Source organism: Paramormyrops kingsleyae, chromosome 2 (assembly GCF_048594095.1).
Source record: "Paramormyrops kingsleyae isolate MSU_618 chromosome 2, PKINGS_0.4, whole genome shotgun sequence".
In the NCBI taxonomy this organism is placed as follows: Eukaryota; Metazoa; Chordata; class Actinopteri; order Osteoglossiformes; family Mormyridae; genus Paramormyrops; species Paramormyrops kingsleyae.
Window position 1 is genome coordinate 11,036,852 of NC_132798.1, and position 69,368 is coordinate 11,106,219.

Below are 69,368 nucleotides of genomic sequence, written 5' to 3' on the forward strand. Positions count from 1 at the left end.
ATTTCAGAATTTGAGGGCAAAGTGGTTTGTTTAGGTTGTGGAGTACACTTATACTATACCGGAAGTGTATGTATCACTGCATAGTTGTGTCTCTTCTTGGCTGTTACCAATGTTTTCTTGCCATGTTCTCCATAACCATGATGTTTAACCATGATGGTGCCGTATAACGTTTGCTTGCTGTTACATTATGTTTTAATGGTTCTCTGTGATTCTGTTGTGACTTTTTTTTTTCCGTCTCTAATGTGACTAAAGTCACAGTGAGATCATTAGCATACTGTAAGACGTTTTTCTGTGCGGGCTGGCGGTGATGGGAATGTGCTTCGTGAGGCTTGTAAATCTAAAATATGCATTCACCAGCTTTCACTTTCATTCTGAGTGCTGCAGCAGGTCCCCTCGGAAGAGACACCTTGAACAAACTACTGAAAGAAGTCCACGTAACTAAGCCGTACCTCCGCTGCTGTGCATGGAAAATGCCTTCTCAGGCCCTTAAGACTTTTCAGCTGCATAATTCTCTAAAATTGTTTCTGTACTGTAAAGTCAGATTTATTCAAGTGAACGTTAAATTATGGGATACTAGGGTTTTGGTGGGGGGTGGGGGGGGGGGGGTGATGGTAATTATGCGTGATATGAATCAGGAGGCAGCCCCTCCATACACTAGGTGTTTGATCTTGGCTGCATCCTTCAACTCTCAGCTCTTCCAAAACACTGCTGTTCTGTTTCAAAGAAAAATACCTCTGAAACAGGTCACCATTTGCTAACACAGCTGCCATACCAATAAATAATGATCAGACAGTGTTTGTGCATTTTTTTCCCCCCCCACATCTTTTTAAATATTTTTCCTGTTTTATCCAACATGTCAAAGCTGTCATGTGGGATATAAGAAATGGCAGCTCCATGTATGACCACACTGAGCAGCCAGAGGAGAGAGTCTCTGATCCTCGTGAACCACTGTAGTGTTTCTGATTCCACCTCTTCCTCTGTTTCTTATGCTTTCCATAGATTGATTGTGATGAGGCTAACAAAGTATTATCAACATGGTAGTGGAGCGGTGTGGGTGTCACTGGTTCCGGATCTCCCACACACACACAAACACAAAATGGATATTCCGGAAAGCGCGTAACTCCATGCCTGTTTTCCCCCGGTTGTATACAGTCCTTGTGTTCCTCTTCTGACCTGTTGAAAGTTGAGCTTTGTTTGTGTCATGGGATCTTTGGGATGGCTCTCGCCCTTTATTGCACATGCGAGGATGTGCTTGGGGCTTTTCATCTTCGTAAATGGTTCTGCCTTGGATTCTGTTGAACTGTTTGCAGTGATTACTCCAGGTCTTGACAATGTCTCAGGTCTATGCTTGGATTAAAAAAAAAAATTTCACATAATTACTACTGATCTGTATTTGCATTATACAACATTTTTCAAAATGTAATTGTTGGAAAGATGTATCTAGATATCCAGAAGTTAACGTTTCTGTAGAAGGTGATATTCTACTTCATAGTTACTAGTAGCATCAATACTGGATTTTTCCTTTTACCACAGTAAAGCCAAAGCAGCATTTTTGCAGCCTTATTTGTGGCTGACATATGAAAAGGTAGTCAGGGAGATGATTCTCCCAAAGCTATGTGATGTCTGACGCCTCCCTGACCTGCTTAGGAGACGAAAAGCCAAATGTCACAACCTGACACTGGAAGGCAGTTGTTGCCTTAGCAACTGGGGACAAAGGAATTAGAACAGGTCTGATTCAGCTGATGGAAAAGCCATTTAAAGACGACACAGTGTGTGTCTCAACTGGGCAATAAAGATAAGGGTCTGAAATTTTACCTAAAGCTAAACAGTAAGGGACCCTAGCATTCTGCTAAACCTAAAAAATGTTTAATAACGGTAAAAAGGAAAAAATGTAGGATTCTTTATGTTCTTCTGGCAGTTCTTGGTGTTCAGTTCTTATTAACTGGATCAATTAGACTCTAATCTTACCCTTAACAACACCCTTCAGGAAGTTTTTATATATTTTTTTGCTAAGAGATGCATGATTCTCCCCAGAACTGTCCTTGTTGATGTTTTAAATCCCTGGAAGAGAAAAGAAATCCAGCAAAATCAAAATGTAAATTGTTTAAAGCTGTTTATTTGTACTGAATTCCAGAATATACACTATCGTTTGATTATAATGGGAAATGAAACACAACCGAATAAGAGGGGACAAACTCATAATTCTAACGTCTATGCAGAGGAGAGCGTTCAGTTTAAATGGTGCTTATAAACAGTGAGAGAACGTCATACGGCAGCAATCCTGTCAGGCGGGAGAGATGTGTGAATGCATGTCAGGCGTGACACAGACGAGTGTGTCGGCTGAGTGGGTTATCAGGGGCAGGGGGGTGACATGAGAGTCTCGGGTGAAGTGGGTGAATGTCCTGTACACTACAACACTGGCAGCATGGTTTAGAAAACATTAGCATAGCGATTGTTACTCAAGCGTATGGTGAAGTTTGACAATGATCAGCCTGCGGTGTCTGTTTGTTATCTTACAGTTTTGAAATCAAAACATGTCAGTGGGCAAATATGAAAACTCTATTGCCAAAATACTGCCTTTACTTTTCTATGGAACAGCTGTTTTCTTCCGTACCGTTCAGTAGATGGGAGGGAAAATGAACGTTAGTCATGTTACTAGTTAAAGGCCGCTAATGTTAATCTAGTATTTAGTCATGAATTGCGTTGACTTTTCAGTCACACTTATATACACCATCTACGGAGAGACACATATTAATGTTAATACTGTTCCTGAATTGCTGGACATGGTCTCCCTTCCCAATTTGAAAAAGCTCTCTCGATGCTTTAATTAATTTTCATTTCAAGTGCTGTTGTCGTGCATTTTAGGTTACCAATTCTCTTTTTTTCTGACAAACCATTTTACCTTGTGTCTCTTGGGACTTTTGTTTAATCTAATCTAACTGTGTTAGATCATGTACACACAGCATAGACACATCCTTTACCAGGCTAACATGCCAAAATGACATCAATAAAGAAATGGAACAAGATATTTGGAAACAAAAAGTCTTAATAATCACAATGCATTACATTGCTAAATATAGTCATGCACAACAATCGGCCTATAGCACTGTTTGGCATTTGCTACTCGGAATACTTCATTTTAACACATAACAGGGAAGAACAAGATAGACACATGGAAATGAATCTTGGGAGGGAAGGTTTGTTCTCTGATTTCTCCCAGTCCAAAGAAAATAAACAATAAATAACTAAAAAAAAAAAAAAAAACATCCTGCCAAAGACACACACAGAAGGGACAGAACACAGAAAACGGTCAAAAACCATGAAAAACCTTGTCAACTATTACAAAAAGCACAACTCAGAATGTATAAAGCTTTTTTAAGTTTGTTTCATAAAGTCACAGTTACCAAAAAAAGTGAGTAATTTCTTACATATCCTATTATAACATTACCTAAACTCTATTACCTATGAGGTATATCTGAGAGACTCCAGTAAGAAATGCACGGCCTGCAATGACACCATGGTCTGCGCAAATATTTTTTGAATGAAAGCTCTGCAACCACTGAGAGGGAAGCTAGCGCTTTGGATCCGTGTCTGTTTGCCCTTTTCTGCAGGTGCGTTGCAGAAGCACCACGGCCCAGCCCACACCCCCACCGGCCAGAAACTGAGGTATTCAGAGAAGTAAAAAAAAATAATAAAATGAAAATCCAAAGGGGACTGGAAAAAAAATAAAATAATAATAATAAAAAAAGAACGCTTTGGTCAAGCAAGGCACTCACCCCATGGGTATCACACACTTCACCACTACACCATCTTGTATCAACGTGGAGTCAAAGTTCTGAGTGTTCCTACTAGGGTCTGGGCCATGTTAAAGCCTCCACATTCATCACTGTGGTGGTCTGGTTCCCACATGTCGTGCTGCCATTGTTACTCCCCTGTGACCCTGACTTTCTGTCTCACCAATATCAGCTGTTTTTGTAGGTGGGGGGGGGGGGTTGGGTTATTTGGTTCATTTTAGCAACTGTGCGCTGAAAGGAAAGATCTTCTCATTCCTGGTCTGCCCCACGGGCACCGGTTTCCAACACAGTAACATATAAAGTCAAAGATAATCAGGCAAGTTCAGGAAATAGACATTCTTTGCGTAACTGCATCGAAAAGCCTGCAGTGTATGGGATGCTTACCCTACAGGTAATATCTTTGGTGAGATCACTTCAAAACACACCCTCATCAATGCACCGGCCATCTTTAGTTCGAGTATGGAAGGGAGGGGTCTTCTATATCATTGACTGTCAAACTGGAAGTAGGAACACACAGAGCTATAAAATATATTACAAAATCTTAGTATAAAATACACAAGCTGATACCCTTTTCCTTTACACACATACGCTCAGGAGAAGGGAATACTTGTGCTTAGGAAGTGGAAAAGAAAGAAACAGGAAACAAATCAAGAGCCAAGTGCAGACCATTCATGGAAAACAACATCTTTGGTATCTTTGGTATCTTCAACATGATTAACATGAAGAGTCAGTGAGGTAGGCTCCATGGTTCTCACTGAAAGCAGAAAGACCTGTTTCTGTACATACAGAGCCCGTCATGGAAGTAGCAAATTTACAGGAATCCTCTTTCCATCTTAATGTACAACCTCAGGTAGCTACTTATTGTTTCGGGTTTTTCTTTGGTGAATCGCAACAATTTGGTCTGGAACAGAGCACAGACCTAACAGTGAAGTTGACTCCTCATCTCTGACAGGAGAGTTTCCACAGCCAAGTTCTTCATCAACATTCAACAACAATTTTTTTTTTATCAGCCCGAGAAATTGAAGTTAAGTCTCCATTCCCCACATCAAAAGCAAAATAAAGAAATTTTTAAACAACCTACATTATTTAAATTATATTTTTAAAATCACAGTAGAAATCAATGATCTAAGCTTTTGCAATACGTCATTTATACATTGATCATATTTATGCTTTGGTTTTGAAATCATTCTTCAAAAAAGTACAAGTTTTTAAGCTTTTTAAAGCAAACCAAAATGTTCATAAATTAAGAGGGACAGAAGAACTATATCTTTAATGTGCAATAATAAATACCCATAAATATTTACCCAAATTACAACTAATTAAATAAAATTAAATAGAACACAGCTTGGTCATAAATAAATAAGTACAATTAAAACAAAGAAAACAAACCATGTAAACTCAACAACATTTGGCATCTTAAATTAAGGTTACATTAAAATCAAAATGTAAATTTCATCATACATTGTGGAAAGTAAAACAAATGCACATTGTAAAATTTCTATGATTTTAGCACTGAAGTTGACTGATTTTACCTTTGCATACAGTGAGGCAAGCATATGAAAACCAGCTTTCTTTCCACAGCTCTGGGTATCATGTGACCCAGGTTTGACACGTAATCTGGACCTATCACATGTTACCTGGGTGTGTCATGTGTCTCCCACACAGGGTCTAATGTGCGCCCTTTAATAATAAGAGTCCATCTGTGGGTGTGGTTATTATCAAGGTCTTATCAGCATCATTCATATGTAGACCACACTTCTTTAAGACCACACAGACATCATCCACATAGACCACTGTCTGTAGACCCATTCTTTGTATCATCCACACATTTCCAAACATGTTCTTAATATCACCCATACATAGACCACTCTCTGTAGACACATTTTTAAAATAGCTCATAGACTACAGCTCTACTCACACACCCTTAACCTAGACATGAACCACCGCTGGGCAGACACATTTCATACATCATCCAGGCCGTTTGGCTTTAGCGAGTGAAATAGTATGCCGTTCAGTGGCTTAGAATTGGTCTTATAGTGACTACCTGCCATTAAAATTTTTGTTCTGCTTTACAAGCATGAGAACAGGGATTCAGCGAAGGTCGCACAGTGTTGCCCTGGTCCCAGTGTGGTGCTCTGAGCAGCCATGGAAACCAAAAGCAGAGCGGAAGCAGGTGAGATGGTGCGGAGTTTGCGACCGCAGCCCTGATGCAGTCTTAATACCGTAGAGGCTAAAACGTATGAGCCTGATGAAAGAGGTGGCCTTTGTCTTTGGTGTCATGCAGCATTTTACATCAACATTGCAATACTGCTTCGGTTTGCTTTAAAGCCATGTCTCCAGGCAGTAAAACAGAATGACAGCGAGCCGTGACATTTTAAAAGGTCTCATCCCAGACAAGAATCTTTGGTCTAGATTCTGTTCCCGTAGTTACACTATACAACATACATTGTTCACGGTGTCTTTGACACACTGAATCTGAGTGTCCCCATGTTTGAAAGAAACCTCGTTCAATATGCTTCCAAACACGGGTTAAATAAAAAATATACAGCGTACATGGAATTCGAGTTAAAATGGAGAATCAAATATTCACATATATGCAGACATTCTTTGGTTTTGATGCTTCGATTCTTTTTTTTTGGTTTAGCTTCTGAAAAGAACTATTTTAAAATGACAGTAAATGGGACTAAACTATAAAAAACAGTAACCATTAAGTGGGGAATAGGGCTTTTGCAGGAATATGCATGAGTCTTTGGTGTTGTAGCTGATGAGGTTCTCGTTGTGTGTTTCTGCATAGGCACACGTAAAAGACAATCTTCCATTTTGAGAGACATCATTCTCTGTCTTGGGAAGCAGCTGTCGTTACGGCGACACTCCCCTACGTGTGATACCCATTTTGGTCCCTGTCTGCGCCTTAGAAAATAACCCTCCCCCCCCCCGCCCACCACCACGATCACCACCACCCAGACACACACACACACACACACACATACACACACACAAACATCCTTCGCCAATAACCGTTCCTTGCACTTATTATCTTCATCATGGTCGTTATGGTTACTACCTTCGTTCTTTGGAAAAGCTGCAGAGGATTTAGGTGCCGAACAACAACAAAAAGAAAGTCTCTTTGGTTTCAAATGGTCAATAAATAGTAAAGTCTTGCTGTCCATAAAGAATCTCCATCGCCTTTGGCTTCCTCCCGCGTCATTCAAAAGGGCTGCTTATTGGCTAGAACCTGAACTCTGTGGTACGGCACATCTAACTAAATTCATGAAAGAAGCTGTATTTGTGATCAAAAGACTCCAGCATGGGGCTTTGTTGACACAGTTGTGGGGGTGAGGGTGGGGGGCTGGCAGTCAGTCTATGGCTTGTGCTGTACTGAAAGAAAGCGTAATAGTTTCAGGAAGCTATACACACCTAAACTGGGATATTGTGATTAAATAAAGCCCCAAACAGGAGAACCCCAGCTTACTGGAGGAGGTGGGTATTAGATTGTTCATCTGCTCTACAAAAGTGACATCCTGAGTTGGGTAACGTACGGAGAACAGTGTTCTGCTGTGGAGGAAATGTGCTTCTTCATTGTGCTCACTGTAGGGAGTTGTTAGTTGTCAAGACCTCGTTATTATCCATGAACCTCGCCCAGCCAGGACCTTGCCACCCTACCCCCTACAAAGCCACCTGCTCAGATCTCTATCACCTCAGCGTCCTTTCAAAGTAGCTAAGACCACAGGTCAAGGTTTTCTATGACGAACTGGTAAAACTGGGAAATATATGAATTATTATGACATATACCTTCTATTAACACTGATGACGTTTTTGGTTTGTTTGTTTCGAATGTGAGAAATTGTGAGTTAACAATTGAACTATGGGGGTATAGTATATAAAAAACAATTATTGTCATAAATTGCATCGTTTGACTAGATTGTTAAATTTGTTATTCAAGCCCAGAGAATGGGGGAAAAAATGTGAATGGCTGCTGGCAGACAATGCTGCTGAATGTTAGATCAGGGTGCATAAAGGTCTGCGTGTCACCAACAGCACTAAATCAAACGATGTGTGCAAAACCAACACGTAGAATCTAAAGTAGGCCTCTCCCTTAAATATCCTCTCTGAAAACATTCAGAGGATGAAACAGCACTGACCTGAGGTCTGGTCCAGTCCTCTACCATGATGTTGCCGCATTGTGACTTTGACATCACTGCATGCTTACTATGGTCTTTAAGTGTAGTGGTCCTTACCCGATTTCTTCCAAATTTTTTTAACTTTTTTTCAAATAGATATAATAATCACTCAGTAACGGGCAGAAAGAAAACATAACAACCAGATCTGACGGCATCAGTGGATCACAGTCCCTCACGGGTTAAAGTGAATGTATATCGCTTTGGTTCATCTTGACCCTGGATGAATGGATTCAAGAACTTTGAAGCAATTTGTTCCTCTTGCCAGTAAACAGCCCTTTTTTCCTCTCTCATACTTAGAAAAAAGCAAAATTAAACATCTCAAGGAAGCGCCCTTTCCTGGAGTACAGACCCCGCCCACAAACCTCCATCCCCCAATCACAATTCGGAACTCCACTTCCAGGGCTGGCCCCACTGGCCCGATCTGCCAATCACTCTTTGGTACTCCTATCCCAGCCACACCCTCATCACCCTAGTCCCCCAGTCATGCTTTGGTGCAGGTGCTGGAGGCGGAGGAAGCCGCCCCGGGGCTACCCTCATCCACCCACTTGTCCAGGCTCCGCCTTCTGGCATTCATAAAAAAATTGCTGACAGTGCTGATCTCCAACCCCAGCTGCTGCGAGATGGTGATCTGCATCTCCTTGGACGGCCGCTTGTTCTCCCTGAAGATGGCCACTAGGGTGCGTCGCTGGAGGTCTGTGAAAACCAGGCGGGATTTCTTTGGTGTGTTGCCTCTGTCTTTGTTTGGGTCCTGCTCTTTGCGCTTGCATGCTTGTAGCGACAACAGGGTATGGAGGGCAGGGAAGAGAGGGATGGACAAAAGGTGGAAATACATTAGAAAACTTTAGCAGTTTAAAAGCCCCCGCTTGCTGCTGAGATGGCAAGGTGACAAATCCGTCACAATTTTTAAATGTGAAAAATAAAATTAATGACTTGGAACAATCAATTGCCTGATATTCTGGATATTACTCCTTTTACCAAGTATTACATTTGTATTTCATATAGCATTAACTTATTATTTTAGAATTCTGTAGAAAACTAATTAAATTATCAAATGATATTATAAACAGCATTAAGTCCAACATGCACTACTGATTAATGACTGCATAGCAGAAATGCTATTTCCTTAACCCAATTTCATTTGCCAAAGAAAACTATTTATGTGTACTGTTTGCTCTGCTCCATGTGTATATGGACATTAGATGTGTGACTTGTGTTTGTTTCACTCATGCATTTTAACCATCTTTAAATGTCTTCTGATTGGTTCTGTATTAAAGGAGCTACACTGATATTTGCCTGTAAAGCAGATTACTGTGCGTTTCATTTGCTTATTTACTTAGGTGTTTACTTTTCTGATTAGTACAGAATTAAGATTAATCCAATGGGAATTGAAATGAAATTCCCAGAAATTATATATTACTTTTGTAGGAAGTAAGGTTTGAGCTACAATGCAACAAATATTAAATGCCTAATTTTAATATATATTGAGATATCGTATATACTACAGGCTGACCTGAATTCAGCTATATATAGCATGCATAAGTTAAATGCTACACCAATTCCACAGACTTTCAAAGTTACATATTTATCCCCAGCCTTTTCCCAATGTATAAGATGAAGGTAATGAAGATGATGATGATGATGATGATACTACATGCTAAAGGCCATGTGACTATTCTCAGCTTGCTATGCTGAAGCACACAGGTGGCCTTCCATGGCTGACAGATCCTCTCGTTATGATACCAAAGGCCAAAGACCAAAAGGCAATCAGACAGAACACACAAAAAAATACTAAGCTAACAGAAAAATATTAAGCTAAAGTACTTCTAAATCTAGCAGTATCACTCCACGCTTCCAGGGTTGGTAGTTTGATCTCCATCCATATGTGAGTTTTACATGTTATCTCTGTGCTGTGTGAATTTCCACCTGTAACCGAAAAAACATGAGTCGGGGAACTTCTACCATCTAAAATTACCCAAATTGTGGATCAGTGCTCCATGACTGACAGGCATCCCGTGGGGGGTAATCCCTACCTAATGTTCTGTGCATGATAAGACTCCACATTCAGAGCTACCCTATACTACACATAAATAACATTATTTTAATCGATAACACTGCTGTCAGTTTGTACAATCATGCTAAAGCGGACTAGTTCACCACATGCAAAACATTTGTTTTGTTAGATTTACAGTACAAAGAAAAAGGTCCACGGGATTCATGCCACCACAGGGTGGCAGTATTGTATGACGCGTCATTTGATGGGACACACTTTTGCAAGTAAATGCAAATGAGCGTGTCGACTTATTAGACACACTGCAGGAGCTCTCCTTACACTACAGCTGAGAGCCGAATCATTGTAAATCGGTGAAGCCTGAAAGGGCTTTATGGCTGGCGAAACATTCAGCCTCACTCTTCATAAAGCCTGATGTCATAATATTCAAAGGTACAACAGCAGACTTTGTCCACCTGCATGAAAAAAAACTAACGGTTTGAGATATAAGCTTTTTATATATATATATATATATATATACACACACACACCCCTCCGTCATTTTACATGCTGTCCTAAAACAAGGGGGAGGACACAAATGTAAGAGGTGAAAAGGTCCGAAGTTGTTTGCCCAGCCTTTATTTACCGGGCTGAAGGGCAAAAGATCCTAATAATGAATCACTAAACTGTAACTAACACACCAAGGCGTACAGCAACAACCCGGTGCAAAATCCACAGATTCTTGTGCCGGGAATTTAATTAAGCAATTTGGTTCATTTAACGCAATTACATCCGTGGGTTTCAATTTAGAACAGCAATAAGGCGGAAATGTGATGGATTTTATGAGCACGGCGGCATTAATCATACAGCGTGCTTATTATTTATGGTTTTGCGCTCATGGCTGGGAAATGTCAACAAATGTTGTTCTTGCATTGCTCTGAAATTAGCTGCGTAGGTCTATATGGAACAGCTAGCTGCTGTGAGCTGAGTGCAAACCTCATATAAAAGCAAATGACCTGTCTCACGTGGATACAGTCAGATATTCAGGTGACAATGCAGTGCAGGTGACAATGAAATAAATTGTAATGTTGGTAAGAAAAGTAAAGTGTTTTACCAGAATACATAAGTCGCTCTGAAGTCTCGTCTTGCTTACAGAATTCTCCTGGTGAAAACAGGCAAAATTGGTTATTAACAGAGAGGTCTGAGGTACGAGGAGGCGGACACACAAACGGCACTCCAGAGAAACACGTCAGGAAAACAGCCCCAAGCACTTGTCTGTATGGCCGTCAAACCGCACACGCTCAGAAAGACATGTGCAGCAGTGGAGACCTGCGTGTGCATGTGAGGAGAGTCAGTGTTTTGGCGCTTTAAGTTCCATGAAGGATGCTGCTGTTGTACCCTTGAGCACGTACTTAACCTGAATTGCTCCAGCAAAAACATCCAGATGTGAAAATGGAAAATAAACAGCAAATTGCTTAGGATAATGCTTGCTAAGTAAATGAACAATGTGGAGAGTGAGATTCAGATCCAGCTTCCTTCAAATCAAGAAGAGATGAAAATCTCCCAGTGTCTGATGACATGAGTAATGTAAAAGAGTACATCTGTGTTCTGAGAAGCGTGTTTCTAATGCATGGCTTTGATTGGCTGAGTACCATTACCTGAGAAGCAGCTTTGCGTCTGGAGTGAAATACAGAAGAAAATGAAGACTATGAACACATCTGCGGAATCTTTTTTTTTAAAAAAATTCCAAAATGAATATATCAGTTGTAAAACCAAAATATTTTCATTCAATGCATATTAGATTAAGTCTTGACTTTAAAAAGCTGTGTAACAGTGACATTAACCTAATCTTTAATGCTAGAATATTATCTTCTTAACTTGCAGAAATGATTATACCCCAACTTTAAAAGCATTTTCTTGAGACATTATGGGAAGATCACATTGTGTGCCCTGACTAATATTTTAACTTAACAACAACGCAACTCACATTCAGATACGGTGAAATGCATTTATTATTATTATGTCTGTAAAAAAATAAACTAGGTCATAAACTCCTCAGGTGTTGCTGTACTGAAACACAACATATTCTTCACTGTCACACCAAAGAAGCAAAATATCAAAAAAGTGTTCAATATTCGCAGTATTCAGTTATGTTTTAGAAAATAATCTTCTTATAAAATGAAACATATATAATATATAACTAAATGGATAATAATATTATAAAACGAACAGGCTACTATAAAAAAATAGATGCTATACAATTTTTAAAAGGATTATTGACCATCATAATGACGTTTCCTGCAGCATTCTTTCAATCCACTTAAAAAGGCACCAAAACAATGTGAGACATTTTCACCAGCGGCCTTTACTTTGATTGCTTTTTCCTATTTTTATGGAATACTTTTTTTAAATATTTTATATGCTTAGATACTAATAATCAGTCTTATCTTTTCAAAATAATAATAATTAATAACTAGGCAAATAATTTTACATGCGCTACGAATTTTAATTTATTTTTTCCCCACACTATACATTTAACGTCCATTTTAGGCTAAAATACATATTCACTACACTTAACAGTCGCTAACATTTCGCTGAATGGGAAGTAGCTGTTGTGGACGAAAGATTCTGGGCTTGCAGATGCTTGTAATTTGCACATTGTCTGTATTAGCATACATGCCCTCCTCCCCCTACTTTGCTGATAAACACTGCGATGCCTCTTAGCTCCTGCGCCATCCAGGCTTTTTGCACTTTGCTATTAATTACGAAACCGCGGTGTTTTCTTCTTGCGTCAACGTAAGAGGTGGACGCTTTGATCAAAAAGTACAGCGGCCCTTCATCAAACATGACCTTCATTTTAACTCAACTAGGAGACAAAGCGCAGCTCTCACACCGAGCCCCAGGAGAAGCGGGGGGGATGTGCCAGGTAATTGGGAGTAAACCTTAAGGAGCGCGAAAAAGAAAAGCGCAAGTCTGATTATTATAGATCATAGAGAAATACATTTATGAAGACACACAGATATATAAAAGTAGTTCTCATCTTAAAGGTAGGTAGGATGCACTGCTGAAATAGGCATTACGGCGGCGGCGGAAGCGGCGCATTGAGGAAAACGGCCGGAAACAAAGTAGTTAAACATGCATGAGTCAAAGTATTGAACAATAACTCATAAAAAGGAGAGTTTAATCTGCATCAAACCCAGAGCAAACACCCTCTTTCAACCATTTCTGTAGGTTCAACCTCACATTATATCTACGAAATCACCCTGCAATGCCTTTCTCTGGCATTTGCAAAATCGGGATCCAGTTCCAGCCTCATATCACAACATGTACGAAGGTGAGAACTGGGAAGTAGGTAAATTCCATAACGCAGTTTTGCATCACCGTAAGATGCGGCTTGGGGGATGCTCTGCATGCAGATAGCTTGGTTTGATACGGCAAACAATCAGATGAAATACCAAGCTGGACATTTAGCCCTTTTTGTTTGTTGACAGCGAGGTCTGGTAGATGGGTCACAGGAGCACTGAGACAAATTTTATATTAATGCTTTATCGGCATGACCACATTTGCAAACATGAGCTTGGTAAAGTTCTTTTTGTTTCAGTATTCCTCCGAACCATTAAAACTATTACCAGGTTATTTCCACAGATTATTAAAATATTCGGCCGATTTGAACGAACTTGCTACTAGGCAAAGACGTTTAAGCCTAAAAACACCGTGTTGACAAACGGCGAGTGATTTAAAGATGCTCAGATCCCGGCTTTTCTAGTGTGTTGTATTTCATACGTGACAATCATCTGCGGAGCTGATCGGACGGTATTGTAAGCCTGGCGCTAACGGGAGGCCGATTGCGGGCTGGTGCTGGGAAGGAATCGCCGCCGTCAGCTTTACTGGAAGGAGCCTGGATCAGGTTCCAGATCAATGCCGACTGGGTCCACACGTTTATGTTATCGTTGCCAGCATTAATGCGCTTTTAATCTTCAGGAGATGATCCGTATCGATCCCCATCGATATACACACATTTGTTTTGGAAAGGGACTTAACCACACGATTGGGAGACTGAAATAGAAATTAACGAGAGGTCTCTTCCGATTGAGCATTTCAGATCCCCTTCTGGGCCTTTGTTTCAGCATGAAAGACTACGGTCAGAGTTCGACACTGACAGGAATGAAATCTCATCGGATGTCCCCATAAGTAACTAATATTCCCGTGTAAGAAATACTAATAAAATAGCCTCATATACAACCTTTAATATACAACTATATACCTGTATAATAATGTAAGGTTACGAATGCAATTCACTAAGAACATGACTGTTATATTGTTGTGCACTTTATGTTTGGCACTGGATTACAAACAATTCTGGTATGTTGATACATACTGAAAATAAAGTGAGTTCTTTTTTCCGATTCTAATAATCGCTGCCTTAAGCCTAATTCAGCCCTTGTAATAGGACATGTGAAAGAGCACACTCATACACACACGAACACAATCACATCACTGGGGAGGGGGCGGAGGATACAGGGGGAGATAATGCAAACTGCATTGACACATCTGAATCCACAATAGAAGTGTGGGAAAACTACACTGACTGTTGCTATGACAACAAGCACTAACAATTATTGTTACCCAGTTATGATATTATTTAGATTGCATAGCTATCTCATGCATAATGGTATGGGCATGAGTAGGATTTACAGGACTGTTTCAGTCTTGTCTCTGATAGTTTGTGAGTTATTATAGGTAAGATGGAACTGGACAATCCAAACATTACTTTCAGGGTTTAAAATCGTTACCCCAAAGATCTGTTTTAAGTCCAACACAGTTCAGAAAAGCCAGTTACTAACATTTTTCTGGATATTTTCAAGTAATACTATCAGATGATACTATCAGATACTATTATGAAGTATGAACCCATGGAATGCAAATAACAAAACTGTGGACGTGTTTGACACTAATATAGGTGTGACTCCCTTTCTCACAGCTGCCAGCCTTTACAGTAGGCTAGTAGGCTATTCGTTAATGAATTGCCATCGCTATTTCAACCATTATAACATGTTTAAAACGTTATTTCAGGGAAAGTAATTGAAACTATGTCTGTAGCCCAGCCCAGATCTTCACTCACATATCAAACAAACGGTATTGGACATGAGAAAATTGCATTTGGGCACGAAGTGCATTGAACTGAGTCAGGGCTGATTATAATTAGTGCTTTTTTTAACCTTTTGCTGAAGCATTTCTCCCTTTTGTAATGGTTCGCTCCAATAAGAAAGTTTCTAAGTTATTGTAGCCAGGGCAAATATCCTGTCAGACTATCCCTTTTCTGCTATTTTTAATGTAATCTGCACTTTTGACTGACTGAAGTTGGGTGATGAGGAACAAAGGCGTACAGCTCAGCACATCTTGCCTGTTTAACTGGAAACAAGGTGGCGGTCGTTCTGGGCCCTGCGGCCTCAGTCTGCAGGGCATGCAGAGATTTCTATCAATAATTCATCGCGTCGCCCCAGCTTCTGCTCCCGGCTCCAAAGCCCCAGCCTCGTCGATCACATTATAGCCTCTCTCCAACTCTAGTCCAAAGCACATGCCGTCATTTCAGATCTGTATGAGCAAGCAGATCCAACCTGAAATAAACCCTTAGCAGGTCTATATGTATGTGTTTCATGTGTATTTCTTAAAATAATATAAATATTTTACCCGCTAAGCATTTAAACCAAATACATGCACAGATGTTACAAAAGCATAAAAACATCACCATTTATTTAAATATGGGTCATCTCAAGATATCTATTATATGCACTTATTATTGTTAGGCAGACAGTGGGAATACTACGCAGTTGTAGCCAGGCACTGTATCATATGTATTTCAGAACTGATCATTTTAAATAAAAGTAACTGCTACAAGTGGTGACCTGCCATTCATCCATCATGGAGGCAGAGTCATACTACGCTGTGTGCAAGCTATTCTGACCAAACAAGATGAATCGATTTTTATGCCTTACTGATAACATTCCTGTGGTACGTGTAGTCGTATTTACAGTGCATGCTGAAAACTCTCACACAATCTGTTAAAAAGATTATGGATGTTTTTAATCACTTAAATTATTTAACTCCCATAACACAAAAAAAAAGACAACGGTCGATTTGCAAAACGCGATTTCCCATTTTTACCATTAAATATGAAGCCATAACAAAATACTGGCGCGTAACTTCATAATGTTACTAAGATTGTTAGGTCCACTGGTTAACCCAATCTGCATGTTTGCTTAATTTTCGTCCAGCCTTAACAGTCGTCTGTTTTGCTGCTAATTAATTAATTAAAAAAATAAAAAAGCTTTCAGGTCCACTGTTACGTATAAAAGTAGCCTATATGTTATCTACTTCTGGTAATAAGCAAATAACCATTTGATAGCTGTTTTTATTCACTAGAGGGGGCAACCGCGTTCCGGTAGGTACACTCTTTTTATTCACTTTTATTTCTTAGTAACTCATTAAAAACTATTCTTCACTGGAATAAATTGCGCTCCACACTGCTGAACCTCCCAGGGAAATACAATCACCGCCGTTAGACACATTAACGCCGGCGACCAGTCAGCACAGCCGGCGCTGACATCGTCGGGTCGGAAAGAAATAGATAAAGCGAGCATGCATGGAGTAAAACTACCACTGGAAAATAGTAATGAATAAGTCATCTTAAAGAAGAGGCAGGGACATTTCTGCATCAGTTGTGCGTGTAGATACTACGTACAGTGATCATGTTCGTGCTTATAAATACCTATAGCCTATGTAGGCCTAATTCGCATTAAACGTTATATAGGCTGCAGTGTTTAAAATGTTTCAATTACTCATTTTGTTACTCATTTTTAGAATCTATACACACATATGTGTCCACGATGTATACAGACTAGTATGAATATCCTTTGAATTACAAATTGCATATAATTACATCAGGTAATTCGTCATAATATTAGCCTATTAATGAAACTTTCGCCACAAAAACTACATACGGCGACTTAACCCTAATACCAACTAACTTAAATATTCTTTGTTTTTTCAAAAGTATGTAGCCTATTATAATCGATGTTAGTCAAAACACTATAATATAATTCAATATTATTTTAGTTCTGCAGGGAAAATTACCCCAAATTAATAACTCAAAAGGTAGCAACAGCAACTGCATTTACAGGTGTGTAGCGCGTCTTACCTGCCAGCCGTAAAGCCGACATCCTTTGAAACTCGGGTTCCTGCAGCCACTTCCACATGCGCCTAAAGGTTTCCCTTCCCGATTTAAGTTTGCTCCACGGTTTTGGATTCCTCAAGAGATCGGACAGGGTGCCCTGTGAACGACAGAGGATGCGCTGAGCAAAAATGGCTTGCGGGATGCTATAGCGCTTCAACTCCGCTGTGATCCTCTGTGCCACCTCTTTGGTATTTATCTCTTCAAGCTGCCCCGAGTTGGTACCCTGCGTTCCGGAGGAGGAGGAGGGTGGTCGGTCCCGGCCGGAGGCCAACAGGGGCCCGTGGGATTGAGCATGGCCCTGATTCCCCCCGTGGTGCACGCCGTTCAAATGCGGAATCATCCCCGCCGTGGGGCTACCAAGGCTCCGGGAGAGGTGCTGATCCCCTCTGGCCAGCATGGCAGTGTGGGCATCGAAAGTGGAGCTTAGGATTTTGTCGTGCCCGTGCGTGCTATAGTTTTGAAGACTTGGCTGGGTGTTGTGGATGGAGCCAAGGCCGCTGCCGAGAGGACTGGTGGGCAGAGGGGACAGACTCTGACCCATCCCCGTCATGTCCTTATGGTAGGGGCTGTAGAGGCTGTTCATTGCTGGTAAACCTCTTTCATCCCGCATCAGAGTGAAGCTCCCGCTCACATTCCCGGAGAGGCGCTGGTGGTGGTGGTGGTGATGATGGTGCGGATGGTGGAATTTCTCCGAAACGGTCGAAATCGGGGGCAGAGGTTGGAGTGGAGTCAGTGTTGTGTAGGTGCTGCTCATTCCCATCCCAGGCGGGGACGTTTCGCACGGCATGCTCATCGCGTGGTGCAGCGGCAGCGATAGATCCGGACGGTACTCCCCTGCCCCATCCAAAATAGAAGCCATGCTCGACACCATCGCAGCTCGGGAAGAGGCTGCCGCTAGATCCTGATGTAATCGCAAAGCCCCGGCGCTCCGATCGTGATGCGTACTCTGATTGCTCATCAGATCCTGGTCATGGCTTAGCCCACCGTGCAGACTGCCAATGCTGTCCATTGTCATTTCTGGCTCCATGGCGTAGGCATCCAGGTCCTTGGCCAGACATCTATAGGCGTTGTATGCAGTCTTCATTCAGCTCATCGATGTATTTTATACATATATGTATTTGCAGATTTTGTGCCAGAGACGGATTTATTGTTTCCTAAGGCCTCTCGGTTTTTCCCAAAAAAAAAAAAAAAAAATTACCGATCTCGATCAGACGGGCCAGTGCTGATTATCCCCATGTCCGAGCCCTCTCCTCCTCCTACGTATTCTGTTTGGGCAGCTGGAGCTGTCCAGGCCGGGCTGGCTGGGCCATCACCCTTCCCTTGTCAGGAAGGAGGGGGATCTCAATGACTGACGTTTTCTGAACAATTCATGGTTCTAGCATTGTTATCAGAGTCCCGCCCCTCCCACGGTCTATCCAATGAGATGCCCCGAGACATTGTTCATGTTTGGTTGTGATTTTTTTTTTGTAATTATTTTATTTATTTATTTGCTTGTTTTGAGCGCATGCATCTGGAATTTGAAATCAAAGCGTTTTGATTTATTTTCAGGGATTCGCAAAACTGAGCTTTCTGTTTCTGATAGAAACTGTTTTTTTGCCATACATTTGACTCACGAAGTGTAAACGTTCTTATATACTTGGTTAATTTTGTAATTTTATTTCATTGTTTGCATTGCAATTACATAATAAGACACTTGAGTATGATAATATGCACGTTTACCTATAAGTATCTTTATGTTGTAATGATGAATATATTGTAATTATCCAATATAGTTGTGAAAATATACAGGCTACTCAGTGTACACTTAAAATGTGCGCCTTTAGGTTCTGCAAATTTTCAGAACACCCTCCATGTTTTAGTAACTATTTAATATTAATTGTGTTTAGAAGTAGAAACAGTCCATAATAACCTGTCTTTCCCACACGGCGTTGCGTTGTGGTTTAATGCAAGGTAAGTAGCAAGCTAAAATCGATTCAGTATATCCAAAAACCGATAAACAGCAGGCTTAAAAACTGATAAAATATGAAAATAACTTGCACTAGCCGGTGTGTATTGAAATATAGTTAGTTAACCGTGTGTCGCGCACGTCGCAAGCGAACTTCACTGGTTCTAGAATGAGATTTGCAGATCATTCGCCACAGTTAAATGTAAAGTTGCCTGGCGCTTTGGAAGCCTGGCACACCATCACCGCGTAGGGTGGTTGTTGAGACTTGGGCAGATGTCGCCTTTGTTTAAGGGGACTGTAATTAAGGGTGAGGAGACAGAAGTTTGAAGAACCGTGACCTATTTTCCTTTTGATCAACTGTCAGTGGAGGTGCAGGGGGTCTCTCCTGGACGGGGCCTCTTCTAAGCACTTTCAGCTGTCACGAGAAAAAAAATAAATGAGCAAATCTGGAAGTTTCCTTCCAGTTGCATTGAATTCTTGAACTTTGAGTTTGGCGCAGTTTATAATCTTAATGTTTGGCTATAACTTAAGGCATAGTTAATTGTTAAAAATTATCTGTGAAATAAATAGGCCTACATGAACAGTTCTTACTAATAATGAGTTAACTTATTGCGGTCGTGTTAAACCAGAACCGATTTTGCTTTAAAGAGGTCTGCTTTGTTGGCGCACAATTTGATAAAGAACTCAGAAACTATTTGATCATCAATTGTCTTTAAATCTTTTTTTACAGTAATAAATATCCGACATCGACATACAAGTTGTCGCATTAGTCTAGTAGCCTTTAACACGATCTTTGGCATCGCGTTCGCGTTTGTAGTTTAATAAGACTCAAACTGTCTTTAACAAGTTTCAGGATCGGATTAGTGATTTACCGGAATTCGCAAAATATCTAAACTATATAGTCACATTATTCAGGTGTTATAAAGGTAGAACTTTAGCCTATGCCACACCATGTCCAAAACATATCCACAACAAAAGAAAACAACCTAACAAAGAAATGATATAATCAAACCCGGTTTCATCACTTTGCATCGCTAGCGAATTGTACAGTGCTTTTACAGGCTTTTCCGTGCTGTGTTTATTTAAGTCTAGAGAGGCCCAAATCATAGCGGGTCGATTGAAACGGTCCTTTTCTCTTTCCTTTTTTTCATTTTGATCTTTTCCCGTGCCATCTGGTATGTAAGTGCAGCGGTATTGATCAGAATCATTGTGCAGCGGACCCCATGCTAATCTATACCGTTACTGGCAATCAGTTTGGGGTTTACGCTGCATCTGCCCTTGCGCAAATGCGTCCATGGCTTGCTTTCCTTGTATTTTGCGGTAAGTGTATGTCACTTAGACATTATATGCCTGTCGCATCTTACGGAAAAGAATTTTTGCATGGCAGCTTTCCGCAGAGACAGCATTTGCGTTAGCCTGTGCGGTTTAATCGCTCTTCAAATTTGACAGTCGTGATTCTACAGTTTCAAGTTTCATAGGCCTAGATAGTATAAGCAGCCACGGAGGGAGTAAATATTTTCGGGGGGAAGTCCAAGGGCTGTAAACTGAAACATTTTGGATGAAAATTATTTTCTGCAATATAGTGACTTGGAGTAAACTAGTGGTTTGTTCGGCGAAACTCTGTAGATGCAACTGTCTGAGGATTATGAACAAGTTATATTGAAATGAAATAGAAACTAGGAGTGCAATCTTTATGTTTTCCAATTAAGAGTATATCGCGTATTATATATTACATATTCCCATATATGCGTATGCAATACTAAAGTAAGAGTCCATTGTACTTAGTGAGTGGAATGTATGCGTATACCTTTACTTTAATAAATTTTTAATTTGCTACCTACAGTACATGTTTGTAGGCCTAATAATCTAATGTTTTTTGTCTATATATTTGTAATTGTGCAGTTTTTATTTTGTGTGTATTTTTTCATTAGTGCTATAATTGTAGTTGTGTTTGTTAATTTTTTTCCTGACATAAAAAAAATAGTATGTTTCGAAGTCAACATTGACTAGTCATTTAACACGTTACAGTATTTAGATTATTATTAGCAACAAACAACAACAATAAACAACAGCAGCATTAACAACAATGATGGTAATAATAATAGTAGTAGTAATAATAATAATAATAATAATAATAATAATAAACAACAACAACAATAATAATAATCCATCATTTTCAAAACGCTTATCCTGGTCAGGGTCGGGGGCGGGGGGGGGGGGGGGTCTTGGATAACAACCGTCGATGCCATGTGGATAAATTCGGGGGAAACACACAAAACTAACGCGCTTTTATCAACATTCTTTTCTTTGCTCGTTCCAGGCATGATTAAAATGTCTGTTCTTTTTAAGTTTTATTTTTCTCGCCTTGGCTTGCGCCTTGATTAACTTGAACTGTGGGTGAAATCCTTCACATTTAAAATTCAAAAGATAAAAACTGAGTTTTCCATTCCTCATATCTGAAAATGAATTGTAACGTGATCATTTTTAATCACTTTCCAAATTAAGTTCATAATACAGGTTAAACAGACCTTTGTTATGCTTAAAAGTCAAATACCGTTTGAAACTGTTTATAACGCAAAGAATTGAAATGCGCCAACACGTTGTTACCTGAATGCAGCCAAAACCTCACGAAGTGAAATCTCTTTTCAGCTGATAGGCTAATACAATCATGGTGTCATTATAATTGCGTTTTTTGGTAAAACTGTAAAATACGTCTAATTCACCGTTTTCTATACGGCTGTATCGGCTGCTTTTTGTATAGATGGGAATTGCTGTTTACTATAGTGAAGACACAAAGTGAGGCACCACGGAAAAACTTACTTGCAAGTTGTGCAACCAGTATAAATTTACAGGGAATATGAACTACGTGTGGTAGGTAGCAAGTGCGAAACCATAGAAAGATAAACTCTCATCAATACGCAGTGATTATATTATGCCTTCGGGCACGTCGGTCTTTGATCATATCATTTGATTTAATTATTGACATGTGGTAACCCATGCCAAATCAACATAAGTCTGTCAAAGGTTTGAGAATCCACCTTAGACTTCTCCCTACTCTGCTTGACTATTTTGTAGTTGTTTTTCGAGTTAATTACAGGATATTATAAAATTCCATAATAGTTCTGGCGACTAATTTCATTTATCTGGCTTTATTCGTAAATTTTGGCAGATTAGCAAAGTTACAGGAGAAATAATCCGACTGACATTGTGTAATAGCAACAGGACAGAACAGAACACAAGAAGTGACTTAAAGTTAGATCCAGTTACCCTGTGCGATTGGAAAAGTCAAGTATTAACTTAAAGTACATTGTCAGCTATCCGAGACGCTCGGCTGAATTAACGCACGGAAACAGAAGATGTTTGGAAGTAACTGGAAAGAACTGAAATACATGATAATTTCCTTTCTTTAGTATAAATATATCGTTTCCATTATTTATTTTCAAAGTCACAGCTATATCCTGATGTGGGTTTTTGCATTAAATTACAAGGTTCATATTTCACAAAAATAGAAGAGAAATGAAGACGATAAATTAATTATTGATTCATAATGAGAGAGTTATTTTCAGTTAGCATCTGAAGTTAAATCATCATAGATATTCCCGTTATTACTGTTAGCGTCTAAACAGAAAAACGACTTACTGTACGTGGGTTTTCGAAAGAACGTGCACGTGATCTTGCACATAAGCAACACAGATATTCGAATCGCGAAGGAAATCTAAGGTTAACAAAGGACTATGGTCACCCCTTTTAGGTTTGTGCTGGCAGAGGTAACCCTTTTTCGAATGACGTGCTCTTTCTTAACTCCCTTAATTTTCATTTGGTGCTTTTTTTCAAATACACATATACAAAGTATGACCATATCTTTAAATAAAAAACAAACACAAACTTTGGGTCTATTGCAGTTATGTAATACCTCATATTCAGTTGTAATATGTAGGTCTATGGGATGTTATAAGGTGACATTTTTGTGTATAGCATTTCTGATGTTAATTTTACAGCATCATTTAACACAAACACACAAATATGCCTACATATCTGCTTGCTAGATAAATACAGTATTCAGACTGGGTGGAGAAGATCATTTATTATTTGACTAATATTTAAATGGCTAATACAACTGATCTAGGTGATTTTGACCGTGATGTGATTGTTGGTTTTACTCGAGGTGGTTAGAGCATCACCGAAACAGCCACCCTCTCTTGGGAGTTCACAGAATCTGTTGTGGTGAACAACAAAAACAGCATCCAGTCAATGGCATTTCTGCACCTTCATGCAAGCTCAAAAACCTCCCAGGCGTACCTAATAAAGTTACCACTGAGTGTATGCTTAGAATAACTGTATTTTATATATAAAATACGAAGCACACGTTGGCTCTGCAGTGACAGAATGGCTCATTTGAACCTTTTTAGTCGAGGTCAGAGGTCATGCAGGCCACTGCTTAATGACAAGAAATAGCCACTGTGCTCATTTACTTTCACTCGTTTCGTTATTATTGACATGCACAAGCACAAATTTTTTAATGCAAAATGTGTTGTTTCTTTTAATTCCGTATAGTATTTGTATATTTAGTTCTCATAAAATAGAAGACAAATACCTTCATACAGTGTATATGTGTGTGTTGTGTCTTTGTACTGCAGCTTTTCACTCATGAATACTCTTTGGGATCATGTAGTTGTGTGGTCAATGGATTTATCAGTGGGCATATGTCATAAGTAGGCCTAGATATTTGTCAACACTAAAACCTGTGAAGCAGAACACTTTGGGAAAATGGTACGGCGATATTCAAAACAAATTTAATGATTTTATATGTTGATTCATGTCTTTCTATGGAAATCTGATCATTTCCGTTCCTCAAATTATGAAGCAACATTATTTTGAAGAAAAAACATCTGCAGAGAACAAAATGTCCATCTTTTTCATTTACATACTGATAGTTTTTTGTTTAAGGTGCTTGTAGTACTGATTCGTTTTAAATAACAAATCAACTGGTGATGGAAAAATTGAAATGGAAAAAAAAATATTTTTAGTGGAATTTCAATGGACTTTTTTGTCAGCATCTGCAAGCTATGACAGCTTATATTTTGTGATTTCAATGCAGCTGAAGTTAATTTTGTTCAGTCTGTGAATGCGGAAGGTCAAAGGGGAAATTAATTGGTAGAGGTAGCGTCATTAATCCAATTTAAAAGTTATGACACCTGTGGTCGAAGAGACAAACAGCCTCTCCCAGTTTCCATTTTGAGAAGCACGTAAAATATGTGCGAAATCTTTTTCTTTCTTTTTATGAGTTTAAGGAAATTGAACCTATTGCACTCATCAGTTAATTTTTTTTACATTATCATGCTGGCTTCTGTTTGTAGCACTGTTGCATCACACTTCTAGGAACTGAGGTTCGCTTGATGTTAGTTTGCATATTCTCCCTGTTCTGCACAATTTTGAACTGGGGATTCCACTTTTTTCATGCAGAGAAAAGCATACCGTTTGGCAATTCGACATCTCTAAGTTGCCTGTAGTGTGTGTGCCCTGCATTAAGCTTGCGTCCCATCTACGGTGTTTGCCTGCTTTGTGCCCTCAACTTCCTATAATACATTCTTCCACCTCTGAAACCCTGTACTAATAAACATTGGAAGATGGACAGTTTATCATATTATACATTATCATACTAAATACATATGTGAACTTCATGTGCATATAATGCATGTTAAACTATCAACATACCACTACCAGCTTAATCACATGTGTTGGACTGATAAAGGTAGAACCTTTATAAATAGTAAGTGAACATAAGTAAACATAAATTATAGGACAGTGCAGGGTAGAAATTCTCTCCTGTTAAATTGCAGCAGAGGATAGAGTTGCTAGTAGAATTAATATTGTTTGAAATAGCTGTACAGTGAAAGAAGCTTATGATAGCAGAGAAATGAAAAAATATGGAAGGACTAGCAGAGCCAACTTAAAGCAATTAGAACAAGCAATTAAAAAAGTAAAAGACCATGAAATTTGATACTTGGAGCAATTCCACTCTGATTTCCAAGAATTCCATAAAAGCAGGTGAAGTGTTGGGTCCCCGTTTCAAATAAGTGTACATTTTATATTGCATGACTTGACAGGGCTGACAGTCATGTGGAAAGTGCTGCTTCTGCTGGCTTATTTGCTGAGAGGTAGATTCATTTACCAGCGAGCTTTGCCAGGCTACTTGACATGGTCAACCATCAGTGAAAAACCCAAGGCAGATCAGGCAGAAAATAGCTTTATTTGAGTCAGCAGCCCATACTAGGGCTTTTCCAGTATGTTGACCAAAACTGCAGGTGCATTACATTCAAGACTGGTGGACGGCTTCCAGAAAATCAGCCAGTGCTCGTTCACATTCACATTATATCAACATCAGAGGTCTATAAATAGGGGGGAAAACAGTTTCTGTAAACATCCAAAAAGGATTTGTTATCAAGTTACAAATTTTCTCGGTTAAAAGAACTCTGTACATCCGACAGGTTTTTTCACTGGAAAATAATTACACCAATTTAAAAAAATAACATTAGCGCAGCCAGTCTGGTAGAGCTGATGATGCCTGGACATTTGGTGGGAAAAGCTGAGAACTATAGCTGGCTCATATCTGGAGGTCAGGAATATTGTGTATGAAGTCAAACAGACAGAGAAAGCGGTGACATCAATCCACTTCAAAACACTGCTTTTCTATGCGTTAATTAAGATTTACCATCAAACTGAAGTTGTACTATATGTCACACTCTTTATAAATTAATAAATAAATACTCTGTCACGTGACACCTTTTTTTTTGGAGAAAAAAAGTAAAATAAAATAAAACAATAATAAATAAATATAGAATATACATTAGGTCAAATAACATGCTTGAGTTAGGCCAATATTAATTTGTGTTTAATCATTTTATCCATATCAGTGTTACACGATACATAATAAAAGTTACATTAAATGTGTCATTTGCCTGATACTGGAAAATTATATATAAAATCAGTAAAGGATCATCAGGGAAAAACTAAAAATACATAAATGGTCACTGGATTTAATAGATCCTACCACTCACCTGGATGTTGTTCAAAATGTTAAACGTGAGTGAAGCAACTTTCACAACCGTTGAGGGGAATCTGTATAACATTAACAAGGACATTTCTGTAATACACAAGGTTTGGAATTAAACCCAATTCCAACTGAGCTCTGCTAAAAGGAGAGGCACCCTGTTGATGACCCTTGAAGTCAGCATCTTTGTCCCATGGCTGTACAAGTGCTGAAAGCCTGCATTCAGATTTGCCAACAAACTGTGGGAAAGCACTTTGCCCTCAACCCAGAAGCCAATTCAGCCAAACCTTCGTAATATATGCACTACACCTTGTACAATCACAACACCACTTTCTTAGAAAAATCTAGATACTAAATAGCACACAGCTGCATGGGTTGAGCATTTAACCTTCTTCTGAGTGACAGTGCTGTATTGTACATTTATTTTCGATAATTACACCAACCGAAGAAAAGAAAGCAAAGCACATTATAGAACTGTGTCTAATATTTCCATCAGCTGGACAACAAAATGCTAGCCTGGTACAGTGCATGGTGACATAGCCAGTACAGTGATCCATACTAACTCTACGTGTATCACATACATGAGCAGTTGTTGTCCTGTCATGGCCCCAGAGAGCACATTTTCTCCACTGCAGAGCCCTGTGTGAACCGTTCAGTTTATCTGATCTGACCAAAGTTGAAATGATGGTGTAAACAGAACACACCGGGGCTGGTACCTAGCGACCGTACACTGTATCCTTTCCAGTGGAAGCCAGCAGTACCCTTGGAATGGGTGTAAGTTATTACGGCTGAACCACAGGGACTTTTTAATGAAATGGAGTCCCTGTGGATGCAGCCAGCGGCCTAAATATAAACACTGCTGACTTGAACGGTTGTGAAATCTAATCTAACTGTGGCCTTTCACACGGGTACAGAGGCCATAGTCTGGCACCTTATCCTCAACGTCCACAGAAGATTCAACTCTTTGCTCTTTGGTACTTTGTATCTAAGTATCAAAAGCTCATTGGCTATTATTGTGAAAGAGACGTCCAGAGAGAAACAGCAATGCTGAAGCAGGTAAATATATACATAACCCAACCTATCAATGGGTATACAGGTGCTTAACAACACCGGTGGCACAATAATGTTCACTCAGTGGTCAGCTACGTAGGCAAAAAACTTCTATATATTTTTTTTTCTCAATATTCTTAGTTCGTAGCTTAATTATTTGACTAGTATGGAAACTGTTGGCTGTAGAAAACTTCTGATAGACATGTTGGTGGTTAAAACAGTGTCAGCAGTCAAATACAGAGTAGCAGATGCAAATGTTTAGGAGCATAAGGTGATAATGGCTGAGAGCATCCCTGTACATAAGGGCGAAACGCATGGCCGTGCAATTAAGCCCGAGTGAGCAACCCACAGCATTTCTATGCCCGTTACGTGGAGAACAGCTAACCCGAGGAGACGTCTTGCCGGCACTTTTATGCATCACTCGGCCACTCACTCCATCAGCTTCGGTCGCACTGATTTGCAAAGGATTCTGGGAACACACAATGATTTATTTACACATGGGCACATTATCTGACGCTAAGCAGATACCGATATACAGTGTGTGACTGGACAGGGCACCAGCACAGATTCAGGCTCAGCATCTAACAACCCCATACTAACTCTAGCAAGCTAAATGATCTGACATAAGGTGAGTACCTAAGGGCCACTCAAACACGGGATGATATTTCACTGACGCAAAGCTGGTAAAGTACATTTCTCAGGGGTACAAACACAAGGCCTCTGGTTATGGCTGCTTTACAATTAGTTTACTTGCTGACACAGGTAAAACAGATAAAGTACCTAGTTTCATACACAGTAACTCTTTGCATTTGTATCACATAGACCTGGTAAACAAATGCACTATGTAATGTAATGGACATGCTGTTTGCAGTGCATTAAAGCTGATGTGTAATTTTTTCCATACATTACAGGCTGTAGAAGGCATGCAAGGAAATGTCGGTAATTTCATGCTGTTCTCATTATAAACCTATGTTTATCATTTCCCATATGACAAAGCTGTATTCAAATATATTAAGAAATAAATAATTATTAGATGTGTGAGAGCTAAGGTTGGTCCCATCATGATATTCAGGGCTAAGACAGTCAATCTGATAAGAATGGTGGAAATAATAAAGCCGCCGTGTTCTCTGCCCTTGGAACCCACCCACAAGGCACTGACACCTCTTATCAAGTCCCCTAAAGCAGGGTTTCCCAATCTGCTCCTCAGGGACCCACAGTCGGTCCATGTTTTTGCTCCCTCCCAGCTCCCTGCCAGACAGTCCACATTTCTGCTCCTTACCTGGGAGCTGGGAGGGAGCAAAAAACGTGGACTGTCTGTGGTTCCCCGAGGGCCAGATTGGGAAACACTGCCGTAAACTGAACCCCCCCACAAAGCAAGGCAAAATTCAATACTGACTCAACTATTAGGCGCTTAAAGGAAGCGTCTCGGGGCTACGCTAACGAGTTCTTCATCTCCTTACCATCTTACTGTTGCCTTTGGCAATCGAGGTTGGCCATTGTTATTGGGGCAGGTCCTGAGACATTCGGGTATATACCAGACTGCAAATCCATGACGGGTGGGCACTGTAATACTGCACCAGTTATTTTATGTCTACGATGACCTCTGCTATACCACAGGACTTGTATTTAAAATCACAGCAGGCCTCCAGCCCAGACTAGGTAGGATTATATTGTTAAACTACAGTAATAACTGACAGTAGTTCTTGGCAGTGACAAGATCTGCTAATCATTTAAACAGCAACATCGGAGTAGTAGTTGAAATGATTTTATCATTCCTTTGTTCTACCTAAACGTACAGAATAATTACAAATGATATTAAACTCCACATCTTAGAGTTATCTTTGGAGCAGTTTTATGAGTGTGTTATTCACGTAAAGCCAAATATTACTAAATGTAAAAGATCCAAAATGCATTGCAGACAATTTCTCAGCTTATACCTCAAGCATGATAATATGTTACTTGTGTTTTCTTCTTCTGTTGGTTTCCAAAGTCAGATGACCTAGACCTGAACTGAGAAGAGCCCCCTGAGCTTGACTGAACATGTAGAACCACCCATGATATGTGTTAGTCTCAAGGAAAACAAGACAGGGCAACACTGCTGAGGTCATCGTTTGACTCTGTATGATGTGGAGTTGAAATCCGCAGTACAGACCTATGTGGTTTAGCTCCATGTAATTTAGTAATAATTCACTGCTATTTGGCTGAGAAGTACATCTCATCGACCTGCCTAAGTCTAATTCATGGTTTAATGAATACAACAATAACAAATCTACCTATGTAAACAATTCTCTATGTCTTGGCGTACTTAAGAGCTTGCATGACAGGGATATATTTCAGCCTGATGCTTCATAACATAATGGCGGTGCATCATGAATGTACGTTCTGGCCTGAATAATGAGTCAAATAGTTTCTGCAAAGGCAGTACAAAAATATTAATTTCTATTACATTTACCCTTTGGGCAGTTTATTATCTATTTATCAGTAAATCTAAATACAGATTTACACAGATAAGCTCTACAGTATGGTATCCCGTGCAGTGGACACCATGAATCCAGTGTCATCTCCATGACCTTAAGGGCCTTTTGGTATGCTCAGTAAACACATGGCTGTCGTCCGTGTTCAAAAACTCACACGGGTATGTTAGGTTAACAAATTTCCCAAATCATCGGCCCTATGCCTGCATGGGATTGGCATGCTCAGTAAACAAATGACCGATATCTACAACCCTAAGTCCATTAAGAACAGCCATGATCAGCAAATACAGATGTCCATGGATATCTACGACAACACACACACATCGGCAATTCCAGGGGACATAGAAGATGATATGCAGGTGTCTCGTAAGAGCCTTCTCGTCATGTTCATGTAGATGTGGTCAAATTCCACATCCGTATATGCATTTGACCACGTTCATTAAACACAGGGTCAAACTGTGCAACTCTCTGACAAGTAAGTGATGTGCAATGGACTGGCAGTACACGTCTAATACTATTGGGGCAAAGGTCAGTTTATGTGAATGCTTATGTGGATAGTTATGTGGGGTGTATCCTCTGTGGTTAAACCCTGTTTGATTTACTGTAATTTTAGTGGGAAAAAAGGTATCACGGCATGGAATCAGACCACTCGTCATGCTAAATGTGCGGACCTTGCAGATGTCGGCCCAGAGCACAGTCACCTGGGCTGGCTAGATGCAGTGCGATAGGCTGAGCTTGGTAAGGCCCTCGGCGTGCATCTTGTAGAGCTGCTTGAACTCGGCGGGGAGCTGATGGGACTCCTGCCACTTGGTGGTGAACTTCGTGCCTTTGCGGTCGTAATAGTGGTAGGGCAACTCCCGGCCTGTGCTGGGGTCCCAGCCGAAAGGCCAGAAGCCGTACAGGTGCACCTCCTCACACATGGCCGCGGCCAGCGTGTACACCAGGATGCCTGTGCTCAGCCTCTTAGGGGACAGCTGCTTGGTCTTCCAGTACCTGTTGGAAGACCAGCCATGTGAATCTGAGAACTATGCTTACTGTGACCCACAGAGCTTTGAATGTCCAGCATACAATTTGAGGATAACGCCATATGTAGGCTATAGGATGTAGCATGTCGGAATTAGCTTTGCTGAAGTTCTAATCTTCTGTAAAGGCAAGTCAAAGAATACTTTGGCAGAACTCCTCAGTACCAGTAATTCCTCTACTCTCTACACTGAGCCAACGGCTTGCACTGCAAATATACTCAGACTCCGTGCTACTTACTCAATTGCTACACTTTACGAACAAGTTGCTACAACAAATTGTACAGATACCTTGTTGTTTTCATGCTTGATTCCTCTGCCCTCAGCTCTCAGCTCTTTTGCCTACAACTTCAAAATGTTGTTCATTGACATTCAGCATTTATTCAGTGCCCTGGAGAAAAGTTGCTTTGGTTTCAAATATTTACCCTGGATAAGCAGAGGGGCCCAGGACAAGCTTGAAGACGATCAAAAGCCCAAGATGAAAAGCCATCCCAACCTAAATAATGCATTAAGCACTCATGCACACAAAAGACTGATTGCTGCTTCTACTTGTGGCTGGCAAAGGCTGACATCTCAAAGTCTGTGTGATCTTCAGAGATAACCAGCTAATGAGGGGGTGAGAAAGGCTTTCCTCTTCTTTTCTCTCTCAGCAGTAGGTGAAGGTTATACTGGAAACTGAACCCAGTCTAGCTCTCTTCCAGGCTGACAGCTGAAGGACAGTACACAGGTGCTGCATATAAGCTAGGAAGTAAACTATCAACCGGACTGCTACTACCTGCAGTAAACATGAAAGATTGTGGTCTGTCGTAATGTAAATGTCTCTGAGACTCTGCTGGAAGAAACCTGGATCTATACAGACTGCAGCAAACCGCTGCTCTCTGTTATGGATTAACACACAGCATGATTCTGATCCCCACCAATTCACATAGCAAAAGAGGATGGTTTCTGTCCCTGTTATTCAGTGGCATGCTGAGTGAGGGTTGATGGTTCCATTAAAGGAACACACCGAATGCGAATGGACACTCTCACCTGTTGACGTACTGCATGATGTTTCCCGGCCAAGCGAGCTGCACCTTCAGCTGGCCCTTGTGCTCCACAAAGAAGTCGACCAGGGTTCTGGTGACTGTGGCTGAGGTGTGAAAGAAGAAAGCAGGGATCCAGAGAATGGCACTGTCCAACTTCTTCAGGCTCAGGAAGAAGTTGTTACGGTCCTGGATGGTGAGCAGGTTGTTGTAATACTTCTCGAGGATGCTGGGGTTGAAAGTGGTGAGATTCGTCTTATGGCCCACGTCCTTGTGGAAGACCTCGGTGGGGGCAAAGTTGCAGCGGAAGACAAAGTCAGACTCGTCAATTTGATGCCCGCAGGAGCTCCCAGTGAGAATGCCGCTGTTGCCCACCACTGCGCACACGTTGTAGTGCTTGTTCTGGATGGGAGAGGACTCGGGAAGCAATGATTTGAAGTTACTGCTAATGGAGAAGACATACTTGTGGCTGGAATAGTCATAATGCATCAGCTGGCCCACGCGCACATCATTTTTCAGCAGGGAGAAGTTATTTGGCACGTCAATGTACTGAGAGATCTCTTTTCTGAAATGAGAACAAAGGGGGAAACGTTGCTAAGCAATACAGCCTTCCGATATTTTTCTGTCTTCACATTGTCCCAGTTCTGCTACCGTTTACCCCTGGAAATTGCAGTGAAACTGTCACTTATTACATATTACAGAAAATACAGTCAATAAACTGACATTTTAAGGTCTGATTTGAGAAACATTTGCATGCTGATTCTCAAAACGATGCAAGGGAGTCACCCATGTCTGGCCACTCGATACGACTGAATCGGTGGCCCTTGCAAGTAAAACTCGCACACCTGGCTTGCTGCAAGTTTCTTGCACATGCCACAGCGCCTCACCTCTGCTGGAAGAATGCTGTCCTGTTGAACTTCCACGTGGGGCCTTTCTTCTGCTTCAGCTCCTCAGTGAGGACACTGGTCAGTGGGATAAAGGAGGGGTCGAGGAAGTTCATGGCAAACTGGGATCTGAGGACGACAGGGTTCTCATCAGCCTGAGATGGCAGTGGACTTGTGCAGCAACTTGGCAGCCACCGAAAATGACTCCAATCAACAACTGCAGCTCCAAGCTAATTAAAGAGCTGTTTTCAGCTATCGGCTTTATTAAATTCCCTTTGACTGCTATTTGTTCACTTGCTTTGCAAAGGTATCTGGCGATCTCCAGCAGACCTGATAGGAAGCTGACCTGATTAAAACAGGATTTGCAATCAATGAATGCCAACTAACACAACAGTCTAGACTTACACAGCTGGCCACCCATTCAAAGGCAGCGATTTAAACAATCGTTTAGAGGTAGTAGTTTGAGCACTGGGTGTCACTCATTTTTTGTACATCTCTGACCATCCAAGTTCCGTAACTGCTTATTTAGTACAGGATATCAGGTCTTTTCTATACATTTTAACATTTAAATTTGTGTTAAAGAAACAAACAATTGACAATAGACTACAGAACAGATACTGACAAATAGAACTGAAACCACATTCTGAACTCCATTTCCATTTCATGGAACTTCTTAGAGTAAGGACAAAGAATTTTTAGATAATCAGTCAGTCAGTGTAATCTAAGGTTTCAGTTATTTCTGACGTGGTGTGATGCACATAAATGTATATTTAAAAGTGGACACAGCACCAAAAGGGTAACATTATAATGGGTTTCTTTTTTTAAAATGATTATTTTATCCGTCACCCATTTGCAGGAGATTAGTCAGGTATAAATAAGACCATATATCCCATTTTAAAATAATCAGAATGAAAAGACTGTCCACAGGAAATAAAACAAACTTTACTAGGCACTTTAACAGTTCTGCAGAATGCTGTAAATTCATTTGTTGGCGTTGCTCTGACACAAAGCAAAAACAAGCATGGCCCATTTACAAATGCACTTGTCTGCTGCTTTGCAAAATGGCCTCTCTCACAGAATGCATGTCATAGCAGCTGAAGTATAAGTACCAGTAGTATATGCAATAATGCAAGCGGTAGCACCAAGGAGAGCTCCAGCACAAACCACATTGACGTCAGGTGCAGCCCAGGCAAGGAAGACAGGCAACAGATTCCAACACTGAAAGGAGTAATACGGTATCTTCAGGCATGTGGATGTCTGCCTAAAAGACTATAGGTTGGCAAGTCGATATTCATACTCCATCAAAACATTATAACATGTTAAAGTACTATTGTAAGATCCGAACAGTGTGCCAGACTGCTGTCTGCGGCTCAGATGGCCAGCGATGGTAATATTACATGCCATCTGGGTCTGTTCTACTCCCTGTGACTTACAGCCTTCAGCCATGGAGCGAGGGCAGAGCCTGTGAAGCTGTCACTAATATTGCAGATAAAAATGAAGACCTGTTGATAGACAACAGTCAATATAAGTTTTGTTAACAAAATGAAGCGTGATCTTATTATGTAATACAAGCATTACCACAGCAGTTATGCTCATAATGCATTACAATCACTATAAAATAATAATAATTATTATTATAATTATTATTATTATGCCATGGCATACACTACTAAATTAATAAACAGAAACTAAATTGATATCTAGGCCCTGGGCAGAGTCTTGTTTTGGTCACAGGTGGGTTGATTCTAGCTTTATATATACATGGAGATCATTTTTGTCTGACTGGCCTGGGACAAGGCACCCAGGCAATATCAGGCTATATATGGCAGCGGGAAGCAGAGCCGAGCAAAACGTTTCTATTTCTTGGATGCGGGCCGCGCCTGCTGGCTTCCTAATCGCGCACGTACAGTATTGTCCATTTAAAACAACTATTATGAAAACCGAATATAACCTGACGCGGAGATTTTATTTAAACGAGTACCATCATGTTTTTCTGTTTAGTGAAGGCCCGTGGATCCTATGATATACTGTAGCTCATCCAGCGCATTTTGAACAGCAGGATAATCGCCCGATGAAAAATGATCTCATTTTTCGCTCGCAGGTCGGATTTAGACAGAAATACTCGAGCACGGAATGGAGACTATATAAACAGATCAATGCACAGCATGCGCATTTACTAATAATTTGGAAAACATCGCGCGAACGAATGTAAAAATCTTGCGTGTAGGCTAATTAAACACTATTCATACAGACAGACTTACCGGAATCCTGCGTGAAACATTATCCTTGGACCTCCCGAATTAGCGTATTTTGGAGTAGAGAAAATGTTATCTTTCTTAATCGAAACATAGCTTATCAGTGATAAAATTATCAAAGCAACGCTTAATACAACAAAACCCAGAGCGTTAGCAACGCGGACCATCTTGTATTCTCAGCCGCGGCTGCGAAAACTCACGCAATGAACAAACCTCGAATTCATCAATGCAGTATACAAAAGCTCACGAAAATATATTGAGCATTGAAAGTTAGGATGGTTTCATAAGTAAAAAACCGCAGTGGTGATATGAGTAGTTGATATGGCAGCCGGAAGCGTTAGTGACAGATGCTCCCTCATCCTTGAGTCCGGCTTCAGACGGCGCTGCTGCCCCGCTCCTCAGTCAGAAAGACAAATGGTACAGGAATAATGTGTGCGTTCAATACCACCATCTGAATTTAATTAATTGTCTCGCAGCTCCGGTTTTTTAAAGGGGACCAACCGTGTCTTTCGGATAAATTGAAATAGGTACCAGTATGGCCAGGTGCACGATAGGGGCTTTCGCGCTGTGCCAAGAAAGTGTCTTTCGCTGGTCTCGCGTCGGCCCTTAGCGCCATGACGAGAGGAAGCTCGCGCCGCGAGATGTCCATTTTACTGCGAGGAAGAAAGGGATGGCACGCGGGGCACGCGCCTCATGTCTGTATCTTTTGTGATGAATGCCCGTAATGTTTGTGTAATTCTTGAGGGGGGCAAGTAGAGTAACGTTTACTGAGTAAGCATGACTGGTTCATGCTTGGTAGTAAGAAGTCCGTAAGCAGTATATTCAGGTATATCCCTGAATGAAGTCCTTACTTAAAAATATATATGAATTAAGATTTATAAAAGCGCACAAGAATATTTGTAAAATATTTACTGTAATATAAATGTACTTATATTTAAGGAACTGGTAGGATTTTCCCTGGGATCAATAAAGTCAATCTTAATCCTAAATAAATTTGAATATGTTTGATTTGTTGGGAGTATTGTTGTCAATTAGATATTTGAATGGTCAGTATAGATGTATTATATGGTGTCCGATTATATAAATGTTTATAAACATAACTGAAGTTCAAGTGAAACTGGTGTTATAAATCTTCCGCATCATTTCATCTAATATTGAAATGTAATCTCTGTGGTCCTAAATAAAGGAAGAGGAAGCTGATTTGGTATGTGTTTAAAATCTTATAAATCAATAAAGGCAAAAGTTTTCCAATACTTGAGGGTGCAGTTTATCAGTGTGATTAGGACTACAGTGAACAAGATTTAAGACTCCCTAGAATGAAGGATGAAGTGTCAAACTAGGATGATAATCCAAAACAACCGCTGAATAGCATTAAATGTGCTTAGTACAAACTGCTTTGCAGAAATTCCCATTGCTCTTGCAAGTGTTTTTTTTTTTTGTTTTGTTATTTTCCTCTACTGAATTTCCAGTGCGTGTGCCCTTTGATAGACTGGCATCCTGTCCAGATTGTCCATCTGCTTTGCACCCCATTCTTCCTGGGACAGGCTCCAAGCCCACCATGAATCTGTGCTGGATAAGGGACTGTGGATGATGGATGGATGAGTTTGCATTATGACTATTGTCCATTTCCTAATAAAGATCATTGTACTGTGGATTACATACATAGACTTACATACTGTACAAAACAATGTTCAGCCTTCGGAAAATCTAATACTTTTCAATCTGCCGTTTTGGAATCGCATGTATATTTGTATTCCTGAGTATGGCCACCTACTTTAAAATACTGTTAAACTATTCACAGTGGTTTTAAGAAATTCTGGATATTCTGACCGGAAAGTGTAATACCTAGATGTAGTTCCCAAGATTTTTTTTGTTTAGCATGGAATCTTCATTTATCTCACCTTATGGCAGGTAACCTTTAAATTGTAAACCCTCTCTGATGTGCTGGTAGGCCAAACCCAGCCAGAGATGGGGAAGTTAATAATTTGTCAAGATGGTAGTGCATGATGCTGCATCCTGGGAGAAGTCAAGAGGTCAATGACTCCCATTTCCCAGGAATCCCTGGGCTCTTCTTCCTAGCTCGCATTTCAAAACAGTCACCTATACAGTAGCTGGTACGTGAATATAAGTCACTCGTTTTATGTCACTTGCTTTCTGCAGAGTATTTTCCTCCGTATTCTAGATTTTTCCACTTTCTAAATATATCAGGGATTTACAAAATGCTTCCAATAGTTGTATGTCTAAATCATGGACAATTTGACTGTATTACAGCTCCAATTTTTTTTGGAACCCATTTTGACCTGATGATGTGGTTTGTCTTGTTGGTTCACTTCCGTCATGGAGCGCCATGGAGATTTGACCAGAAAGTTTGGCAAGTTACCAAGCTAGGCTTTGACTTTTTGCAAGCAAATATAGGTTAATTGGCTTAAGTAAACTCATCTATACCAATGAAAAAGCCTCTCAGTGACAGGGACGTTCAAGGAAAGGGAATATTATATACAGGAATTCATGTACAGACTGTCAGATGCTGCAAATCTTATATACAGAAGCTTTCTGGAACAAGCTCTCAGGTGGTGGACTCACACAGGCTTGCAGAGAATCTCGGGGGCAGACACTTCCTGTTACAGATGAAGTGCACAGGAACTCTCAGGGGAGATAGACCTCCTGGGACAGAGATTTGCTGTGTCAGGGGCAAGCAGAGGCTTCCATTTACACTGATATACAGAAGATCTCAGATATAAAAGTTCTTGGAGATTTCCTGAAGCCAGATCCCACAGTCTCCTCTAACCCTTTTCACTTCCCTACGCACGTTTTGTTTTCCCACAATGCACCTTATGCTCACACCAGAACGACTGTGTTTTATTTTGATTCATCTCATCTGTTTTGTTACACCCATCTTCACTTCCAAACCAAAACAAGGTCTCTGTCCCTTCCACCCATCCTCATGTCACATGGTTCTATTTGCTGTCCCACCCTGAGCAAGTTGTACACGGAGACACTACATAACCTCTGATAAGTAAGCACTTGCACACAAGCCTCAGCCTGATGTCATTTCAGAAAGGCAAATAACTATGGACATTTCACAATCCTAATCTTCTCTGGCCGATGAGTAACTGGTCTGAGACCCGCTCTCTGTTTAAACTCTCCCCTCGGATATTTTCCCCCAGTGGTTATATATTTAACCAAGTAGATATGCTTTGCTTTAAACACAATGAGTGGGAGTGCTACTGGTCTGCCATGTGGACAAGAAGACAAAGATATAGTGGTTTGCACACCGTAAAGTAAATATTTTACTCACTGTCACATGTTTGTATGTGGTAACTCATTATGTGCATTTCAGAAGTTGATTAAGCCTTTTAAAAAGCTGGTAGGAAACTAATTAAAACACATTTTATTACATTTATTGTATATAAATGATGAAGTAACATAGATGAAGTTAGTTAAGTTAGTTAAACTATACGCATTAAGCACCATGTTCAGTAATCAGTGAATAAAATTTGATTTCATGTAATTCATATTTTAAAGGTACATGCTGAAAAGTTCATTTTCAAGTTTTACTGTAGGTTTTGAGGACCGAGAAACCAAAAATAAAGACAGTTTGCTTGGACGAGAAAACTGGTCTGAAGTACCAAACGTTGAAGAATGAGTCATGCTTCTGTAATTCACTGCATAGATATAGGTGCTTCTTGATAATGATTGATAATGACTGAGGGATTAATGATTGTAGTGCATTAGGGTTTCTTCCAGACATGAAAGTATTCCCGGAATATTTACCCCACAATCTAAAGGATAACGGAGTAGGAGTTAGTCCCACAGTGCAGGTATAAGCGACAGCAGAGTAGTCATTAGATCATCTCTGGGGCTTGCTGCATTCTGAGGGCAATTGAGTCATATTTCCCTGGGGACATTCACTCTGTTACCCTACGGTCTGGCCCACGTCCCTCAGAGGACCGTTGTTTGGGCCCCTGGTGGGTGTGTAATGGGCACAGCTGTTATCATAAAATTGGCCACTGAAAGCTGGCTAATCTGCTGCGAGGACCAAACGAGACGCTGTACTCTCAGCATTCCGGCTGCTTCCGGAATCAACTGGTCTGTGCGACTGGCCGCCAGCAAGGCCGCCGCCGCGGCAACATTACGCCGCATTTTCCGATGCACTCTTTTCCAGCGCGCCTGACCTCTGAAGTTCACGCTCCATCCATTAATTTGTAGTCACTGACTGCCCCCTTCGCCTGACCTGTGCTGAGAGCAGATCATAGCTGGGTAACATCTGAGGGCTCCCCAAATGCATTCCCACATCGCTCCCCTTCAGAGAAACCAATTTTAGGGAGATGTGGGACATGTGGCTGATTTGCCCCCGCCATACTGAAATTGTGGCCAGTCATTGATGTGTTCATCTAGGCAAGTAAAATTACCCCCAAGATCGATGAAACCATGCTGTAATTTTTCTAATTAAAGTGTTTACAGTATAATTTCATTTTTATGTGCAAGATACAATATTTGACGCCATACTTGTCAAATATTGGGTTTCGCTTCCAAACTGCATCCAACACTCTGGAAACTGGCTGTTGTAGGGAAATTTTGAGGTCGTTTGACTGCAGACCAGTCATATCGTCCTTTTAGGTGACATTTTGCTTGGAGTGAATACAAGCCTTTAACGATTCTGCACCTGCTGGTTTTCCCTCCTAACCCTAATCCCATTATAATGAATATAAACCAGTGATTTCTTATTATTACTTGATATTTCATTGAGATTTCTTCGCAAAAACAAAATGCTCTTTCTTCATGCTCTGTGCTGCATCTTTTGACAAGCGAGGCATCTTCACCAAGAACTTAGCAAACTTAATTTCTCCCAGTGGACGCCCCTGCTAGTACCAAAACAAAAGGCGTGTGTTCTGTGCCCAACGGATAATTACTGCTGCATCGTAAACCATAAGTAATATTCAGCAATGAGTAACACTTGTTCAGTCACTGTATTAAAAACCGCATAAGTCACAGACACACTAAGTAATGAATGTGATGAATCACACAATGAACTTTGAGTGACAACTACTTTAGCGAGTACTGTAAGATAAACCTCTACAACAGCAAGTATTACAAACCAAAACACTGAGTATTAAGTACTGCGTGATAATAAACCGCAAGCTCTCTGAGCAGTAAGTACTGCTTGATAAACCGCTATTGCAGGCACTCTGCACATTGAGGCCACGTTCGTCTGAACCCGCCAGGTCATTTGCTCTAATTTTCCTCATGCCTAAACCCACTAAAATCCCCGTCTGTCAATACAGCCTATTTCAGGCACTGCTGCGCCCCCAGCAGTGTGTGGGAAATGGAAGTCTGCAGTGGGGCAGGATGATTGGGGTGGGGGGGGGGGGGAGGATTTGGGCTTTATGCTGAAATTAGGCTCTATAGCTGCATTTTTCAGCATCATGAAGTTTATACTATAAGTGTGTGTGTTTATTAAAAAAAAAACACACACACACACACAGCAGGGATTTGAGGCAGGGATTTGAGTTAACGTGACTGATCCATTTCCTGTGTTGCCAGTGCAGTGAAGCACAGGGAAGCAGCGCAGCCGGCAGGGCTTACGTGGGGTGAAGCAGAGAGCCGGCCAGCTCTGTCTGCGGGCCTGGAGCAAGCTGCCGATCGATAGGTTTGCTGTGGCCCCGGGCCAGCGTGCGGCTCACCGGCAGAGCGAAGGCCGGGAGTGGGGGCTCTGTGCATCGACGCTTTGGCTCCAGCTGCCAGGCCCCGCAGCGGATTTGGGCGTAGAGGTCTAATGCTCCCTGGCAAGGTGACTGCCCCGGTCTGACTCCACGCATGTACGCTCTACTTACTCATTCTCTCTGCAGTTCAGTTTTTTTTAATCCAGTTTTTAAAAATACAGTGTGTCATGTCATTTCTTGTTCATCAGATTTAGTGAGTCAACACTTACACACTTACACACTCCTTTGTTTACGTGCAATCTAATCTTTCGGAATGAGTTGTGAGTACTGTGGGAACAGCAAGTCCCTCCAACAAAGTTCAGGTAAAGCCACCTGTGACCCTTGTGCTTTTTAGGGAGATTTTGCTCTGTTCCGTTTAGGTGTTCCTTGCTCACCTGAGTATTAGTGCAACACGAGTCCAGTTTTAATGCAGAAAAGCATTTTTAATATGAATTTTAGAGGACACCAGCATACAGGCAGCAATGGAAATAGGACAGGGAACCTCGAAAAAAGTTCAGGAAATGAAAATGTTGCTGTAGCTGATCAATACAGTTGTTAGAAAACATTGATCAGACTAGGAGGATGCCTTGTTTTATGGATGTGTTTTTTTTGCCTATTCGGAACGAAAGGGTCTCTAGGGGCCTGTGGAGAAATGGTGAAAACCACTCCCACCCCAAAAAAAAGAGAGGGAAGAGAGATAGAAAATGAAGAGGGCAAAAACAAAAATACTAAAACGGAGAAAAAAAACAATGAAGTCATTTATCATCAGTGCTGCAGCGATGCTATCTCTCTCTCTCTCTCTCTCTCTCTATCTCTCTCTCTCTCTCTCTCTCTCTCTATCTCTCTCGCTGGGTCTCTTTCTCACTCACCATCTCACTTAGCCTCTTTTTCTGGAGATGTGTCAGCCAAGGATTTTTTTTTTAATCGTTTACACTAATAAAGATACCCCAGGATCAATTTTATATTGTTGAATTTTAGTTTATTTAAAGGCAAGCTTTCGGTGTGAGTCCGCAGGAGTGTCATACGTGACTACTGACCCACAAAGGAGGCTGCCCGATTCTGCAGGTTTACAGACCCTACAAAGCAGTGAATGGTTTCTCTTCCTTTGAAGCCATGTGGTACTTCAAAGGTTTTCTTTGAGCTACAGGTTAAAACCATATTTTATATTTTGCTTTTTGTTTTCTGCATCTCCTTCATTTCCTCCCTGTTTAGTGCACATATTCTCTTGTGGGATTTTGCTGTTGACTTAGTATAAATATGAAAAATTTCATTCTGCACACCCCATTTTGTTTATCTGGAGATTCAGCACAGACTATAGTCATCTAGCAGGGCATGCAGATTATCAGCTTATTTAAATTTTCGTATACTTATAACTACAGTCCTGCACAGGATAAATGGTTGAAAAGTGACTAGAAATTGTACTAAAGCACCTGTCAAGCATTTGAACTATTATTAATTATGAATAATAATGAGTAGGTACCATTCAATTTTTTTTTTACCAAAATAAAGACCCTCCTCTGTCACCGCATGACCATATGGGGATGATGAAAGTACAGGCATATGTACAGTAAGTGACATCATCTCTTAACTTCTTTATCCACTTAACTCCCCTTGAATCTCTTTAATAATTTAAAAAATTTATTCTTTAATAATATACCTACTTGCCTGTTCACTTTGACTGTCCAGTTAACTACCGATTCATTAAGCTACAAATCTCTCCAGTTTTGTATCTTTACTTCTACCTAGTAAACCCTAACCCGTGTATCTCTGAATGACAATAAAGTAACTATTCTATTCTATTCTATTCTATTCTATTCTAAATTTCATTACCTTGCTTTTTAAACATGATTTCAATAGAATGAATCTGTGTATCCCCTAAATAAACAGCTCCTTTGGACAGAATAGCCTACGAGCGCCAGTAAGGTCGCTTGACTGCTGGGACAGCAATAGACACGCTTTTTGAGCCAACAAAGGCAAACATGGGTCTGCAGTGCTGCCACACGCAGACGGCGGTAAGTGGAGTGTTGAGTCATTATGGGGTCAGAGGTTAGGTCAGCTCCTCCGGGGCCACATGGAGATCCATCACTCCCACAATGCAATGTGTCAGTGCTGAGCTACTCTATGAGTGCTCATCAACTCCAGCTATGATTGCATTACTGATCCTACCCTGTTGTACCCAAGAAGAATCCTTACAGAGACTTTACTCAACCAGGATAAAACTATTATACTGACTTAACATGGCAGCCTTGCAGAGCTGCTTGCTGACCTTTATGTGGTCCACTGATATCCATCTACCAGATTATTTTTTTGTTTTAGTCTTTCCATATGTCTACCTCTAACTCCCCATCAGGGCACATACAGCTTTTCCTGCTCCTTATTTTTCAGTCCATTTGTTTAACATGCTATCTGCTTGCGTGGTCACTTACTGACTCTATCTAATTGCTTGTAGGCCTTCTTATCTGTTTATCTCATTAATAAATGTATTGTATACATATGCCTTTTATCCTTTACATTAAATTCAGGGCCTAACAGCTACTAAACAGCAAAGAAGTTCAATGTCTGGCCTCTCCGGGGTCTTGTGTAGCTGCTTCTGATACCCTAAAGGCCTTATGCTTTATTCATAAAGCTGTATAATGCTGACCAGCCACTCAGACTCAGCTTGTAAATGACAACAGTCTTCTCTGAAGTGACTGAGTGAAGATCCACCTCTGGACACGGGGGGTCTGTAATGATGGGAGCAGATTCAGAAGAAGGTCATCGGAACCACCTCTAATGAGTGGTGTTCAATTTCAGTTGGACGAAACAGACATATTACAGGCAACCGCTGAGAGAAGGGTTAAAATGTACAGGCTTCTCTATCTGACTTAGAGAAATGACTAGACCCCCAGTCTTTACATAAGATCGCCTCATCAGCAAAAATCGCATTGTACTCTAAGGGCAGAAGAATTGTCAATGATCTTCAGGCTGTAATCAGATTAAACTTAACTTAGCTGAACACCAAAAGCAAGGAGGACAGAGATGCATCCCAAAAAATAGGAGGACAGAGATGGAGATGATATCCGACTCCTACGTTTCATGATACAGTATCAAAACTACTTGAAATTACCAGCAAGCTAGAATAATCTACATCAGAAAAGAATCTGTAAGGTATTCAATGTGTAGACCATGGCTTTTGCCCAAGCTTGCTCATGGTTGTTGACTAGTCTAATCGCTCCAGCACCACCTTCCTCCCGGACTGCTGACATCAGGATTGTTGTGGCATTTCGATAATAGAAAATCGACTGCTTCTCAAGACATAGAGATGATTTGGGCTCCTCAGTTCTTGAACCAGTGGGAGGCATAATTATTTTGGTGTGACAGACACTCCTTGTGAACGTTCACTCTACGTGAACCATGGTGATGACGCCAACCATCTTACCCTAAAGGAGATTTTTATATTAGAAATATTATTTAAAATATATATAAACTATGAGTGATTTGTTTGGTGCCATGTCTGAAATTGTTCCTTTCTTGAGGAAATGGTTGTGTTTGTCTTTGCACACCTCCATAGAAATTTGAGTTCTGCTAGCTCTGTACAGTACTTATAGCCATGCACATTTCATGAAAAATAGGATGTAGTTTAATGTTGAAAGTAGATCATAGCTACTCTTCTTGTTTCCTAGCAGCACCAAGCTGCATAGAACTTGTCTGGCAAATTGTCTTTGCAGAAGAAGAGATAACACTCTCAACAAGGTCAGATTCACGCAAAGACTCTGTGTCTCTAAAGACACCAAGTCATGCTTTGTGATGTTCTTTGAGAAGGGCAGCAACTTTAACAGCTAATTTGGGCAATTTCTGTGAAAACCACAGCTCACTGGTTTCTTAGTCCTTCTGTCAAGTGTGCCAAATGACTCTGCCATGAGCATGAAGGTTGAGTGACACATCCTTCTCCGCTTCAGCGCGGCCTGTGAAAGACAGCAGAGCATGATGGAAGTACTGAAAGATGTCATTTCCGCAGCACTTTGTGGCTTTTGTTCTCAGTCAAAACCCAAAGGGAAGATGTCAGAAGTTCTCAGTATTACAGCATGCATTCACTCTAAAACCATGACAACTTGAATTGTTGATTGTTCAAAAGAAGTCAAATAAAGCTTTATTGTCATTTCAGCAAAGTACAATACACTGAAACAAAATAGCGTTCCTTCTGGGCCCACAGAGCGATATTCATGACTGGATAGACATTATTATGCTAAACACAATTTATGTAGTACAAAAGTACAATTTTTAATAATTTAAGGGGAGGGGAGACATAGGGAGGACTACTAACTATGTTTTCTACCTAACATAAACAATCTACATTAGACAAACAATGAACAGGCACACTAGACGGCACTGGGAAATTAGTACATGGAAGTTCTGTCTATGCTTAAAGTGGCAGTGCAGCCAATGTAGACAGAATTTTCCTGTAGGTCACAGACAGTTCTTGTATGGTCACAGAATTTGATGTGCAGCTTAACTTTCTTATTAGAAAGACTGGCCTTTTCGTAAGAAACACCTGTCAGCTCAATGAGCATATTGTTTACTCAGGGCAAGAGCATTTCTACATTATTTTCTCACTGTCATTGTAACAATCGAGATATTTTAGTAGAATATAGTCCACTATATCAGTGGTTTTCAGCTAAGGGTCCATGACCTTCTAAGGTCAAGTAGAGCACTTACAGGGCATCCAGAAGGACATGTTGTACATGGACAACATTTACAATCAGCTTGTTTAGTTGGGAGCCCACTTCATCCACAGAGAAATCTTCATCTGGGGAGAGAAATATCAAACGCTGGTCCTTAATTCTTAGTTACTTGTGTGATGATGCAAATGTGGTGGGGTGGGGGAGGGGCTGTATTTGGTAAATTTTTATTTGGGGATCCCTGGTTTAAGGAAGGTTGAATCAAATAAATGTTCATTTGTTTTGATGCAATTTGACTAATATCACCTTAGATTTCTCACGTCGATTTTTCCGTGATGCTGCTGGGGCTGTACATGCTGGGAATTTCTATCATTCCGAGAAGAGAGAAAGACACACCTTCGATATGAAATATAGTGGCTATAAATGTAGCATTTCTTGTTTCAGCATATTGGCTTCCAGTCGTGATGGTGACATATTGATGCTTGTGCTACTGACTTGATGTGTTGACAGAAGGCAGACTTGGTACAGAAGTGGCACGAAGATTGAATATTCTGATCTGTGACCTTTGACCTCTCGATCTACCTGCTGAGACCTGTGACCCCTGCATCCCTTACCACATCAGGAAGATTATACCCATCACTGTGATGTAGATCAGAGTTTGCCAACCTGGTCCTCAGGGACCCACGGCCAATCCACATTTTTGCTCCCTCCCAGCTCTCTGCCAGACAGTCCACATTTTTGCTCATTGATGTAGATGCTTGGTGCATTTTATTATTCCCATTTAAAAATGCCACCTCTGCATTATTTTATAAAGCCCTTAGACAAACATAAAATATCACTACTGCCCTCTGATGTGGAGCTTTTGTTTTGCCTCTTAACACTTATGGTTAAATAAATAGGTTTCTATTGAAGTGATTTTTGGTATGAACAAAAAGAGGTATCACTCCAGTTATTTCAGTTCAATTTAATTTAGTGTTACATAATGTCATTCCCGCTGATTGTCATGGCTGTCTAGAACCAACATTGCATTTGTCCTATATATGCCTTAATTGACTAGGTTTCCCCTAAAATCAGACAGGCGGCTTCTCCTATCTTGTCATAAATGAAAATGCCCTTTAGCCAATCACCTTCTGTTTGGAGATAAACTACCAAGCTGTCAGTCCCCTGAGGGGGAGGCTTCCGTTTTACTGTTTTTCTGTGTGTGTTTTGACTCATAAAAAAAGCCCCTTCAGCCAGGATTAAGGATCCTACAATTGCGGGATGGACATCTGTCGGTTTAAGACACGCCACGCTGATCCGTGCACCTGGCAGAAGGGAGAGTGCAATACCCCCCTAGCAAAGTGGCAGAGGAGAAATGGAACAAAGCGACGATGGCATGCATTCTCTGGGCCTCGCTAAGGAATGATCACTAAGTCATGCTGCATCATCGTAGACGCCAATTGAATAGGCGAAAACCTTTGGCAGAAATAAAAGTGCACACACGTTTATTTCTGGTTGGGATGCATCAGTATACGTAAGGCCAACCTGTGGTAGAGTTGTAAAAATATTTCAAGGCGGGCGGTGGGGGTTATGTCAGGGCAGCACGGGGGGCATCACATGGTCCAGATTAAATTGTGTTTTGGTCTGGAGTCCACCAGTTGAGGACACCTTAAAATAGCTGGTAGATTTGCTGTTACGTGACAATTACACATTTAAATTTAGGGGGATGGCGCGAGAGGGTGGTATATTGTCAATAGGATAGTTTTTGCCATTTTTTCCCACAGGGAAGATCGCATCCCCACACACCTCATGACAACTTGAGCATTGACTATTATTAACCATTCCCTCATTCTTTTATACCAAATGATGCTTTGTACTTTTTTGTACCTGCAGACCTTCCCTGTACAATTCTTCCCTTATACAGATAATTATATGGAGATAAGAATTCTGTTGTCAGAATTTTTATCGGGCTTTTGCGGTGTAGCTGAGTAACTGGCCGGTGAGTGTTCTCCATATGTGGCCTTGGGTGGCTCTGCCATCTGCTGCCATCTGCTTAGGCTCCACCCCCTGCCCCCATACTGAGTGCGGGATGTTTGCCGAAATGTTACTGTGGCCTGCAGATGGAGTGTAACTCAAAATAGTCATGTTTGCACTGAGTGGGACAGGAAGATAAATGCAATGAGAGTCATAGACTCCATCCAGGGGAAGAGAGGGAGAAGAGATTAGGGAACTATGCATATGTATCGAAAAAATGTAAACGGGAACGAGAACTGCAAAGGAAACAAAGGATAAGTAGGACTGTGAGGCGTGGGGTCCAAGGCTTATCCAGCAGATTGCAGAGAATGATCAATACAATCAATTTCCAACGATTGGTGATTTCAGAATGGTGAAGCAGCTTGCTGGTAGGATTGCATGATGAATGACCAGTAGGCACCACGTCTACAGAAGGGTCAAAGGTCACCACCACCTGGAGATATGATCTATAGCCTCTCTGCCGGACACTGGTTCATGTTGTAAAAGCAGGCCTTTGTCACTCTACTAACATTGCCTGCGGAGGCATTGTTTTGTGGACGGTCTCTTGGGCCCGCCCTTGTGCGAAGTTGTGGGCGCATTGATTGGCGGATGGTCTCTCGAGCCTGTTCTTTTCCAGTACTGCGGGGCTATTGATTGGTCAGGGTGCCTTGTAGGAGGGGTTTTGTGCTATGCCTGCACAGTCAGTGTCAGGTCTCTAAGCTTCGCCCATTACAAGGATGAAAAGCGAAAGAGCCTGTTGCTTTATAGATTTAACTAGGACGCTGTAATTAATTTGGAAGCAATCAATGGCAACAAAGTGGTAAACGCATTGGTTAAATGGCCAGATTCATTTCCTAGGAATCAATAGGTCCACATGGCCGGGTCCCACAGCATGCTGGGAGGCCTCTTTCCCAAGACCTGGGCAGGGCACCTAAGCTGGGCCTCCATGGATCGTGTAAATATACTGTAAGATATGCAGACAGCCCGCCAATGGGAAGCAGTGAGAACATTACAGCCTGGATGGTGGTGGAGCAGACTGCATCTCCACCTTCTACACCACTGAGGCTAAACGAGTCAAAAATGTAGTGTAAGAAGTTTGGGGGGTGGGGGGTGGGGGTGGTGACTGAGATTGATCCTGTTCCACTCCTGACGTTCATGTTCACTTCCATTAAAGCACCCCATGCCTATCCTTCCCTCCTGCTGGAATGCCTGCTTTTAGTTACCATTTCTTCCTGTTTCTCCAATTCTGATTTCCTAATGTTCACCATGCACTAAATAAACTTTTTAGATCATCCCTACCTCTGTATAGAATGTATGGATATGTGCCGCACATGTTCTCTGATTGCCCCAACAATCGAATCCCTTTCTGCGTTACACACACACACACACACACACACACACACACACACGTTTGTATTCATATCTTCGTGAGGACCGTCTGTTCATTTCTATGGGCAAAACCCTAATCCCATCTATCGCAGCCTCAACCCCTACCCAGCCCTAACCTTAACCATAAGCAACCAAACAGGGCTGAAGGACATCCTCTGAATGGCGAGAACCATCCTAGCCCTACTTTGGTCATTTCAGGCTGCATGATTCAGGGTACCGGAAAATGTAGTATGATGATGATAAAAATATATATAATAATAATAAGAAGAATAAGAAGAATGATTACTATTATTATTATTATTACTATTGTTATAGTATAAATAGAAAAGAAATCAGCTGGCTCTCATTACACACATGAAGAGCATCCTGACAGCTTATGCAGTACAGTGGGCTCTGCCAGCCTGGAGTCTGTCGTAGTCAGTAGGGGGAATGAGGCAGAGCCCGCCATGGATGGGGCTCACAGCCTAGGGACCATTTAAAGATGCTAATTAGCCTGTTTTTCCACCCCCCTTTTCCATGTGCTATAAACGCACTAGCTGGTTGTGAAAATAATAAACCCATCATATTTCAACATTATTACTTGTACTGTCTTTTTAAAAACAAAGGCAGGCATTAAAGGCGACATTAAAGGTGACGTGAAGCATTGTGTTTGGGGAGCCTGAGGACCCAGAAAGAGGACAGATCATTCTGGAAAAAAACCACCTATATGGTCACCAAGAGATATGATGCGGAATAATTATTATCATATAATTATTGCAAAAATTATAACAATATACAGTAATGACTAATGAAAATGCCTGCTAACTATTTTTTAACCAATAAAGTCTTCTACGGACATATATATGCCACAATTAAAGCTTCTGCATGAAAAGCATTAGCTGTGAGGAGAGTTAGGGATTCTGGAAGGGAGTGAGAACCTTTTTGCCAAAGGGGAGAAAACGAAAACCACTGATCTGTCCAGGAAAGGTAGCAATGGTCTGCTGTAGTCAGCTGTGGTCAAGGACTTCAGGAGCACACAGTGCTGCTTAGAGTTTCACTGCCGGTCTTAGGGGTAAATCTATATCAGACCTTCCCCTTGGTGGCCACCGATCCGACAAAAGCAGCCCCAAAAAAGCACTGATTTGGAAGTAAGTCCCAAAACCGCATGAGGCCCAGCCAGCGGTGCTCACCGGCAGGAAGCAGGGACTGCTCTCAGAACCCTGCATTTCATTTCTGGGAAAAAAAACCCACAAAGAGCAGAAAACTGTCATGTAAGCAAAATGCTCCGTGACACTGCAGACAATGTAACCATTAAGGAAGTGATCTTAAGATGAAAATGGTACATTTTTAAGACTCAGATGATGCCCTGCTGTTGTACCTTTGAGAAGGGTATTGTAACAGTTTCTGAGTGACACCTCCTGGCAGTACCCTCCCTGGCAGTGCCCTCCTGGCAGTGCCCTCCTGGCAGTGCCCTCCCTGGCAGTGCCCTCCTGGCAGTGCCCTCCTGGCAGTGCCCTCCTGGCAGTACCCTCCCTGGCAGTGCCCTCCTGGCAGTGCCCTCCTGGCAGTGCCCTCCCTGGCAGTACCCTCCCTGGCAGCTGGCCCTTGGACAGGCACCAACTCTGTTTTCCTCTATGTTAATCAGTGCACTGCTGCATCAGCTCAGGAACTATCACAGTTCAGTTCTAGGCATAAGGGAGGCAGGAGAAGTGGAGGACTTGTGTGTCGCCATTCCCCACTGGTGGTCAAGTAGGGGCATGGGGTTTCTGCGCGTAACATGACCACTTAAACCTGTAATAAGCTATCCTCCCCTTGTGTAATCTCTAATCATTTTGAGGACAGAGTCCCATTTCAGCAAGATTGCGTCCTGCTCCATATCGGCTGATCGACTGCGGTGTCTGCTGGGAGCTGCGAAGCTGTCAGGGATCAATATTAATCATGGGACTTTGGCCACGGGCTGAAGGTTGGCAAGGACCTTCGCAGGCTGGGCGCGGATCAGGGCTGTTTGTGGCCTGCCATCACTCTGTGTTTGGTGCCCTGGGTGACAGACACAGGAATGGGTCACAGAACCTCCCTGCTACCCTGAGTGACAGAGAGAGGCAGCAGCTCTTAAAGGGACAGTAACCCAGCAGTGTCTCTTTAGGAACTGGGGGCGCTGACCTTCAATTTAATGAGGTACTGATGCTGACAGAAAATCTGAAGCCACAGAATATTTTACCGGAAGGGACTGAATTTCATGTACTTGCAATCTGTGTAGCATTAAAAGCTTTATAGATAAAATTAAAAAACAAGAATACAGATGCAGATAATATTCTTCAGCGTAACTGACAATTCAAGCAATTTCTTAAAACTGTCTTTTAATCATTTTATTTGAAATCAATTAAAAAATGTCTTTCCTATACATGTAAATATTATTTAAAAATCAATATTAGTTCAGTTACTTTTTGCATATACTTGCTACACTGATAAATGTACCTGTACATAAAAGCTCTGGAATCAAACATAAAAGTGATCCAGTTGTGACATAGGACACAATATTTTAGCCAAAATGTGTGTGTGACATGTGTGGCACAAATCGAACATTTCAATGCCCGAGTGTCATCCAACTCACCTCAACAACCTGGACCGATGCTACCTGGGAGAACTGGCCAAAATCCCTCCTGAACTGCATGTAGAGCTGCTAAATATTGCCCAGCAGTAATAAAACTGCTGCAGAAAGTGATGCTATGCAGGATATAACCTATCGCTGCGCCCGCCCTATGGTGCCTGGGATAGGCTCCAGCACCCCCCACCCCCGCAGGTAACCCTGACCTTGACCAAGATAGAAGATGGATGGATGGATGGATGGATGACACATTCAAATCATACAATTTTGAGCTTCAGGCCTTTGGTACAGAAATATCACAGATAACTAAATTTCAGTGTAGGGTTGAGAGAACTTGTCAATGGTCTTTTTACTACATTTTTTTGACCATTTTGCATGATAATACAGTAAATGTCCACATGTCAATAGCAAGGTACTTTGCTTCTGGGTGGCTATAGGCAGAACATCGTATTTTATTCTGGGATTGTTTGCTTATTTAACAGTCTGAAAAAGAAGAAAGAAACGTCACTTTTGATCCTAAAGGTCATTTGAAAAAATGTTGCTCTACGATTAAGATATCTTTATTCGATAACGCTATTAATAACTGAAATCTGTGATGTCTGAAACAGATGTTAAAGGCAGCCTGAAATTGTTAATTATGGATGGATGTTATTAATGACAATTCATGTAAATTACTAGGGAGAAAGTTTCCATAAAATTTGATAATGACAAAAAAAAAAATCATAATATGATTTAGTTAACGATTAAACTGCCTGGTGCTTTTATAGATGCAGATGCGGTAATACGACTGTTCGTCATCTGGTAAGGTCTATTTATATATGGACTCGTCGCAGTAGCAGGACTGGGGATGGCCAAGCCTGGCAGGCAAATCTCTTTTTTTTTTGGTTGGGAATACTCATCAAATCAATAAGTGGCATTACTTTGCCCTTTGACTAATAAACCTTGAAAAATGACAGCCATTCCACCCTAACAGCATTAGCACATGCCGTGTGGAGACAGACATATTTATACTCATATTTGTGAGGATCAGGTTTTAGTTTAATTGCATCAGCCGACGCTGGCTGTATCTGTCACCCGGGGTCCTTGTAGTTATCCGTAACCTGGTTTGGGGGCCGTATCCCTATGACCCACAATGAACGGCAGGCACCAGTGCATCATGGGAAGATGGCAACGTTGACCTCATCTATCGACTCATTGGGGCTGATCTTCACAAGACAGCCAGGGTCTGTCAGTGTCATAAGCAAGGAAATAATGTTGCTGGTGGTGTTTGGCTCTGTTATTTAAGATTCTGTGACCAAGATCAGAAGGTCACTAGTTCAAATCCTGTTGCTGGCAAAGTGATGTCATCATTCGTCACCCCAGTCGCCCCCCTTTGCTTTCTGATCTTCATTTGCATGTCATTGTAGAGAAAGTCGTGTCCCTGATTGAAAGGTGATAGGAACTTTAATAGAAAGCTAACAAGCTGCAAAATGCTAGCAGGTGCCCAGAAATCCAGTTTCTCCCTGTTCAGTCTTTATTGTGCAAGAGTGAAAGTTTGACACTGGTGCATGAAGATGGGTGAATTGCAGCACTGTTTCCTCTCCAGTGCCATGAATCAGACTATAAATCCCTGTTCATACTGTTTGTCGGGGGAAAGGAATAAACAAACAGTCGTGTCAGACCCTGGAATTTATTCCTAGCGGTAATCACTTCTTGTGAGGGATAAAAACATTGCCCCTAGTTTCAGTGTCAAATTAAACTGATGCTCCCCAGAGCGATGTAAATGAATTCAGAGGATTGATTGTATATTCTGTTTCACTGAACTCTGGCATTTTTATTCACGCCGATGAACAGAAACATGCAAACAAACAAGCAGACAGACGGCACTGAAAGGCATGTCGGCTCTTAGGGAGGCTGAACGGCAGAGCCAGGAGGGAACATCTCCTAATTACCCACCCGAGGCAAATATGTAACTCGGCATCGGTTCCTCCAATACCAAGTCCGAGCGGCGAGCAGGAGTCCATTTCTTTGGCGTGGATGTCTGGGTTTAAGCCTTGTTTTGGCTCAGATTAATGAATTGATATTGACAAAACATCAGCAGCACTAATAAGATGTCAATTCAGGCAATAAACATGTCACATTAGTCAGGCCAAAAAGTAGCTAATTAGCCCAAGAAAAGCTTGCTGCTGGGGCAGAGTCACAAACGGCAGGAAATGGAACGACGCCCCTGTCTGTAGGTCTGAACTTGAGCAGAACACAGTCATATATGTGGGAAAAGGACTGCTATTTTAGACATTGTTAGTGCTCTGTGGCTTCAAGCCAGAAAGTGACTTCAGTAAAAGTCATCAAACAGAGGGAAAATGACAATTGAGGAAAATCTTTTTCTCCTGTAAGATGATTTTTCCTTGATATCAAAAGTGAATAGTTGGACCTTTACTTTTTTAATTTTACAGATTTTACTTTGGGTGGACAATCAGAATCAGCACCGGACAGCTCCGGGGTGTTGCACTCAATGTCAGGGAAACTTCAACCCTGTTTCAGTCCAGATATTGGATTGAGAGGAAGGGCTAGAACAAGCCTCATGCCTTCTGTCTCCAGCCATGGTGCTGCTGACAGAGATCTACATTGTTGCGACGGAAACATATTCATTAAAAGGTGGATGCTGTCGATTTCTCAGCGGTCATTGGTTTAGCGATGCGTTTTCTCTGCCATTTCATACTCCGCGGTGATCAGATCAGAAATGGAAGAAACTGAAGCATCATAACAGCCGGGATAAATTCATGAGGATCGGATATCACTGTAGGGGAAGAGTAGAGGATAATGCGGATAGGATACAGCACCAGTGGGAGGGAGGAATGTAGAGGAGCAAGAAGATGGTCTGAAGAGGCAGTAAAGCGCAGAAAAGGCCCCAGTGAACACTGTCTCTGTCGTCTCAGAGGTGCCTGTGCAGTTGGGGCATGAAATCTATTGCAATTTTTCATCTTCGGTTTCATGTGGCGCTTGGCTCTGCTGAGGGAATTAAAAAGTGAGGAAAAAAACTGGTAACGGACACAATCTAAACGGCTTCGCAATCAAGGAGTAAGGATGTAATTATGAAAAATTAATTCTGCTCTCAGACCTGCCCTGGTTCCTTGCTGTCTGATTGTCTCCTTTATGTTTTCATTTTGAGAAGTATGAGCACCAAGGAGCACTCTCTCTCTCTCTCTCTCTCTCTTTGTCCAAAGCACGGCTCACTGAAGCTTCTCTCCCCTGAGGGAGCGGCTTTACACTGGGCCCGGACCCTGGGCTGACTCTGTGAGAAGTGATGGAGCCTCTCAGAGGGACTTATTAATGTGGAGAGCAGCCCCCGTTTCTCCAGCGGGGACGGCCATGGTGGAAGCCGATGCCTGCTGGGACGGAGTTAGCTAACTGCTAACTGCTAATTAATAATTAACCAAGGGAAGCCGCAGCGCAGTGCTTTCTATATCCCAGCTTAAAAAAAAACTGGAGAAGGTTTGGTGCTGCAGAATGGAGTGGAAGGATGTAACATAAGATGGTCAGTGATCCACCCCCCCCCCCCCAGCCCCCAGGGTTCTCCTCCCAATCTGGGCTCACTCTGCCTCTCCCAGCATCTTACCATTGTTTCTTAAAACCCAGCAGCGGGGCAGAGAACTCTGTCATTTACTGGGGAATAAAGTCATGCTCAGCACAAAGGCTGGGGGCGTGAGGTGCCACACACACACAAAAGAGCAGATTACTCAGAAGGCACACATCTGCTGAGATGTCAGTATAAGACGCACACACACATAAATATCTGCTGTCCGCTGTGGCATTTTGCTCTGGGAATTGAAGGAATTCACAAAGGCAGGTGTTCACAGCCGTAGCGGAGGTATTTATGCTGTAATAGTACGGGATGCATTTGATGGTACCTGCAATGCATCCAGATTGATGACCTAGAACTCTGGGTGTTTTATTATAAGAAAATAATAATATGATTCTGTGTGAGTTGCTGGAAAGTAAAAGTTTTTCTTTTAACATATAAATCAGTACGTAGATGACAGATGATAGCTAGACAGAATTAAGAACTTTATAGCTAAAAATAACAAACTAACTATCCAACCATTTTCTGTACCCCTGCACCCTCTTGTCATATTCAGGGTCGTGGGGGTTCACAAGGCAGAGAATAACCTAGCATGGGGGCACATACAGTACACCATTCAAACCTACAGTTACCTACAAGTCACCTTAGCATGCTTTTGGACAGTTTGGGGGGGGGGGGAGAGATACCAGAGCACCCAGAGGGACCCACAAACACAGTGTCAAGGTGGAGACTCAAACCTTGGTCCCAGAGGTGTCAGGCAACAGTGCTAACTACTGCACCACCCAACGACCCGTCTATAGCGGCGTAACATATTTGTGTGTTACAGCAACCTGTTCAATGGAAGCTTCTTTTAAAACATCAGTGAAAGTCTTGGTTCTCTGCCTGGAGCGACTGTTTTTCTGTGTCAGTTTAGCCTCGGGGTACTTAATAGTTACTAAGAAGTTGCTGCAGAAGAGGGATTAGGTGGGTGAAGGGTAGCTTGTAGCACAGAGTCTTGCTAGGGCAGCGGTACTAAGGTCTGGGCAAAGCAGTAATACGGACAAAATAATCAAGATCAGTCAGAGCAGGAAACTGAAGGCTCAACAGAGCTTGAAGGCTGGACAGGAGTGGTAAACCACAGAGCGGGCAGGCTGAAGGGAATCGTACATCAGGCAGGGGAGAGATGCAGCATCATGAGCGGGAGACAGGCAGGGATCAGGAACCGTAGAATCCACTGGAGACGGCAACTTGAGACGTCCGGAACGCAGTCGGGACTGAGCACAGTTATTCGTTTTCCTGGGACTTATAAAGTTAGCAAGGGTTTTGCCACATCCAGACATCACCCACAGAGCAACCTCAAGACGTCTAGGTGGTTCTTGGCGCAGAGGAGGCAGTGAAGGGAGGAACAGCCCCCGTTTGAATTAGAGACGCAACAAGATTGTTACTACAAAACAAAATAAACCTAAGCTGAAAACAGAACCATATTTTAAAAATGCAAACTTCAGCTCCTTGCAAACTAAGATATCTAGGCTACGAACAAGATCTGTTCCCTAAGTCTGTGTTTAAGTCGAATATGTAGGTAAGTCGAAAAATAATAATGCAGTACATAATAATGATAATTATACAGTAATAATAATAGCAGCTACATATGGTACTGTACTGTCCCTTGACTTGACGAAGCGCAGAAACCATACCATGTTTCCATGAGCGTCACAAAGCAGTGACGCTCATGGAATTTTTAATATAACAGGCTTCATGGGAGCCCATTTGTAAGTATAAGTAGTCTGTAAATCAGACATTCTTAACTTGGTGGCTGCCTCTACTTGCCAAAAACATGCTCAATTCTGTTGAGTAACCACATCTTCTTTAACCAATAAACACATGATCATGCTCCTTCTCGTATCTTTCTGTGTTTGTCCTTCTTTCACACATTTGTTTCTACTGTCTGGTCAACAGCAGCTATTTCCGCTATATTCTCACTTATCAACTTACAGAGGGCCACTGTACCAGCAGGACTACTCCAATACTACTCCAATACTACTCCAGCCCTATTTGTTTTCCCACCCAAACCCCAATCCAGTTGCCCCACACTAAGCTGGTTACGGGGTGATACTCAAACAGCCCATCGGTGGCTGCGGAGCCAGGCCATTAAGTTAATCCCCTGACAGGGGATCAGGGGATCAGCCCCATAGATGAGTGACATTAGGCTGGGGTATAATCCTGTATTGTATCTCCCATGAGCATGTGTCCAGTAGGATGAAAGAGATAGGAGGGATGTGAGTGGAAGGACATGAGGGACAGGATGAGGATCAGGGGCAGAACGAGTGGGGCAGGAGAAGATATACTGTAGAGGCAGAAAGAGAGGGGCAGGAAGCAAGACAAGGAATGGGGCAAGAGACGGGGCAGGATGAAGTGACAGGATGGTGATAGGGAAGTGGACAAAGAGAAATAGCAGGCTAGAATGTCTCAACTAGGCTCATCCACACAGAAATGAGACAACGTACTGGACAGCTGCCTCCTTCTTCAGTCACGAGAAGCACCAAACAGCTGATCAGGATCACCCAAATGGACATCACAGGATCGCCCAAACACAGATCACAGGATCGCCCAAAAGCACATCACAGGATCTCCCAAACGCACATCACAGGATCGCGGAAACGCAGATCACAGGATCACCCAAAAGCACATCACAGGATCGCCCAAACGCAGATCACAGGATCGCCCAAACGCACATTACAAGATCGCGCAAAAGCACATCATAGAATGCCCAAATGCACATCACAGGATCGCCCAAACGCAGACCATAGGATCACCCAAAAGCACATCACAGGATCTCCCAAATGCACATCACAGTATCGCCCAAACGCACATCACATGATCGCGCAAATGCAGATCACAGGATCGCCCAGAAGCACATCACAGGATCACCCAAACGCAGATCACAGGATCGTCAAATGCAGATCACAGGATCGCCCAAACGCACATTACAAGATCACGCAAAAACACATCACAGAATGCCCAAATGCACATCACAGGATCACCCAAATGCACATCTCAGGATCTCCCAAAAGCACATCACAGTATGCCTAAACGCACATCACAGTATCGCTGACAGGCAATCACAGGATCGCCCAAATGCACATCATAGGATCGCCCAAATGCACATCACAGGAATGCCCAAATGCACATCACAGGATCGCTGACAGGCAATCACAGGATCGCCCAAATGCACATCATAGGATCGCCCAAAAGCACATCACAGAATCACCCAAAAGCACATCACAGAATCACCCAAAAGCACATCACAGAATCACCCAAAAGCACATCACAGAATCACCAAAAAGCACATCACAGAATCACCCAAAAGCACATCACAGAATCACCCAAATGCACATCACAGAATCACCCAAATGCACATCACAGAATCACCCAAAAGCACATCAAAAGCGAGCATAGAGCTGAGTGTGGATGAGGTGTCAGCGGTCTTGAGCTGGCGGGAGCTTCCTCAGTCATGCTCACTGGGCATGCTCACATAAAATAAATCATCAGACATGTTTTAGCCGTGTTCCACCAGGCCAATCGCTCATGGTGCTCTGCCGGCATAGAAAACCAGGTTATCCTCCAAACGAAATGCACCATGTATTGGTTAACATATTTGTATTTGGTGATGTTTCTTAAAAATCAAGAAAAAAATTGCCATCAATCTGTTATATCAAGAAGTAACATCACCAATTTAGAGGTTAGCCAGTTATCAGTGTCAGTTGTTGTTATCGGTAATATTAGACAAAAATATATTGGTTTTTGGTATTTCCGCATCGGTACCCCACAGCCAATAACAAACAGAATGGAAAACAGCTTTCACATTTGACAATTTAAGATCAGGTTCTTGGATACAATATATTTTTACAAGAAGTACAGAAAAACTTGGAGCGATCTAAAAAACACTTTAACAAATGTCAAATATAATCGAGACTCTCCATTTGGATCCTATAATTTAATTTATATGGCAAAATACAATATTAATTACAGGAGAATAGCAAAAACTTTCATGCATTTAAATAAATGTCAACAGATGGGGCACAATAATTGGAAACACAATTTGTTTAAAAAAACACAGTGAAGGTTAAAGATGCAGCTCGTCACTCCCTGGCTTTTCTCTGACCTTCTCTCTGAAGGTTAACTTCATTTCAATATCTTATGGCCCAGGACCATCACATACCTGTCTCAGACTTTTACTCCAGGGAGCAGCGATTATGGCGCCAGGGAGGACAGGGCCATGACTTCTAACTTCTTAGTCAATTGATGGGTGCCGCCAAGGCAGAGGAACCTGAACAACATGCTAAGAACCACACGAGACATGACCAAAAATGGAAAGTTTGGGTCCAGAAAGTACAAATGCAGACCAAGATTTTGTTTCAACCAACTAGTTCAGTATAAAGAGTCACAGTCACAGAGAACTCAGCTGGTTGGCTGAAAGAAAATCTTGATCTGGATTTTTAATTTCACAATCTGAACTATCCACCTCTGAAGGTGCATGAATGTGGAGAGACACACTGCAGGCAGCAGGGTAACAGAACATCTGACTGTCCAAATTAAACTGTACGGAAGTCTTAATGTGACTCATAGGACTCTTCACTTCACAAGTACTCATTATCAACACTAATTTCAGTAAGATTTGTGGCAGGAGGGTCACCACCAGCCAACTGAGACAGTTTAGCAGAGCTGAGATGATTCAGCAGAAGCCACCTTAGGATGTCCTTTTAAAGTCAACCAAAAACTGGATTAACAGAAAATGGACTCAGTTCTTTTTGCATTCACATTGTGAGTTTGTTTGAAAGAGGTTCTCTTTCCGGTCCACTTCAGCTCTGATGGGGTCTCAGTCCTCTTTCTGTTCACACTATCATTACTAGCGGCCATGGTTCCATATATTTGTTTTTCTTGAGCATCCCAGTGCAATAGCGTACGCCCTGTCTGTGGCAAGCCTAGCGGGCTTAAATAGAACAGCAAAGGGTGAAGCGAACCTGGAGCGCTTTGTGTTCACGGCGCGCAGGTTAAGCGAACCGCAATGCAGCCCTGCGGCAGTTCATGTACAGCTCAATTCAGGGGGTGTCAGTTTGTTCAGAGTGTTCACATATGTGCAAGAAATGCTGACTAATCGCACCAAGTTCGTTTTGAGGGCTGCAACACACCCTTAAACTCCCCTACGCCCCCTGGTTGGCTTCCTGACCTTTACATCACTGCTTCCGTTGCTGACACACCAATAACCTCCCCTATCTTTGTGAACCTCTCCTCTGAGCACTGACGCCCCAGGGGACCTTTTAGACACATGGAACCTGCACCTGTCAAGCCAAATTCATTTTATACAGAAAATGTTGGACTACAGTGATTGTACCGTTCCACACGACATCAACACAGAGAGCTACACCAGTATACAAAGCGCTCTGTGCTTAGGAGCTGTGGGAGAAGCTGCAGCTCCTTCAGGTAGGGAAAGTTTGACGCTCCTTACGTCATCAAAGCACCCTGACGCTGATGCATTAACCCACTTGCAATTTTTATGCAGTAATATGGCTGGATTGTTTGCTTGAGTAATTCAGGTCAAGCATGTAGCTTATAGGTAATAGAGCAGAGGTCCTCCAGGGATTCCAGTCCGGCCTTGATCGCTTGACTGTATGTGGTTCTCGCCCGAGTCTCTAGTCAAAGGGGAGGCCTACCAAGGGCGGGGCGAGGCAATGAGCACGACACACCCCGATAGGACTGGTAACCTTTGACATCCCCCATCCATCCCCCTCAGCTCTGTCTTCTGAGGTAAACCGAAAGAACGCTCCCCCCACCCCCGGTGGGGCAGACATGCAGTAAACAGCAGCAGCTCACTCCCCATTGCCTCAGCACTCAGGCAGCCCATTACCCATAATCCCATTGTACACATTTCATCTTCCAATCAGAAGGCCTCCTTGTGTTTTTCTGTGTGAGCACACCATGCCAGCAAAGTGCTAGTTTCAATTTAGTTTCTAAGATAAAACATTTTATTAAATTAATTCTTCTGGATTTATTCACAAAAATAAATCAGACCAATGGGATACACTGTTCCACAATTTCTAATTATGAAATTCTCTATATTATTTAAAATCTTGTTTTTGGGCTGGGTTATGACATTCTATTCAATCGTATATACATATTTAATTTAACCAAATGGCATTAATTCAGAGCAGCAAGGCTGGTAATATTGTGATCTCTCATCTCCTGAATTTTGGGTTTGGTTCCTGTGCCCAGCTCTGTGTCTGTGTCTGTGTTTGGTTTACATGTTTTCCTTGTGTTTCCATGGGCTTGGTTCTTATACAGTTTCCTGGTATAGGCCCCAGGCTCCACCTGACCCTATTAGACTGGACTGGAACTTGAATTCCTATTAATTGTGTCCATATAAATAGAGCCCAGAATTTAAAATTTTATTTTATTAACCTTCAACTTACATTTCAGAAGTTTCCTCAAGATGTCTCTCTAGCTATTTTGTCTTCATAAATTTTGTATATAAAACTGCAAATCAATCTCTGTTGCTGTCTGAAGCAGCACTGATATGCCATATATTGCATTTTTAGCAAACATTTGATATGTGGTGCATTTAAAAGCATTTATATTAAAATCAGAATCCTTATTGCAACATGACCACGGCTGGTGGAAATGTGTTAGCAAGTCGTGCTATAGCTGGAGACATCATGATAATAAAATAATTAACAACTAGGGCAGAAGCAGACAGAGAATATATAGAAACCATATGTTACACGACGGTTAGGTAGGTGATAAATACAATGGTTTATACAGAAACAGATTTCAGTTGCATAATTTCATAGGCTTGTGTCCTAAGATTAAGTAATATAATATTACAGCAGTAATCAGGATTTACAGGTGTATATACTCAGGAATTGTGTAGGAATTATATGTTCAGAATAAGACCAGTTACGTTTTCTCATTACTCATGTGAGAATATAAATATTTTCTCTGATAATATTGTAAATATTTCCTGTAGGATCTTGGGATTAATAAGATAAAAATAAAAGCTCATTTCTGGTTTTGGGACACGTCAGGCTTAGGGTTTGGGCCGATCCTGTAAGATGTACTAAAGTAGTGATTCCCTGTCCGGTCCTTGGGGACCTTCAGACGGTCCGCGATTTTGCACCCTCTGAGCTCCGGGTAGGATTCTATGAGGTAGCAAAAATGTGGATTGTCTGGCAGAGAGCTGGGAGGGAGCAAAAACGTGGACTGTCTGAGGGTCCCCAAGGACTGGGTCAGGAAACAGTGCACTAAAGGGATCTCCACTCTACTTCTGACTGCAAACCAATTCAATTAAGAGGACAGCTTGCATTTTACTGAATCGTCGGTTCTTTCTGTTTTATGAGGTCGTGGCTGAGTGTGACCACCCCCCCCCCCCCCATATCCCCTTCCTGTGACCTCTGGCTACTCTTCATCCCACGATGTGCTGTAGGATTCCACTCAGACCCAGCAGAACCTCAGCCTCCAATCCCACGTCCACTGCCTGTCACCTCCTCAAATATCTGACATCAGGGCCAGAACCAGGTTTTATTGGCCAAGTATGCTCATGCATGAAGGAATATGTGTGGTAGTTGTACTCTCTCACAGAGAAATTACAGACAATATGTTACTGAGCTAGCACTAAACAATATACACATATTGAAGTATAAATAATTAAATAAACAAACAAACACACACACACACACACACACTTATATAAAAATATAAAAACACAGGATGTATGTTTTCTGCGCAATGAATTTACAAGACAATTAATTAAGTGCAGAGATATGCACAATAAAGGCCATTTTATACAGAAGTAAACAAGTTATTGTAAGGGACAGATTGCAGTAGGTCAACTGTTCATGAGCGCGATGGCGAGTAGATAGAAATTGTTGGCATGTCGGCTTGTGTTGGTGCATAGTGATCATTAGCGCCTATCAGAGCTGAGCAAATGAAAGTATTGATATGACCACTGCATGCCATCCGCACAATATGAGCCAAGCCCCGGCATACCAGCATCAGGATTATTCAGTACCCATGCTCCTCAGCGTCTTGGGGATATGTTCATTTTGGCTGAAGGAGTTCCCTGCAACACTGCAGCTGAATTAAATCTCTTAGCAGACCTCTATTCTTAGACGGTGACCTGGTACCCACAGACCCAAATGCCGCCCAGCAAGATATTCTCCAGTTGCTTTCTTGCCAGAAGCAAGCCAACAGCCTGATAGGAAAATCGGACTTTTAGCCTTTTAGAAGGGTTAATGCATAGCGCTAGCCTAGACACCAAAAGATTGTCCTGGCAAGCAATCAGCATCTGGGATTGAACAGAGAATCCACCTCCCCACACTCACGCACACATACATATAAGCTCACGCCTTTCACACGCATTAAAAATGCTTATGTGAACAGACACTCAAATGCACATAACACATTCTAGCATGACTATAAATGCACAGATCCAGAAATGCACCTACATACGCAAACACAGATTTAAAGTAATGAGAATGAACATGCGAATATATGCTTTTCACATCCTGCCAGCTCAGGTGTTGAGGCTAGGAGACTGGAAAACAGGACGAAAAAGTCTTCATTTCTCCATTTGGTCAGTTTAATCTGACAAAATGACACATTTTAATGTCAATGTGGCACGGACAGAGTGAATGACTCTTGTAATCAGCTGCAGGCTTTCCACCTTAAAAATAAAAATATGATTTCTGACTCCAGGTTTGTTTAAGCCAGTCAATACTAGGAACCTGCTAAGCAATTTATCACCTTTATATTCTCATTTTTTATGTATTGACAGTGTGATTTAATTTTATAGAAGCAGGTCCATGAGCCGGCTCTCGGACAGCCAGAGAAGAAGGCTTGGGGTTCATTAGCATTGCCATAGTAATGTCCCAGAAGCACATGTATTGTGAGTTTCATGTTTATAAACCTCAATCATTCCATCTAGCAGCCTACAGTGACGCTAAAGGCTACCGTGATTGGTGCTCTGTTATTCGTGGTTTAATTGTGTGGATTCCAATGATCTCCATTATAACCCACGTTTCCACACAGCCAGGGCAAATATACCTCAGTGCAATGCAACCCTCGCTCTCTGCGGAATAAAAATCTTCCTGGTTGAAGTTATGTTCGAGGAGGCAAGAGGCAAACTGGAGGCTAAAGCAAAAAAGATGATCTAAGTGCAGATTATGCGCCGCATAATGACGTTTCGGACAACGATGGATGGCGCATGACGGTGGTCCCATAAGATTATACTGTAAAGGAGCTGAAGGATTCCCATCGCCTAGTGATGCTGTAGCACGACACATTAGGCTACTCATGTGTTTGCGGTGATGCTGGTGTAAACAAACCTACTGCATGTACGGTGTGTAAAAGTGTAGCACCTACTATTATGTACAGTACATAGTACTTGATAATGACAAATAACTATTTCACTGGTTTATATACTGTACTTTTTATCGTTGTTTTAGAGTATACTTTTTCTACTTCTCCAGCCCAACCTATCTATAAGCTCAAACGTCCTCATGATGAGGGTATTTAAACATTTTTCATCTGAATGTTCTTTTCAGACATTCATTAATGTTGCAGCAAAGTCCCACTGAGAAACTTAATTACACATAGCGATCTGAAGTTTTGCCAAGCTTCGTGAGTTTAAATATAATGAGAACCTTTACACTGCACTACAACCACTAATCACTGCAATCGCTAATCACTGCAACCACTACTCCCTGCAATCGCCAATCACTGCAACCACTAATCACTTACGGAAATGAGTTTAGCCAAACTGCATCAAAAATTGTAAAACATGCTCAGCTCCATTGCTTGTTTTTAAAACTGCACATTGAATCAATACTGAAAGTCCAACGGCAGACAGACAAACAACCCAACTGTAATGCTGGCTAATTCGATAAACTACACACAATTATACAGAACAGTAATACAGACAAGCAAAATAAAATGTTAGGAAATCATGACATGTTAGCAAAACAATAAAATAATAAAAACAAATTTAAAATCAGACATTAAAATTGCCAGTAATCACAAAACTGAAATAGAATGATTTAGGGTTGAAAAAAAGGATTTGCTGAATGTGGAAATATAGGTTTATTTACTGAAACCCAGAAGTAGATGTGTGTACGTAGAGCTCAACAGTAGATCTGAGTCTTCATCTAATGTCCCTAGTAGTAGGTCCCATTCCATGCAGATAGCCAGCAGCCAAGTATTATAAGGGACAGGTCTTGTCCCATTGAGCAGCAGTCAATCGCTCTATTTTCATACTAATAAACCAAGTCATTTTATAAAATAATTTTCTAATAATGGAAAGACAGCTGCCAAATTGAGTCATCTTTACCCTGATAGCACACATACTCCTTCTCGACATACACAAATTACATCTAAATTATATAATACTCATTTCGTTTGCTAATTGGCAAGAAATCTATGCGAGGTCACATGTATTAGGCAACTTTAAAAACATCGCAGGAGGAATGCAAACGGGTCGTAATTGTGGCTGATCCTAAACTGACCTCGCATAGATGTCTTGCCAATTAGCAAACAACTTGAGTATGACATCGTTTAGACGTTACTTGTGTACTCAGGGCAGATGCTGGCCAGACGTATGACTTCTATGTGGGTAGTGAAACACTGCTGCGTTTGTTTGGTTGTTTGTTTGTTTGAAGCATATTGTGTAAGGATTTATTTATTTGTAATGATGCTGGATAACAAAAATTTGCCCCCAGGATCAATAAAGTTTCATCTTATCTTATATCGTATTTTATCTTATCTTGGGATGTGCTGCTGAGAGCACTTTGGTTTCCAGGTGTTTAATTAACTGCAGAGCAGATTTGGATCAGCGGGGTTTATCTAATAATGCCTTTACAGGGCCAGGGTGTGCGACTCTAGGGGAAAACCCAGAAGTGATGGCCTCTGATTTGGCCAGTGTGCCAGAGGGCTCCTTCATGATAAACTGGCTTCATTCGGGCAGGTGCAAGCAGTGTGAGAATAATGTGGCCCAGCTGAATGTGAGTATTTTTACCTGTCCCAGTTCCTGTAATCTAGGGTAGTGTATGGGACAACAGGCATGTTCATAACAGAAAAGTGCAGGAAGGTCACACAGGTGTAGAAGGTTTTGCGCATGTACAGGTGGGTTTATACAGGTGCAGTCAAGTACAGACCAATATACACAGGTTGAAGACAGGTTTAAACAGGTTTATGCATGTGTATACAGGTGCAGTCAAGTACAGACCAGTGTAGACAGGTTAACACAGCAGTAGGCAGGTTTAAATAGGTTTATGCACGTTTGTACCGGTACAGACAGGTACAGACCAATGTAGATAGGTTAACACAGCTGTAGGCAGGTTTAAATACTGTAGGTTTATGCACGTTTGTACCGGTACAGACAGGTACAGACCAATGTAGATAGGTTAACACAGCTGTGGACATGTTTAAATAGGTTTATGCATGTTTGTACCGGTACAGACAGGTACAGACCAATGTAGATAGGTTAACACAGCTGTAGGCAGGTTTAAATAGGTTTATGCACGTTTGTACCGGTACAGACAGGTACAGACCAACGTAGATAGGTTAACACAGCTCTAGACAGGTTTAAATAGGTTTATGCACATTTGTACCGGTACAGACAGGTACAGACCAGTGTAGACAGGTTAACACAGCTGTAGGCAGGTTTAAATAGGTTTATGCACGTTTGTACCGGTACAGACAGGTACAGACCAACGTAGATAGGTTAACACAGCTGTAGGCAGGTTTAAATAGGTTTATGCACGTTTGTACCGGTACAGACAGGTACAGACCAGTGTAGACAGGTTAACACAGCTGTAGACAGGTTTAAATAGGTTTATGCACGTTTGTACCGGTACAGACAGGTACAGACCAGTGTAGACAGGTTAACACAGCTACAGACATGTATAAACAAACTTATGCATGTCCATATGGGTGCAGAAAGTAGCAGTCAGGTTCACACAGAACAGACATATAGCTGCAATCAAGGTTTGAGGAAGGTTGTTATATACACATGTGGAGTCCAATGTAATTAGGCCGCAATTAGAATAACTGAGACAACGCTTAAATAGAACAGATGCTCCAGCTGAAGCAGTTAAAGCCTGCTTTATTTTTCAGAGGTCATGGCTGCTTGCTTTCTTCTTCTTATAGACAGAAACACTCATTCTCTCTAATTTGTCATACTTTAGAATAATATAAAGCTCTGTCTCTCTGTCTGGTTTCCTGTGGTACCTGGGTCTGCCGCTCTCAAGAGACTATTGAGTTAGCCCCCGATGACCAGGGGCACCGTAATGTATGGTATTTAGCCTCTGCTAAACAGGGGCCCCAACTAGGGGTCTCTGACAAGCCAAATAGCCCAGGGGCCTCTAATCATGTTAAAGTGCCTCTGGTGGTAGCATTAATTGGTGATATTTAGTAGCTATTTACGTTTGTTTAGCATTTTGATGAATGCTGAGTAAGCATTCCATAGTACATGTATATTTTATATTTTTAAAGGCCAGTTGGATTTCGTTTTTCGTTTGTGTCTAGATATTTAAAGTCCTGAAGCTGCCTTTTGTTAGGATGGGATAGCAAAATGAGCCTCGGCACCAAATGAATAAGGAGGCCAGTCTGTAGTAAGCAGTCCGTGATGTAGGCTTTTGTGATGCTTCATTGTGGAAGCAGGAGCAAGACATTTTTAAATGAACCCAGAATTTGCTTGCATGCAGGCTTTCAACTGGGTTTTCTTCCCGATGAAGAAAATTCATGCCTGTGAGTGTACAGTACCTCGCATTTCACTGCCATCCGAGGCAAAGGCTGGCTGATGGATTTAAGCTCTTTAGCAATATTTTTATGGGTCTTTATTTTTTCTTTTTATTGCATAAAACGTGCCCCAAGCCCACACTTTCAGTGCTATAAAGCTCTTTGCCAAGATGATTTTTAAAACGTAAGTACAAGATGTTGGTGATATTTTTTCACTTGACCTATCGCTTGGCACTTTATAGCAGTAGGCTGAAGTAAATCAAGCTGATCTGCATATATGAGGAGTTTCATTTGTTATTCAGGGCTAGAGGTCCGGCACCTTTACTGAAGCACTGGTTTCGATGTTTTAATGATACTAAAGTCAGACTGCAGCCATGTCACCCCCCATGGCTTTTGTTGATGTCACACATGATTGGTTGCATGTCGGGGTGCGATGGGGGCGGCGGGGGGGGGGGGGGGGGGTGCAGGATGTAGTTAGGACGATTCCAAGGGGCCCTAAAATATTTGGAACATATCTGGACTGGTCTGGATTGGGGGCCCAAAATAATATGCTTTCATGTGGCCCAAAATCTCTAGCAACGCTCCTGTTTGCACTCTACATATTTAAATTTCATTGATACAGTGGTACCTCAGTTCTCGAACTCATTAGAACTAGAATTTCTTACAAGTCAAACCAACCAGTTCGAAAAAAAATTACCTAGAGCTCGATCTGAATCTCAGAAGTCAAACCGTGAACGTCGTCCTATGATAACTTGTACACGTGGAGAAATGAGTCACGCGGCACTTCTCTCAGCGGAAACAAAGGGTAACGCTTCAGTCTCAACCTGGCATTCGCTGTGATAGCACCGTGCATAATTACACTAACTGAATACATATATTTAGACAGTAAAAATATATTTAGACAATGATAGACAGTAACAGTAATTATTATTATATAATAAAATACATTTAAAAATAAAGATTTCTTATTCATTATTTTAATATTAATAATAAACCATTAATACATTTAATTATAATAATATTGTCGTGCCGAGCGGGATGGAACGGAGACAAAGGCGCAGACGTCAGGGTATCGGGGAATACGGGGTTTAATTACAGGTAAGGCAGGAAAAACGCAGAGGGACAATACAACGACCGGACTGGGGAAACAAACTGAAACGCGGACTAAATACAGAGGGCTAATGACAACAACCAGAAACAGCTGATAACACGGGGATTCCACAGGGGGTTAACGAGGGGGCGTGGCACACGGAAGGAGCAGACGATGGGGGCAGGACACATTGTTTGGATACATTTATTTTCTTACTTTACAAATTGCTGTTTTGATAAATGTGCTTAGATGTGTTTAGTACAGTATATGCACTTCTTGTTTTATCCGGTTCATTTTGTGTTTAAATGCTAAAAAAAAAAACATATTTAGGTGTAATTTTTTTGGGGCTGGGAACCAATTAACTGGTTTTCCATGATTTATTATGGGGAAAATTCGATCAGAACTCGAACGTTTTAGGATTCGATCCGGAGTTCTGAACAGATTAAGTTCGAGTTCTGAGGTACCACTGTATTTATAAATTATTTTCTGCCCATTGCGCAAGTTTTTAAAAGCGTCTAAACCATTCTTGGCATTTTAGTCCTTTTTGAAAGTATGGAGTACATGGGAATGGGAGGTTTTTGTTATTGTTTGAAATTTTCTTAATAAAGGTACATAGCTGGTAAGTATTATCCATTGTGCCGAGTCCTTGTTATGGAAGTAGGTCTGTATGAGGGATGTGGCATGTCTATGAAGGAGGCAGGTCTGCACACTGTAAGTCTGGGTGTTTTGAGTC

At 41.5% G+C, this 69,368-nt stretch overlaps 2 protein-coding genes across 4 annotated transcripts; both read right to left on the reverse strand.

The window, feature by feature from the left end:
- Positions 1–2,118: 2,118 nt before the first annotated feature.
- Positions 2,119–18,505, reverse strand: LOC111839425 (one cut domain family member 2). 2 transcript variants are annotated; one of them, XM_023803340.2, is made up of 3 exons: positions 17,161–18,505; positions 11,077–11,124; positions 2,119–8,743 (listed from the first exon to the last, which is right to left on the reverse strand). In XM_023803340.2, exons 1-3 carry the CDS (start codon positions 18,278–18,280, stop codon positions 8,457–8,459), a joined length of 1,455 nt encoding a protein of 484 aa, XP_023659108.1. In that variant the 5' UTR covers positions 18,281–18,505; the 3' UTR covers positions 2,119–8,456. The 2 variants fall into 2 exon arrangements, with proteins under 2 accessions (XP_023659108.1, XP_023659109.1); XM_023803341.2 differs by lacking the exon at positions 11,077–11,124.
- A 6,867-nt stretch (positions 18,506–25,372) lies between these two features.
- On the reverse strand, positions 25,373–35,577 carry LOC111839428 (alpha-N-acetylneuraminate alpha-2,8-sialyltransferase ST8SIA3). 2 transcript variants are annotated; one of them, XM_023803349.2, is made up of 4 exons: positions 35,428–35,577; positions 32,645–32,770; positions 31,765–32,322; positions 25,373–30,709 (listed from the first exon to the last, which is right to left on the reverse strand). In XM_023803349.2, exons 2-4 carry the CDS (start codon positions 32,755–32,757, stop codon positions 30,427–30,429), a joined length of 954 nt encoding a protein of 317 aa, XP_023659117.1. In that variant the 5' UTR covers positions 32,758–32,770; positions 35,428–35,577; the 3' UTR covers positions 25,373–30,426. The 2 variants fall into 2 exon arrangements, with proteins under 2 accessions (XP_023659117.1, XP_023659114.1); XM_023803346.1 differs by lacking the exon at positions 35,428–35,577 and adding an exon at positions 34,903–35,421.
- Positions 35,578–69,368: the final 33,791 nt, after the last annotated feature.

Bases quoted from the DNA above. Each gene is read 5' to 3' on its own strand.
- LOC111839425 (XM_023803340.2), bottom strand. From the start codon at position 18,280: ATGAAGACTGCATACAACGCCTATAGATGTCTGGCCAAGGACCTGGAT. The intron at 11,125-17,160 runs GTAAGACGCGCT...TGTTTTCACCAG, and splicing joins GTCGGCTTTACGGCTGGCAG to GAGAATTCTGTAAGCAAGAC. The intron at 8,744-11,076 runs GTAAAACACTTT...TGTCGCTACAAG, and splicing joins AGAGCGACTTATGTATTCTG to CATGCAAGCGCAAAGAGCAG.
- LOC111839428 (XM_023803346.1), bottom strand. From the start codon at position 35,063: ATGGTCCGCGTTGCTAACGCTCTGGGTTTTGTTGTATTAAGCGTTGCT. The intron at 32,771-34,902 runs GTAAGTCTGTCT...TGTCGTCCTCAG, and splicing joins ATGTTTCACGCAGGATTCCG to ATCCCAGTTTGCCATGAACT. The intron at 30,710-31,764 runs GTGAGAGTGTCC...GTCTTCCAACAG, and splicing joins ATCATGCAGTACGTCAACAG to GTACTGGAAGACCAAGCAGC.